The sequence below is a fragment of the Vidua macroura genome, chromosome 1 (assembly GCF_024509145.1).
Source record: "Vidua macroura isolate BioBank_ID:100142 chromosome 1, ASM2450914v1, whole genome shotgun sequence".
Lineage (NCBI taxonomy): Eukaryota > Metazoa > Chordata > Aves > Passeriformes > Viduidae > Vidua > Vidua macroura.
Genome location: NC_071571.1, coordinates 30,944,524 through 31,016,612, shown reverse-complemented (window position 1 = coordinate 31,016,612; position 72,089 = coordinate 30,944,524). Strand labels below are relative to the sequence as shown.

The following is a 72,089-nucleotide window of genomic DNA, read 5'->3' as shown; positions in this document are numbered from 1 at the left end:
TGACTCAAAAAAACTGTGCCAACACTTCCAGCAAGAGGATGAAAGTGGAAAAATATCCCTACCATAGTTTCCTTTCATTTGGCTTATTATTAACTACTGGGCCAGGCTAAAACACTAATATTTTCTCTTGGTGTTAAATATGAGGACTGCTGTTTACGTACTACCTTAGGTCCTCTGTTCAGTAAAAATTATTCACTAGAAATTCATTAATGCTTCTTCAAGACAGCTCAAACTCTTTTTTTTTTTCTCCTTTGATCATGGTTATCACAGCACTGCTGATCTCATCCACAATTCTTTATCTGCACCTGGTCCCAACTTCAGCTGGATTTGATAAGTGGGAGTGATTCAGGAAGGGTGGCAAAGGTCTGCCCAGCAGACACACACTCAGTGGGAGTGAAATAGTGACAATTGTCAGCACTTTTCTTCTTCAAAGAGCTGCAGAGCAGTGAATTTTTATCTGACTTGGAAGGCTGGGTCTTGCTCTTGAGGAAGATTTTTTTTCTCCAACACAAACATTCAAAATTATAATTTAGTCTCTTTAGAGTTTTGCAGCTGAGAAGCTGAGAAAAAATTGGCTTGAGAAGGTCTTAGTTTTTCATCTCTCCTGACATTTTGATGCTGGGCTTTGTGGGTTTTTGATTGTTTGTTTCATTTTTTAAACGTTAGCTTTTTGTAACAATTTAGAAAAGACAAAATCAACAAACAACCAGCAGAGAACATCTGCATTTCACTGTTATTAATCTGTTTTCTGGGAATAGACATGTATATATTAGAAATTATATGATACAATACAGTGGACTGTATACTATATAACGTAGCATAAGTAATCTATATATTATATTTGTTATAGTTTATGTTACATGTATTATGGTCTCTATATATTTAATATATGTTACATCATATTTTATATAGTTTATTATATTATAATAATAATTTTATTATTACCTCTCTCATTAGAAAGAGCTAGTGATATCTAAAATAAAAGCAATAGTATGAATCTCATTTCCAGGTATGGTGGCACAGTGTGAATAATCACTGTTTTGTAAATGTGAATTTGTATGCATAAGGAACAAAGCATCTCCAGCAACATTTTCAAAAGTGATGAGTGATTTTGCTGCCTCATTTTTAAGAAGCCTCAAAAATGCTGGATTCTTGCCAGTTGTTTTAAGTTCCTCTTGTACTGGCCTTCTTAAAAGACAGCCTAAATCTATAGATACTTCTAAATTTCAGGGCAAGATACAGTTTTGCTTAGATCTAAGTTTTTCCTTGTGGAAGAACCTACCTGTGTCTCTGCAGCAAGAGGATTGTCACCATGTTAACTATTCTCTCATATCTCATTATGGTGAAGTGCATTTGGCACTGATGGGTGGTAATTCACACCCCTGAGAGGCAGGGCAGCATTGCAGAGAGATTTCCTTGGAAGTCCTGCCATAGGGGAATTGCTGCTTGCATTCAAGATATATGCTGGGAATGGCTTGATACTTGACAGGTAAGTTTGAGATATAATGAGTCACACCTGTGCTGGCAATGTGGAGAAGGACAGTACAGAGGATGTGCCAGAATGGAAGATGGTTTGGCAGCTGTACCTGACAGAGAGAGCTTTGCAAGGAATCACAACATGTGTTTGTGCTGCTCCTGGAAGAACTACACAGTTGGACTACATGAAGAGCCCAAGAGCTAAAAACCTGCAATTAAACCCAAGTGAAAATAAATGGCCCATCTATCTGCTAAAAGAATCTGTTGCCATGGTCAGGAGAACACAGGGCTCTGATACAAGAAGCAAGCTGTCACTGTGTGCTGGGACTGGGAGATGTCCTTTCATGAATCATACCCACAGCATGAGGCCTCCACTCTGTTTTAATGATGCACTTTTTCTCCTGGTGACAGTTTCTGCAACTCTTCTGCACAAGGTTAATGTTTTAAGGTGATGACAACTTGAGTAAGAAAAGGAACCAGAATAGTCCATCAGAATCTGTTTCTTTTCCAAAATATAGCACTGTGTGTAGCACCATATATATTTGAGATTCTTCACTTGCATTTTGCCTCCAACGAGCAGCTGCTTATTTTTTTCTTTCCCATGGTCACAACCAACTTGATAGGGAGAACAATATTTGTTATAAATTCCCATTAGGCTGAACAAAGACACCAGTCCACTTGTCAGGGAACTCTCTTCGACTTTACTGTATAATTGTCTTGGCTCTGGCAACCAGCCCACTCTTTAGTCTCATTAGTGTTTTCTATCAAGCTCTAAACTTTTACAACACACTTCAAAAAACTCCCGACTTCCGCAACAAACTTGAGCGCAGTGTACGGGGTAGAATATGATAGTTGAAATTTGACAAGACAAAGCAAGAGAGGAGAGAAATAAAGGTGGAAAAGAGAAGGAGAAGCAAGAAGATCATCAGTCCTTAGATCCTGCGACAGTCCTGCAATATGGATAGTTTGGATCTGGAGTAGTGAGATTAAGACAAAAAGAGGAAAAAGAGAAAGAGTGAGAGGGACTGATGCACTTCCTTTCATAGCTTTTCTGGTGCAAGCCTCTCACATAAAACTGATTTTTCCTCCCATTTCATCACACATACTCTGCCATATTGTTTGCATCTGTGCAGTCAGTCCTTCTGAGTTCTCCAGGAAGGGAGTCAGGGGAGTATAGGAGTGAGTCTCAAGATGGAAAAAGAAATTGGCTCAGCAACGTGCTGCCCCACCTCTGTGGGACCCTCTGTTCTGATCACAACTTTCCTGTCACAACAGCCAGAATATTTGAGACAAAATACACCTACATGCTTATGCCTGGTCCTCCACACCCATGCACACAGTGTTGTGCTTGTCCAAACTGCAGGCTTCACATGGATGCCATAAGTTAATTTGTGCAATGAAACTTTCCCCAAAACAGGCTTGTGGATCACCTACAAAATGTTGTAATCAGGGACATTCTTCTTCCTTGGAAGTGATCAAAGTGGATTTTGGTTTGGAAATGATGACATATTTTCAAGTTGTGACTTGTGGCCACATTTCCTAATCTACTCAGTACTCAAGCAACAAGGCCCAGATCTCACATGAGGCTCCAGAGAACTGTCTTAGAAATTATCTTCTAGAGATGAGTGTGACATTTAAGAATGTAATCATAGTGTAGGATTATTTTATCATATTGTCTACCCTCTCTGACTTTTTTCAAACAGTCACAGAGATGTTTCATGGATCAACTTATAAACTCAGTCACAGCTGTTATTACAAAAAGTTACATTGGAACACCTCATTAAAGGTTCTGCCCTGCTGCTTGGTCACAGTAGATAAATGCTATGTTTTTATTTGCTCACAGTTGCCAATAGTCCATGATATTTAATAATAGGGAGTATAATAAACTCTAACTTATCTCTAACTGATCCAGAAGATTATATGGCACGTCTTATTCCTCTTTTAGGCCTTCAGTTTAAATAGTGTAGAAAAAAGGAAGTTTGAATAGAATTAAAATTTTATTATGCATCCATATAAATGGGATGCAGCCATGGAACATTGCATGTTACAAGAATTACATATTATTTTGATTAAGAAAAAAGAAACAACAAATGATTTTGTGGAAGACATGAGTTAATTTAGTTAGCCACTGGATGGCACAATTGCTTTATTTAACTGTTGCAAAACTGGGTTGTTTTTCCTTCAGATTTAATTGCATAAACAAATCAACCCAGATGCAAGGGAGTTATTTACAGTGTAATAACCCTAACTGGAAAACCATCATACGCTAAGTAGGAAGTCTAGATTATTACTGTGCAATTTAAGATGTTCTGTTAACACCACTACTTTAATAGATCAACCAACAAAAACAACTATATGAGCAATTTTTCCCAATACTGGGCTTTGTTTTGTTTATGTAACTCTAGTGTCATCAAATTTGTGAATAAAAGAAAAAAAAAAGTAAAATGGCTGAAAATGTAAAGTATAAAGGTCTATCACATGAAATTGGGCTTCCTGATCAAAAACTTATTGTTTTTAAAATAAACTATAATTAATAGGCCTAAACACTGAAGTTTTGCAAGTGTCCCTAATTTCCCCATTGATCTTTCTGGACCCTCAAAAAGAGGTTTTACTATTTCAAGGCCTGTTTCATGGTGTCAAGTGTGCTGAAATTGCTTGATGCTTTTTCTTGCTGACATTCTTTGGATCCACACCTTTTTTCCTCCCTGGAGGAAAAGTGAGAAGATGTCAATAATTCATAACATGGAAAGCTATGACATATGAATTTTACCTCCTGTGGGTTATGTTCCTATTTACCCAAATAGTATTTCAGGAAAAAAACAATCATGCAAGACTGATATTCAACCTTGGAAGTACAGCAATAATACATAGCAACAGCAGCAGCAGCATCCTTTTGATAGACTTTACTGGCAGCCTATTGCTCTTATGTGACCTCTCCTTCCCAACTCCATCTTCAGCAGCAATTTTGGCTGGTTTCTCATGAGGAAATATAAACACAGCGAGAAAGAACTGCAAAGTGGGTGGGCACCATTGTTTGCCCAAATCAACCACAGGAAAGAAAGCTTAAGAACTGCTGATTTAACTCTTGTGGTTTCCTAAAAAACAATAATAAAAAATAAAAGCAGGAGAAAGAGAGATTTGCACGATCACTTAATTTTCAATTGGCCACTTGCCATTCATAACTTCTGAAAGATGAAATCAGCCTACAGTTCTTAAATGTAAAAATTTCTCCCAGTTTGGTGCTTGGATAAAATGGTACCTGGGGACACAAGATACGGGAACAACTGTGTTCCTCTACCCTTTCGAAAGGTTGGCTGTTGCTGGCCTGTTGGCACACCAACCTGCCAATGGGCATATGCATTGTTTCCACCCTTTGTCTGCCAACCAAATAAATGGGGACATGAAGGAGTGTGCTGGGGTTATCAGGGAAAGATGCGGAGATTTCTGGTAGATGGAGAGCAACCAGATTTCATCATATCCACAACTCATGCTTTTTAAACTAGTTTTAAAGTCTGAAAAGCGCAATCAGATACCTAGTTTCAGACACACATCAAAAAAAAAAGAGAAAATAAATAAGTAACATTACCCTTGAAGGCTGTCAAAGCACAAAGCCACAATGGAAAGGCTGAGACTAGCTCCAAGAGCTTGCATGTGGAAACCGTGGCACATGGCCAGTCCCAAATCCCAGGGACGCCTCTCTCGCAGCAAAGCAAATTCTTTAATAGGCATAATTCAAAACCAGAAGAATAAACAGTATTTGTATGAATAGCTGACCAGTTCATCTGTGGAGGAGGGATCCCCTTGAAGGGGGAAAGGAGTAGTACTCCTGAGACCTAAAACCACTGGATGAAACTGAAAAAATCATGTACTTAATATTACCAAACATTCCTACACAAACCCAAAGCATGATCATAGAGGAAGAACTCATTTTTCTGTAAGGAGAAGTCCTGGCACACCACCAGTCTGTAGCACACAAGTCAGATCTCGTATAGAAGGCATATGAGTTAGGGATTCTAATTCTTTTTCTTCAGACTGTTTAAAATGAGGAAAAGAAGGGGCAAAAAGGAGTGTGTTACATTAGCAGGGACTGCTGCGGTGGGCAGAGGGCCTGTGAGAATAAGGGCATTGTTTGCAGGGACCAAATCATTAACTGGGGTGGGATTTTCCCATGGGGCTTCTCTTGAGCTTGACCCTAATGGCTACAGCCCCACAACTCTGTTGTACTGCTCTCATCCTCCTCCTGTTTTATAAATCAGCTGCTAGAAAAAGTGTTGAGGAAAGCATGACAGATCAGGGAGATCCAATTGTGGTGCTTTGGGCTGGGTAGGCCTGACTGGCTTCTTTCAGGCGGTCATGTTCCATTTGCATGACCTGGAGAACATGGCTTCAGAGCAAAATCTGACATTTAGAGACACAAACATACCAGTACTCACAAACCTTCTATGGATGCCATATTTACATCCCACAAAGCTATCATGTGTTCAAGCCTTCACACGACAGATTTACACACCATGAAAAATATTAATTATCCCGAATATATTGCCCAAAACTTCTGTTTTATAACATTTTCAGTTCTCAGTCCATAGTCACACTCCTTAGGCAGCAGTACAAGACCTCTGGGCACTCCTTTTAGTGTACTCACAGCTGTGAAAATTACATTCAACTGTTACTTTTTCAACACATAAATTACTTTTCCATCACATAACTCTGACAGTTAAAGAACAACAAACTACTAAAATATTAAAAAGACAGATTCATCTCAGCATCAGTCTAATGTTACTCTAAATGCCATTTATAAAACTGGAGTTCTGCCATAATGAATCAGATCTCAAAGCTATGTGCTGTAAAATGATGGTTGTAACCAAATATAAGTTTTATTTCACACAAAAGGATCTCTTGCTGTTTGTGGGTTACAACATCAGTAAAGTTCTATGTGCTCTGTTCCCTTGATGATTGCTTTAATTTCTTTTATAAGAAATAAGCACTGAATGTACAGAATGGAAGATTTTTATCCACAAAATTCTTATTTCAGTGATACCAAAAAAAAAGCTGATTTTGCCTAAGGATCCAGTAGGTCCAAATAACTCCATGTATTAAGTCTGTTCAAAGTGGGGTTAAGGCAATATCATCCCACCTCTGTGTGGGATCTTATCTTCTGGGATCTTAAACTTCCCCATATTCATTAAAAGAAGAAAGTATCATAGACTGCACCCATGTGGTTTGTCATCACCATGACCTGCTGACAAGGATGTGTGCCATTGGTCACATTTTAGTTTTGCCCTTGCAGACTCTGCCCAAGGAATCATATATTGACCCATTACCAGGAGTACTTGCAAAGAGGCCAAAGGAGCAGCAGTTTTAGGTTGAGCTTGGTGACTGTGTTGTTTTGGGTCAGCCCTTGGAGACAGTCACGTCTGGACAAGTTGACACCAGCTTTGCTGTCACTATTCCACTGAAGACAGAAATGGTTGGACATGAAGTTACTTAGAGTAAATTTTTACTTGGGGTTTGTAAATGCACTTCAGGATCTTCTGTGCTGAAAATGTTGCAGTTGTGAACAAGATGCTGTTCTACCGTAGCCCAACTTCTGTGCTGCCAAGCAGATGTAGTAGCCACTGGGCATGAGGGAAATACTGAGATGCCAGACAGTGGGATACAGCATCACTCCCCCGTACTTGCCAGTGTGCCTTGTGAGGGACCACCTGAGTAAAGCATAGGAGAGTATGCTGTGTAATCTCATGCCCTCCTCTCCTGGGTCTCTGCCCCTGCCCTCAAAGGCAAATCAGAGCTGATTTCACACCCACTGCAAACACCAGAGCAGACGAACAAGGCCAGGACTAGTTCAGAACAGCTATAAGGTTCAACTTTCAAGTTTTTATAGGCATATGGGGATAATTCTGTATAATCTGCATTTCTAGGAAAAGGGCATAGATGGCAGCTGTGTATATTATATAATATTTTGTCTTGCTAGCTCTATGGATGCAGTCTGTACCTGACCTTGGATGCTGCAGTCAGAACAGATGTTGTGGACATCTGAGGCTTTCCTTGAAATTTTGTGGACATGGATGATGTTACCCTGGTGTAATGGACAAACTTCAGCTTAATGCGGGAAAGGGAAGATTGTGAGAAGGAACATTTTCCATAGGAAATATGAGAATGGACTATACAAGGAACATTTGGCACTTCTCTGATATGTCATATATATTCCACAAGCTTTTCAAACCCAACTCATGAGTGGGAAGAGAGCATGAATTGCAGAACAATTGCATAATATTTGGTCTAATATGACACTTTTAGCCTGAAGCAGTCTTGTGAATTTGTATTTCAAATTACCCATGGTCTTTCTCAAGAAATCTAATTAAACTTCAAAGATGTTCCCACTAAATTGAGCCCTATAACTTCAGCAACAGGAATGACATCAGAACCTTTGGAAAGGAAAAAGATGAATATTGCAAGAAAAAAAAAGTTGGAAAAAATGCTTTTAGAAGGCTATTGACCATGGGCCAAGCCATGCCCTCAGCTATGTGCATGCTATTCCCACTGAAGCTAAAAGGATTTGTATATGCCTTGGAGCAGACTATGGTTCTCTGCTTCATATGGCAAAAACCTTCCATGGAAGGTTAAGGATAAGGAATACACATTCAAAGTCAACGTATGCTATAAATGTCACTGAATTGAACTTCTTTATGTAGCTTTTTCTTCAATGAAGAGTATCTGTCTGCTTTGTAAAGGAGCATGATGATTGCAGCTTTTCCTTCCTAGCAGATCCTTAGCAAACTTTTGTGAGTGAGCTGTACCACTGACCACCAGCATACAGCAAGTCTCTTGAAGCAAATTTTGGTAACGCAGAGGGGAACAATGATGTATGCTTAGGAATTAATCAGGCTCCACATATCTCACAGACTCAAAGACCTATCCAGATTGGAATGAACCTTGAGAGGTCTCTAGTCCAACCTCTTGTTCAAAGGAGAGCAACGCTATGTTGGAAAAGTTTGCCCAAGATATTGTCCAGCTGGATTTAAAAAACACTGAAGAACAGAGACCCTACAGCTTCTCTGAGCAATCTCTTAGACTGCTTAATTACCCTCAGAATGAACATTCTTCTGAATATCCAGTCTCAAACTCCCATTCCAGCCTATGTCCATTATCTTACCATGAATCTTGGTGAAGAGGCTGATTCCATTGTCTTGATCACCTAGCAGTTGTCCATAGGCACTGGCAGGCTGCTCTTTAGTGCCCTGGAGCCACCTCCTATTGAGGGTGAACAAGCCCATATCCCTTGGCCTCTTCTCACTGGGCGAGTGCTGCAACCCTAACCATCTCAGAACCCCTTCTCTGAACTTGCTCAAAGTCCTCAATGACTTTCTTGTACTGAGACCCAAGAGTGGATGCAGTATCCAGGTGTGGTACTACCAAGTGCTAAGTAAAATGGGGACAATTTCTTCCATCATTTCCCTTGCTATGCTTTCATAAATACAACCCAAGATGGTGCTGCTGGCATGCTTTGGTGCCAGGACTCTCTGCTGTCACACATTCAGCTTGCAACCACCAGGCTTCACAGATCCTTCTCAGCAGAGCTGTCCCCCCAACAGACAAACCCTTGTCTAGACCGGTGCAATGGATTAGTCTGTCCCAGGTGCAGGATTTGGCATTTGCTCTTGCTGAGTGTCACAAGGCTCCTGTCAGTCCCTTCTTTCAGCCTGTCAAGATGTCTACCCTTATCTAAACACATACCCCACATAGAAAAGCAGTAGAGATTCATACTGTGGAAAATACCTTAACAGATTTCAGTCATGATGACTCTTACTTTTCAGATTTATCCCAGTAGTCTTTCTTCTTTTTAATTTTCCACTTCTTGTGATTCAAATGTAGGAGTGCATTTGGGACTGTGCTGTGCCAAAAATTGGAGCAATCTCTGCCAAAATTTTGAAGTTCAAAACTTTTGTCTTTTGAACAAAACCTAGGAGTGAAATAGTGATTTATCACCACCCCCAAGAGACTATTTTTAAGATGATAGTCACCATAGTAGAGGATATGATAATCCTGGTTTTAACTTTTTTCAGATAAGTTCTTGTTTTCTCTCTCATTTTCACCGTTGTCTAAGAAACAATGCTTTCCATTGCCATAATTGTATCTAATGAAAAATTCAGCATACAATTCATAGTTTTATCTAATTAAAAATTCAGCTTATAACTCAGGGAGACTTGCTTACCAAATGATCTAGTTTGCAGATGCTATCATTTATAGCAGGACTGTTTAGGGCCCACATATAACATTTTCATCTTCTATGTGTCTTGCACAGGACACCAAGTGCCTGAGAGCATTTTCCAAACTCTTGCACTCAGACAGACTTGTTGTTGTAATCACTTCCCTGGGCAGCCCGTTCCAGTGCCCAAGCACCCTCTGGGTGAAGAACCTTGTCTTGATATCCAACTTAAACCTCCCTGACACAACTCTAGGACATTTCCTCGAGTCCTGTTACTGATCACCACAGAGAAGAGATCAGTGTCTGCCCCTCCCGTTCCCCTCATGAAGTTGTAGCTGCAAAGAAGTCTCCCCTCAGTCTCCTCCAGGCTGAAAAGACCAAATGACCTCCACTGCTCCCCATGTAGCTTCTCCTCCAGAACCTTCATCATCCCTGTGGCCCTCCTTTGGACACTCTAACAGCTTGATGCCCTTATTATATTGTGGTGCCCAAAACTGCACACAGGACTCAAGGTAAGGCCTCCCCAGTGCAGAGCAGAGTGGGACAGTCCCCTCCCTTGCCAAACTGGTGATGCTGTGCCTGATGCACCCCAGGATATGTGTAGCCCTCCTGGCTGCCAGGGCACTATGGGAAGTTAATGAAAAAGGAGAAGCTGGCAACAGAGACTTCTTTGGGAACAGATGTTGTAGCTGTCCAAAAAGGCAAAAAGAAGGAAGAGCACTAGAAGCACCTTTCCTGCAGGGAGAGAGGGAGAGTCATGCAAGCATTACCTCTGTGGAAAAGCCAGCATATGTGTGTATGGATGTCAGAGTCAGATAGCTGGTCCAGAGAGAAGTGGGCTAATGGAGACATTCATTGAGGACACATTGCAGCTGCTGAATATTTTGTCTTAAAAAAAGCTGTTTATTTCTGCTGAGACCTAGGCTGGCAGATGAGATAACTGGGAATGTCATATCGGCAAGTGAAAGGAAGCATGACTCCAGTAATAGGTTTTTCTTAACTGGATTGTATGTGCTCTCTCTTAATGCAAATGCCCTTCTGGAATTAGGATGTCCAACAGGAAGGGAAGAGGAGCAAAATGCTCTGATACAGCACAAGGTTCAGACATATAGGCATATATATAGGAATATAGGCAAACATACAATTTTCCTACAAAATGCAAAGCTGGTTAACCTCAGAGATAGTGCGTTGCAGTGGGAAGAATTTAGGTAACCATCAATCACACATAGAGGAGAGAAGGTAGGAAATTCTGGAGGAAAAGATTTTCATGCTGGAAAAAAAAGCCGGAGACCAGGACTTCAGCGAGAACTTTCTGTGAAGCCTTTACTGTAGCCTGTGCAGAACTGGAGACAGAAGTAGAAAGGCAGAACTGTAATACTGGAGGAGGTATCTGGCAGAGATTTCTGCTTCACCAGGAATAATGCTATGCACTGAAAAAGCAGAAGTTATGAAGGAGAGAGAAAAGAGAGAGAGAGGGAGAGATACAGACATCCTTCTTGAGCTGAAAGGGAACTGAACTTCTAGCACTTGTATGCAAGAGAGCTGTGAGGAATCATCTTTCCTTCATTCAATGGTTTCAGAGCTAAACAGGAAAGTATGCTATAATTCAGTATAAGACCTTTGTTAAGGAGAAAAAATAGAAAATTCTGTATCAAATGAAGTAATAAAAATGTTAGAAAGCATTATAAAATGAAAAGGAAGAAACATCAGTATGTCCCTAGTAAACAGTTGGGTTGTGTACACTCTGAATTTTGAAAACAGCTCTACTCCTTCATCCTTAATGAAGGAAAGGAGAATGTCAGTGATAGGAGAGGATCTGAAAAGTGCTGCAAAGATGATCAAGGATAAGGACAGGCTTTGGTATAAATGACTCTCTATGCTTGGACTTCACAGTCTGGGAAAGGTGACCTGGGGACACACGACAAGTTTTTCAGAGAAGAGTGGCTGGGGTTCAATGTCCCCTCTGTTTGCTTGGCTGCCTATAGCTCCTGCATTCCAAGTGCTGCATTCAAAACCAGAGGAAGCTCTTCACGCAGCAGTTGCAGACTTGGTGGCTGACCTTTTTTATTCTTCTTTTTTTTTTTTTTTTAAAGTAAGCTCAATGGCATATACCTGAAAGTGAGGGTTACTGATTTACCAAAAGAATTAGATGTAGGAAATGCTGAAAAATGACTTAAGGCTAGGGGACCTCATGGAAGTAATACACAGTTGGAGTGTGCTTATGCTTCCCATGGCAGCTTGGCTCCACTGCTGGAGACAAATACACCATGCTAGATGGACTCCAGGGTTGAAAAAACCTGGCTATTCTCATGGGGTACTGATATAAAAAGTAAGGACTCTTGTTGGAACATGGTTCTGGAGCTGTGAGAGCGCTTGTCATGCCGTATTGCTAAGGTAAGGAGGACACAGCATCATTCTTCTTTCTTGTGAATACTGTAAAGTAATCATATTTTAATGACCTCTAGGGAGGCACCAGGGGGAAATAAAGCATCTAAAAATATCATTCCAAGGGGAAGCTCAAAAATACTTGAATAAAAGAAAGTCCTTCAAGAAAGTCCCTCACATCATAACCCTTAGAATTAGCGAAATTTCAGGTATGTTATACTGCTGACTTCAGGGCAGCTGTGTATAAATTGACTATACATTTTATATCCAATAAAACTTCAATGGCCCAGGTGCTGTAATCATATAAAAATTACAATACTGTCCACTTTGCCAAAGCTTGCTGAGGAATAGTAATTCCCTTATTTCATTAGTTCAAAGGACAATTGCCTAAGGAAGAAGCAGGAACCAAGCACTGACCAAGTAAGGGAGTAAAATTTGGCAAGGTGAAAACACTTGAATTCCATATGAATAAGGGCACCAAATGTATCAAATCACTTAAATAATAGCAATTAGACTGGGTAATACACTTTCCTTTGAGATATTTCAAATGATGCTGATAGACATTTGTTAAATTTTCCTTCCCCACATAAATTAAAAAAAACAAACAAATGAAAAGGAGGAAAAAAAAAAAAACTGAGTACAATAACACACTTGACAAAAAGCCAGTTAATTAGACAAGCAAAGTTCTTGGTTAGTACAGGAAATTACAGTAAATGATGCATTGCATTATTTTCAGATAGTTTAAGTCCAAATAACCTTTTTATTTTGGTGGATAAAAAGGGGACAAATAGAAAATATAAGAATACTCCACCATATTTGCTAGCAGAAATTCTTGGTGATCCAAGAGAGCATCAGATAAGACAACAAGTAAAGCTTCTTATGTTTTGGATCACCAAACAAGTTCTGTAAGAGTTGGGTTTTTTTAAAAGAAGAAATATAACATATTACATTAATGTTCCTAAACTATATAGGAACATTATATATATATATATATATATATATATAAATATACTGTTGCTACATATCTGATATCAAAGGGGATCCTATGGATTTGATATTTAAAGCTGCTCAGCATGTTCATGTCTAACAGGGTCTTCAAATGAACCACAAGGGCCCAGCAATTTCACAGAAGTGAACCTTGGACAAAACTGTTGAAAACTGTTTGGTTTTGGGTCTGGAAATTAATCTACTTGGTTTTCATTTTAGACAGCATGAAACACTTTCAGTCTGTCACACAATAATAAATCTTCCTTCCAAGAATGACACTTTTTGGATTTGCAGAATGATCTGACACATTATCTTTTCTTTCTTTGGTCCAAATGATTCTTTTTTAAAAAATCAAATGCATGAGGAAAAAGCTACAGCTTTCAAAGGCATGAGATAAAAACTGGCTAAGGAAACATTAATTTATTATTTTTGACATTGTGATTAGGACCTAATTGTGAACCAAAAATCCCTGGGTAAGGTGCTGTGTCTGTCTTCTGTGTTTAGGTTTAATTTGCTAGACAGCAGCCAAAAAGGATAAAAGCACAAAGAATAAATAAAGACATCAGGGAACACTTCAAGCCACAGTTTCAACACGATAGCAGCTAGCCATTAACAGAAACAGGAATTTTAAAAGGAAGATCCTGCTATGCATATGAAATTAGGGGAGGAATGCCATTTTAAGCATATACAAAAAAGGTCTGTGAGACTGTGCCTGCATATAGATTGACAGGCTGCTTGGCAATCGGAGATGGACTTCTTGATGCTGAGGAAAAGTTAATATGGATGGAATATGCAGACAGACACACATACATAAACACGCACACGAAGTTATGCAGAAAGAAACGCATACAAATGAAAAAAAAAATGTCATCAGAATGGGGATATTAGAGGAGAAATATATCTCTGGGTTTGTACGTCACATACACCTTGCAGAAGCTGTGATTTAAAGCTTACAGCAGGAGAATTCTTGTGGGTATCTGTGAGCTGGCTAATACACCAAGATAATAGCCCCAGCTTCTTAACTCTGGAAAGGAGCAGGGGAATGGGACTGCACCTGACCAAGTTCAGAGATGCTCTGTTTAGCTTTGTACTACAGACTTGCTCTTTTCTGCCCAAAAGTAAAACTTTCCTCATCAGCTGTTTCCTGATGAAGCCCTCTGATTCTGTGTCTGCAATTTTCAAAGAAGACACAGGTAGAGCTCAATTTAGATATACACAAGAAGAGGAGAAAAGAAACTGAGAAAGACAGGAAGTATTTATTTTAGCTGTTGTGGTTTTTTTTTCCACAGGAGCCTGGGTGCAGCTGCAAAATTATTCAAGGAAAGAAGCACCCATAAACACTCCTGAAGACAAGGACAATCCAGAAAACACCATGATTAAGCTGTTTAAGTCTTTGAAATTCCTGCTTTGTCTAGGGAAGAGTAAAACAAAAAAAGTGTGTCCAAAAATTTTATGAAAAACCCATCCACTGTCATGTCCCCAGACTCCTCAGCACGCCACACATCTTACAGCCTCAGTGATGCTTTCAGAATGCCTGTGGTAAGGCTATGGTCAAAGCCCAAAAAATCAGAAGGGGGTTTGGAAGAAAGGCTTCTGCTGTGAACAGTTTTGAGAGCAGAGGAACACCACTCAGAAACAGGTCCTGGGCTTTCCAGATTGCTCAGGCATAAACAAGAGGCTTAGGATGAGGCTTAGAGCCCCAAAAGGGGGACTTGGCAAGCCGCAGAGCTGAGAGAAATACATCACATGTACCCATTTCAATAAGCATATGTGACATAACTTGGCATTGTTATGCTTTCGTGGTTAATAATTTAGTTTTATCTGCTTGCATACACATCATCTTTATTAAACAGTAACTGTCCTTCATGAATCATGAAGTTCAAGGCCAAGAAAATAATCAGAGACCATGCTATGCTCTGTGCTGAGGAGATAGAATGGTTTGCAAAAAATAAGGAAAATTATGATTTCTGCCACCCACCACAGTTTCCCTGGAATGAGGAACCAGATGATAATGCTGGGGCCTCTTGAGTACTAATAAATCAGACTGGCAGCCTACTTTATAAGAATTCTGTACAGTCCAACCCAACTGGGATCACTCCAAGACTCCCAAGCAGAAGATCAGCAGCCAGAAGAACTAACAGCACCTGTGTTCTAATCACAGCTTCAGACCACCTGAGTTTCTTCAAAACTAGACTTTTATTTACTTCATACGGTGCATTAAACTGCTTGGTTTTAAACCCAGGGTAGCAGGAATGCATTTCCAAGGTTATTGTCTTTGTTGCAGAACCTGAAAGCAAAAGAAACCACCCACTTGTCAGATTAACTCCTTACTAGTCAAAATCAGTCTGTTAACAAAGTTTTTATTCTTAATTATAATCATCATCTTTTGGTTATCATGAGGCATATTCAGATACTCACTCAAACCAACACTCCCTGATCCCATTCTCTGTGAATATTGGATCAAATTCTGCAGCTACCATGAAAGGAATCATGCAGGCAGAGAAATTCTATAAGAGAATACACCTACATGACTGGTGTCAAAAAAGTGGCTGAAATCAGGATCTCTTTCCTCCTCCAGTTTTAGAGGCTGTAATTTAGGTTTCTTTTCTCTTTGGGCAGCAAGCCTTTTCCTTGGCAATGGCATCTGCAAGAAAATGGCAGTTGTGTTATGTTAGAGACACATTTAGGTCCTGTCATACTCTTGATGACAACAGTGTATGTGTGCGTAAAAATTGGCTAACTACAATGCCAGTGTCAAAAACCCTGTCATGACCTGTGTATTTAAAGGTATAGGTATAGGCATGAATTAGTTACTGTATTACAGAAAATAGGAAAGAAGAGAGAAAGAAAGATTTTATACAGAGCACTTACCATAATTTCACAACATACAGGAAATGCAACACCACTTGATGCCAGGATCACTGGCTATGGGAGACTTAAGTGTTAACAAAACCTCAGCTTCAAGCTACTGCTAAATGGCAAAATGGAGGCCTATAGCTCTGGCTCAAGATATATGCTTGAATTCTACATCTGAAATTCAGATTTAGGTTTGTGTTTACTCTGAGTAATGATAACATGAATGTTTTCTCAATAAAGAGCTTTCAAGGAAAATGTATTTTTGTTCACAGGACTTGTTGCTTCTGCTTGCTCTAGGTGTCAGTGAAGGTTGATTATGGCATCTGTGAAAGGAAATTTCTCAGACATAGTCTCACCATGCATATATTAAGATGATGTTCCTTGCTTTGATAAAAGAAGAAAAAGATTTACAGATTTTCCTTGTGATATTGACTTATTTTTTTCCTTCCAGTTTTGACTTTTTCTTAGTGTTTCTCTTTTATTGGACACTAAGCTACATGATAATTGAGAACACATCAGTTGTCACTTGATTCTAACTCTCTCACTCCTAAATCAAAAACTGGATCATGTTAGCAGCATGGACGGGCAGTTTTACCAGTGATATCTGGCAGGTATCTTAGTGCCACAGATGTCTCTTACTGAGGCACCACAACAAGTCTTAAATGTCCTTATACATGGCATATCTAAAGTCCTTTTCAAGAGCAATTTCGTGCCACTGTGCAAAGCAAATGCTATGACTGATTCTGCACAAGGACAGAATGTCTCACCTTCCCACCAGTGACATGTTTTCACCAATACTTGTGAAGTGATCCAAGTGTGCAGTGAGCAGCATACATGAGGCATCTGCAGAGCTTTACCCATTCCCAGAAATCCAGCTCCTCTATCACCCAACAGAGGAAATGAGAAGAGAGGCTGTCACAATCACTTATCAATCTAGAGAATGTATTTACACAGGAAGTATCTTCTTGTCTTCCACAAAGTACTAGCACCTCCTGGTGCATTCAGGTTTCAGATGGGTTGGGCAATGCAAACCAACTGCATCTCCACACTGATAAATAGTGTTTTGTTCCTTCCCATCTTCTCAAAATTCATCCTGAATGTGCATCTACCCGTTTGCCTACATCTGATCAACAAGGTATTCTTTGTATTTTATCTCTTTGGACATGTATTGTTCAATTTTAAAATAAACACAATCATATTCTTCCCTTTGCAGGTTTCGGTGCACCTCAGTAAATGTGCTTTATACTTTTAAAAGGAGGTGAACATCTCTTTCTTGTCACAGATATATTTAATATTAAAAATATGAAAAATCAGTGTGGATTAAATATTGATTTTATTTTTTAGAGAGCAAGTACAATGATGCATTAAAATAATGCTATGTCATAGTTGTTACAGCTCTGATAGAAAAATAAACATCTCAATATGCTACAGTGTAACTAATTAATAAATATCACAATAGAAGTTAGTAGTCAACTGAAATTAATAAAACAGCTATAAAAGTATGCTACTTTAAATAATAAAATATTCATTATATTTCCAGATGAACAAAAGTAGTGATTTAAAAGTATCATTTAAAATGCAAAATGAGCAGTAAGAAGTTATCAAATTTAAAACCTCTTCCCTTACTAAGATTCTCTATGCATAAAATATAGACACACATTATTTATCTCTATTTCTTTTTTACAAAAGGTAGTATATGTTAAATAGAAAGTTTAAAACTGTAGTATTATTAATAGCTGTCACACAGTTGCTAAGTAAGACACTTTAAAGTAGCATTATTTTTGAAGCAGTAGTAGGTAAGAGTGAAGATGTCAGCACAGTGAATTCATCCAACACTAATGCCTCTGCAAAAGACTCTCATTTTTCAACATCTCCCTTCAAAATACAACTGAAACAGCCCAAATATGATATAGCTATCAGGATGAAATGTTAGAATTTGGACAGAAGTAACTATTTTAACAAATGCCAGACATTTAAATTTTTTTAATAGGCACTTTTTTTTTAAGCATGTTCAGAAACGGAAACAAAGAGAACATGCAATTCAGAACAGCATTACTAAAGCTTAAGAATCTAGAAATTTAAGGTTTTTTCTTCCCCCCACTACCAGACAGGCCAACCATTCTCAGCTGGCTTGCTCTCAGTGAAACCCCACTGATTTGGCATGCAATAAAGATGCATTCCCGCTGGTTAACTTTAACCTTTTCCCCCCCTCTCCATGAATTTCAATTCTCTGTAAGAGCCAACAGATACCTGTGCATCAGAGCAGTCTCAAGTTCAGAATTAAAAATTAGTGTTTTTCTTAAATATTGCTTCATTTCTGCTTTCCCCTCTGTTGCAAAATGGTAGCCAGGACATTGTCACCACATGTCTCTCGCAGTCGGGGCAGAGTAGGAGTCATCCAGCACTGACTCAGCACCGTGAGAAGTGCCCTTTACAGCCACTGCTTACATTCCTTAAGGCTGGCTGGTGGAGATCCAGGGGCTGGTGGGAAGTCAACGGGCAGGTGCCCAAACACTCCCCAGGAGGTTTAATGGAGGTCTGCAGAATCCCCATGTACAGGCTGTCCCTTGCTGGCTCGTGTGCAGGCATTTTTTGATGAGTAAAGATGCAAAAAGCCTGCAGCATTAGGGTTCAGACTGCACACAATGCAGTCCCAGTATGGGGCCAAGAGCCTGTGCTGCAAACCTAGGGCACCACCACTGCCAAGCCAACCTACTTTGAAGAGGTTTCCTGTCCTGACAAAAGGCGAAGCGAGATCTCAGATCACCATTTCTGCAGGGATGCTGTGGGGAGCCCCAGCACTGTCCCTCTGGAAGTCTCCACACAGGCAGCTGTGCCCTTGCATGTCTCTGCCCTGGGCATCACCAGAACCTATGTCTATTTTAGGCTGGAGGGTTGCTAGAAGCTGTTTCACACATTTACTCCCATGGTTTGCAAAACATGCACACTAAGCAGGAAATAAATATTATATATGATCAGTTTGGGAAAATAATATTTTTCCATTGCAGTCAGAAGAATGCTTTACATATCAGGTTTTCATGACATCATAGAGAGGAAAAAATAAATCCAGTTGTAAATAATAGTTAAAATGTAAACTATGCCCATACGAACATCCTTCCTTTTTAAGGTTCATTTTTAACATCCTTGCAAATGTAAGGGAATTTCAGCTGGGCACAATGAAAATTCCTTGCATACCATGTGCACGTTTTCTGGATGAAACAGCTATTTTCCCACACATTTCTGCAGTAATCTTATTAGTGTAGTCATGATGCTTGGAAATAACTATTTCATAGCATTTCTTCATTTTATAGGTAAAAAAATCTGAAGTAAAATTCATACTTTTTAATTGCATAAACATGCGATTTCTGAAGTGTCAGGCAAATAATGGGTCAAAGGTTTAAAAAGGCTAAAAAATTTGAAAGTATACATATGGATTTTAACAGTAACAAATATGCTGTGAAAAGTCATGCACATGCTTCATTTGTGGGACCAAATCTAAAAACAATTCCCCAAACCAATGATGAGATGCAGCAGTATCTGCTGGTATATTTTTGGATATAAGCATGCAGTAAAATTGGACTTATTTCTAAATTTTTTGAAGAAGCCCAATATAAGAAATGTTATTTGAGAACTTTGGAACGTTCTATTCTAAGGTTAGTTATTTTTTCCCCTATTTTTATGAGCATCTTTGACGTACAATACATTGAAAACTAATATGAACTAATTTGTCTTTAATATCTCCCATATTAAGCACTATAAGAAGCACAGTCCTTCTGCAATCACTGAAGAAATTCCTTGTGAATTAAAGGCTGCTTTCTCATTTAAGGTCATGTGCTGAGGGAACACAGCTCCCTAAATAGTGAGGCTTTTGTTGAGCTATTCATCTCCTGCAGCAGTTCTTCTGAAAAACATGGTCAAAGGCAGAGGGAAACAAGTACCAAGCAAAGCCAGAGTTTCTCATGGATAGATTCCATCCCTAGAAACAAAGCCTCCTCCCAAGAAGCCTGCTCTGTATAAGCTCCCCACGGGCCTTCTAAAAGCCTTGACCTGTCACATTAGCAGCAGCTTATTCTCTTTCACCAGCCTCTTCCACAATACAGCAAAACCATAAGGGAGATGCAAGAAAGCTTTTTTCCTTTTTTCTTTTCTTTTTCCTTTTTTCTTTTCTTTTTTTTTTTTTTTTTTTTTTTTTTTTTTTTTTTTTTTTTGTTGTTGTTGTTGTTGTTGTTGTTAATTTATATACATTTTTTTTAATCCCGGGACAGCAAGCAGCTTACAGTGCAATTTGTCCTGTGACCATGCTCTATTTGATCAGAGCATTTTAAACATTCAGGCAGGTGTCTGATAAGGAAATACTGGCCATGGGCCTTCACAGGCAGCAGTCCAATGCCAAGTGCTACAGAAGAAAAGCAGCAGCAGCAGGATGTGATGTGTCTGGAAGATGGGTATTACAGCTCAAGTTTTTTTCCACCAAGAACCCAGTTCCATTATCCCTTACCCACAAAACTGAACTCCTTCTAACAGTGAAAAGTAATTTCTAATGTAAAAAAGATAGCTATCAGTTCAGTAAATGCTTTAGTACATGCTTTAAAGTCCATTATGAGGTGAAAATAGATTCTGAGGAGTCTTTTTTTTTTAGGGTTTATCACACTGTTTAAAGAACATAATTAACCTCTTTTTATATACTTAGATATACTGCACTAAGCATTGTTTAAATTTAAGTTAAATAGACAACCAGAGATTGTTTCCCACTCACAAATAGCCATGAATTGTGACAAGGGTAACAGCAGGTTAACCTTTATCAATCTTTTATCTTTATCCCACAAAAACCAATTGTTTGAAATCTTTTCATTTACACAGGAGGAAAATGGTCCTATACACTTTAAAAGAAAATGAGAGTTTAAGGTGTAGTTGGTAGACTACGGAATTAATCTATAACTAAGATTCTACAATTAAGCTAACACTAAAGTCAGGGTCAGTGTAAAGAAACACTCTTTTTGTTAAATGAGATAATTTAACCTGTATGGTAGAATGCTCAGGACCTACTTTGGAGACTGCTTTAAAAACATTTAATAGTCCAATTTACATGTTTTTTTTTTTTTTTTTTTTTAAAACAACCCCTATGCTTTCATGACTAATGAAAGGCCCATTGTCTGTATATTATTTTTCTCAATCCCACATCAGCCATTACCCAAGAAACTTAACACTTATAAAATACTCATCATTTTTCTACACCCTGCCTTTCTTTCAATCCTCACAGTCCACAGGTTTCAGTGGGAATTTACAGAAGAAATACAGAATGGGAAATACTAGTAATTTCTAAAGACTGCACATAAGGAAATCCTGCTTTGTTTCTGTAACTCTTATCTATGACAAATAGTGACAGTATTTAGTATTAGTAATAAATGTTGGTGAAATTATACACTGTCTTTTGAGATGATTTTTCTTTTTGCCAGCAAGGTTTTAGTACATTAGAGGTTGATCAGATTTTCATAGGGTTTCAGCAGCATAGAGTTAGTAAATCAGACTGATGCTTCCAACAAGCATATAACAATAACACGTGTTCTACCACTCTAGCTGGTTTCAGGGATAAAAAAAAAAAACAAACAAAAAAACCATGCTTCTGCTTTACTTTGTAAGTCACATTCTGCTCTCAGATAAGCTTATATTGGTCCCATCATGTTTGGAAGAGTTTTGCACATTCCTGAAGGCAGAATCTGATCCATATTTATAAAGTCAATTAATTTAAGAAAAAAACTCTTATTTTCCCCACTTTCTTCTAAATTGCAGGTTCTTTTCTCCATCACACACTGGACACATTTCTCAATGCACAGCCACAAAAAACTGAGGTGGTTACAAAAAAACTTAGAAAACCTAATCTCATCAACTAATTTACATAGAGATAAAAAAAAAAGCACATGTAAAATCAGACTTATGCCTGACATCATACAAAAAGATCCAAATCCTTATTTGGCAAAACACTGACATGTAGCTAGCAAACCAAACACAGCTCTGGTGTAATTTATCTATTTGCAACAGATTTGATGCTGCTGACTTTAAAGGCGTAGTCTACTGGCAGTGATTATCATGTAGACTATGCTGTTGTGTAGAGAAACTCTCATTTTCTGTAGCCACTCAGTTTCCAAACACTTTAAATTTTGCATAAAATAGGGGCATTATATTTAAACAAGTAAAAGAGCTTAAAATTACTCTTTATTGGATATAAATTATCCTTAAGTGACATCATCCATATAAAAACCCCTATAAATATATAATTTACTTGTGTGTGCATGCATATGGGTATGTATACACACAAAACATACACCTATGCCAGGAACTAAATACTCATTTAATCCCATCATTTTTATGAGGAAAAGATAAAAGGAATAAGCAGACAAATCAGTGGAATCTGTCAACTGAGAGAACTATAAAAGTACCATTTACTCTATTTAAGAGCATTTTAATAGTTTCATTTATTGCTATAATATACAGCAATGTTAATACTTCAATCACAGCTTTTGTCCATTCCCACAGAGCACATCAGTACTAGCTACATGTAGAGTGAGATCAGTGCTTTGTCAGACCGGTTTGTATCTACATTCTAGGCCATAACTAAATAAATTAGAATATGCTAAAGTGCTACATCAACACTAATGTTTCTGAACAGTAGTAATGCACATTTCTCTTTCAAAAAAATTTAAAAAAATACAGCAGCTATAGTTCCAAACATAATCACATAATGTGAATATGTTTACATGTCACTTTGTTACAGTATTCAACAAAATGCACAACACAAACCCATATGGCAACAGTCAAGACTCTCACAGAGTACAAAAGGTAGTTTCTTAAAAGTCGAGCTTGATGGAAATAGACATTTGCAGTCTTCAGAATTCACACTTGAAAGTTTCGTTTAATCGCAACTTGCTGATGTCGATATTTATTTCTTCTGGTTTGTCACGTCTGTATGTTACTGTTCTTGTACAAACTGTAGGCAAAAACATCTTATCCTTGAAGGAGAAGATACAATTTTTATCAGCAATTAGCTAACTTATATATGCAAGAAAAAGATTACTGAAGATGATGGCTCTGAAATCAATTACCTTCTTTGGTGAAGATACTCTGTAATCAGATGAAGATTTAACTTTATTGCTACTCCCCTGCAGAATTATCTGCCTGATGATAAGGACAACAAGCAACCCGATCAGAAAGGTAACTATAAAAATTATGGAAAATACTCTAAAGTAGTTTCGTCCAGAGAAACAATCTGCAATGAAAGGAAAACACAAGGGTAAAGCCTAATGTATGGGACAGGCACATCCCTCTAACACAGGCATATCCACCACTGCTTAGTAATGTCGCACAAAAGTAATACAAGCCTGATAAAAATTAACATGAAAATAAATTAAGGGAAATTAAGAGGAAAAGTTGTCATATGCAAGCTTTTAAAGTTGGGCATATCAAGAAAGGCAATTCAGATCAAGATCCGTTGCAGAAAAATAGTGAAACAACTATTCCTTTAATCTACTGAACTAAGACTCAGGCTTCATTGTATTGCCCACCATAAATTCTCTGTAGATGAGTGAGTATATAGCTGAAGTAGAGAGGATGAAATATTAAAGATGTTTGGGGCAGAGAGAATTTAAGACAACAGTGAAGATCACTGGGAAAATTTGAAAGAAAATGTGTTTTATTGAATCCTTGTCCAGTGCTCTCCTCACTGGTAGGCTAGCACAGTAAGCTTTCCTTAATACTAAAGTTATGAAAAAAATATTCACAATTAGTTTTCTCATTTATGAACTGTAATATAAAAATATTTATATAAATGTTAATTTATATAAATGTTAAGGTAACCATTTACCTGCATTTTAATTGCTGCATGGAGTGATTAAACTTTGTGAGATTTTATTTAAAAACATTTTATTCTTCCACAGACCTCATAACTGCAGTTTTTTATACTTGAAAGGAACTTTTAAACATTACTGAAGTTGAGGTAAGCATCCTACTTCTTTCCTGTTTCTGGTAATGTCAAATACTATAAGCATGGTCAATGTAATAAAACATACAGATGCCATAACAAATTTTTATAAATATTTCTTTAAGCATTGCTCAGGCAGGATTCATCACTATTAGACGTGACTTCTCGAGGAGCTGGGAAAACTGAACTTAGCAATGCTTGACAATCTTATTTCCTGTTATTATTTATCTTTTACTTTCCCTAAAGCTATGAATGATTTTTCTTTTTCCTGCTTTCTTTCTTTGTTATTTCAGTAATGTGATATACTTCTGAAAGACATTCTAACACTGGCATATTCAATTACTAATCACAATAGATTTTAATCTCTTATTAAAATTACCTAGAAAATGCCACTTACCTGAAGTATTATCAATATAATGCAGTAGGTAAGTGCATGAGGTTGTGCACTGGTCAAGTATGACTTGAGATGCATTGTTAGAATGATAGCACTGAACACAGTTCCTGTAAAATAAAAATTATAATTAAAAACCTATGTCTTTCTCTGCACTCCCCTTTAAGAGATTGTATTAACAGGCTGACGTATTGCTTGCACATAATGCTTTCCTGTTGTTACTAAAAACATTGCGACATTTATTTAGTTTTTTCTGAAATGTGATGCCTCTCTCAGCATTTTATCCCTCTGATGCTTCTCAGAACCTACAAGTCAGAAGTTGCAAATTAAAACACGTCTTTGGCTTTGAGCCACCTTCATCCAATCTGCTCTGTCTTTTGTGATGCAAGGGTGTAGCTAAGGTCCAGCTTTCTTCAGCTTTCAGCCTCCACTTTCTAGTCTTTCCTTACCTATCACTCTCATTTGGATGCACTCTGGAACTGAAGGGTAGAGGTAGGTAGAGGAAACACATCTTTGTCAATAATTTTTGGGTGCTATGTTAAGACAAAGCCAAATAAGTTTGCACTGCTGGGCAGTTTAGAGAGAGAGCATGACAAGTGAGAGGCAATGCTCTCAGTCTTACCGTCTCCACTGTATAGCCCTGAAGGAGAGAGATGTCTCATAAGAGATCCCCAAAAAAGCCCTAATTGAATTTTTAATGAAGATATGCCATCTTCGGAATTTATTAAAGGCACACATTTCACAGTGACTTTGAACAAGTGTAAGCCAGAAAGGTTAACTGCATTTTATCTAGCGAAATCTTAGCAGCAACATTTCCAGATGTGGCCAAGCTTGGTTCTCCAGCATTTTCACCAGATAAACGGTAATTGAAATAAATGCAAATAAACAATGATTCTGTTTTGAGCACAATGACCTTTCCAATGGAAGTCTGATCTTTCACCCTCTGTGCCACAGTGAGATGCAGAGCCTTAAATGTGTGATGAGAGAGCGTACAAGAGCTGTGCCCAGGGAAAGGGCTTCATTTGCTCTCTGTGCCAGGACCACACAGTGCACCACTGAGAGCCTGGTCTAGCTTGTCTCCTCCTGGACTTGCTCATTTTGACCTCCACACTATCCCTTCCTTTACATGAGTAAGTAAAAATGCCATGCTTTAAGACTAGCATGGCAAAGACTATAAGTGTTTTGAAACTGAGCAATGAAGAATGTTGCTCTCTGGGTAAGACCAGCTCTGCTCTGCTAATCAATGGCAGTGACAATGCACAAGTACTGCTCTAACTCCACACCGCTTTCTTTCAGCTGAGAAGCACAAGGGGTGTGTAAAAACAAATGTGGAGAATATTAATGGACTTGGTGGCATTCAAAAGTAGGATCTATTTTCCATTTTTAAAACCACAAATTTATGGTTTTATTTCCTGCCCAGGAGATTTCATATGAAGAATAGTTAAAATAGATGCTGACATGCAATTCTCTTTATTGTCCATGTGAATCCAACTACACAGAGAAATATCAAGTATGAATTGTACCAATTTCATAGAATCTAAATAGCTACGAAATATAAGCAGAAATATTTCTTCATGTTTCAACACTAGGGAGAGAAAAAGTAAAGTCTAGCACAAGAAACATACCAGTTTTCTTCACAGGATTTGTTACAAGTAGGGCAATATTCACAGAAACGTCCAAAGCTTCTTGGATCTGTGCACTCACACTTTCCACATACACATTTTCCTCTTCCACTGCAAATTTGGCCCTTTGAATTCAGGCAGTGCTTTGCTGATTGTGATGAGCACTCACAACGATCACCTTCCCAGCCAGCAAAGCATTTGCATTTACCACCTTCACATTCACCATTACCTATAACACAGAGAGTCTGGGGTCATATGCTTCCATGAAAACACAGAAAATAAATTTTAGGTGGATACATTTGTATTGCTTGTGCTTTACCTTAAACAGAGCAAATTTAGACCTGGACTTTCTAATTAGTTTTTAAGTTAACAACTTGGACTGAAGTTACTGGCATGATCAATACTGAAGGCTGCTGTTCATTGTTAAGTTGAGCAGAAGTTGCTACTATGATGTCACCCTAAAACCTTTTACTAAAATCTTGCTCTTTTGCTTTGGATCAAAACAATGGAGATTAGGAATTACACAATGACCAGGAAAATAGTCTTTAGGCAAACAAAACAAACTTCTCTGTAGCAAGAAAACATTCCATTTGAATAAACAGCAAGATTCAGTGGAAGAAGGAGTATAAAGTTCATGTGCACAGGCTAGGTTCTTTATTTCCATTTCCATTTCCATTTCCATTTCCATTTCCATTTCCATTTCCTTTTTTTCCCTTTTCCTTTTTTACCTTTTTTTCCTCTTTCCTATCATAAAGTGGACTACAAAAAGAATAAGAATTTCTAACAACTCTGTTTCACTTAGAGTCTCCTTTCTGAAGCAGGCATTCCCTACAGTGTTCATGTTTATACCAGTATTTGAAATGATGTGCTACTGTATGACTCACAGGACTGATTTAGGGTGGTAGAAAATCAGAACTTCACCTGGAAGCTATGATCCCTTCCTAACCTCTCAGTATCTCATATTCCCATTAGACTGAAATGTATCAACTAGCTTCCTGGAATAATGTTATTTTTTGCTTGAGAAATCAGTATCATTACTTATTAAGAATTCTGAGATTTAAATATTAAAATAGCTAAACTTCAGAAAAAAAATCAATGTATCCCCTAGAAAATGGTGGTGAGATTTAGAAGACAGCGTGTATGCTTGTGGTGAAGAGAGCCCAGGACTGTGAATTCCTAACAGGATGTTCAGGACATTTCCCACACTAATTCTGCACAAACAATTCTTGTTCTTGACAGCCTTATATCATTGTTTTCAGCTGCATCATGTAAAGTAGCCTCAGAAAACAAAACAAAACAAGAAAATACAGACATAAACACTGCAACTTACCAGAACATAAGTTTCCCTGGTGATACGGGCAGGAAAAATCATCCATTTCACAGTACTTGCCATACACCTTGCCTAGCTTGTTTTTGTAGCAGAAACATTTTCCATCTATGCAATTTCCTTGACCACTGCAGATGGGTTGGTCCTGGTGTTGTCTGCACTTCTCTGAGGGAAGCGTGTCTCTGTTAGAGCTACAGTTATTGTCACTGCACTGGGACTGTTTGCTGTCAGGAGAAGTTTCATCAGCCCACACTCGTTTGTGCCCTGTGCTGTCTCCATACTGGCAGGCACAGCTTTGCTGCACATTGACAATGGCAGTTTCATTGAAACCAATAGGCTTAAGTATGGCATATTTTCTTCCTCCAGTTGTATGACATCCTTTCATTGTAACTGATACATTGAAAAGTACCTAAGGAGAAATAAAAACAGATTTAACATTATTATTATTTTCTTGCTTACATTTGCTTAAAAATTTTAACACATAAATAAAGCAGAATCTTATATAGTTTATGAATGTGCACTAGATGATAAAAGCAAAATACACAGTGGTCACTTGTCAAACATGATATGTTAGTAATGATAGGCATCACAAATACAATTAAAATCCTAACAGTAGAGGATTGACAGAAGTCCACTTTTCAAGTTAAGAAAGCATAGTTGCAAAAGACAAGTTTAATACAAATTAAATGGAAATAGAAATATCATCACCATCCTCCTGCTATTATTTAATGTGTATATTCTGTTATATCACAGGAATATTCAGGTAAGAGTTGAGACTAGATTGAGCAAGACAATATACAAACAGAAACATAGATACTCTTTATAAAAGGAATTGGTCAGCTGCAGAATTGGTCATGCACATATAAACCACACAGGATTTTGGATGACCCTGGCTACCACTACTAAAACCCAGAAATAGCTCACATGTTAGCAGTTACTTTTCCCAATTCCATGGACCCAGTGCTTGGCTCCAGGCCATATCATGGCCATCACCACCATCCTCCAGGTCCTCATCCAGCAGTGCCCACTACAGCAGCAGTTCCCACGGCTTCTGATAGTTCTGGCACAGGACTAAGGATCATTTTGGTAGTTAGGTGATTGCCATAGAGTTTCCATCAATCACCCCTAAAAGTTTTTGACAGCTCTGACATGTGTGACACACTAGATATCAATCTTGTATTTTACAATTATTTCTTAGCTTTTTTTTTTGACCAGTATGCTTCTATCAGGGTATTCTCTCTAAGGTTTTGAATTTTTTCATCTTCCTGATGTAAAGCAACTCTCTCTCATCTCCTCACAAAGAAAATGTAACCAGGATGAAAAAGTGAGAAAGGAACACAAGAGAAACAAGTACCTTTAATCTTTACTACCAAAAAAAAAAAAAAAAAAATTCCAAATAAAAAAGGAGAAACCCCAAGAAACTGATTACATATGAGGCTGAAACTACCCGCAAATACTAAGGCCATTCATCTCTCATCACTGTCTCTCCCTCCTGCCGCGCCCCCACACGAGAACAACCCAGCCCTTGGGGACAATGGCGGCTTTGTGGCGAGTGGGGCTGCGGCTGCCTACACGGACAACAGGAGAAGAATGCTGTGCAGAACCATGCACTTAATGTCATATTGAGGGGGTACACAGGCTTTGTCTCACCCTTTGCTTTTCTTCTTCTCATTTTTCAAATGTGCCACTACACACATAACCCCTCAGTAGCCCACACTCTCCATGCTTTAAGATTTCTTCCCTTGGGTTGCAGGGCAAAAGTCTGGCTATAGAGAAATTGATTCATACAGCAGGTGCATATCACACGGGGAGGACAGGCTGCAGCTAGGGAATGTGCTTTTTATTCAACACAGAGCCCTGACAGAAAATATCATCTTCATGTACAAAACAGTACTGGAAGAATAGCAGGGAAACAAGAGGGAGGGAAAATAATGTCGTGAATATGAGTCGTGAAATTTGATTCTGAACACAGCAGTAGATAGATTGAACCTGTGGTGACTAAATAATTACAACACCATGACACTCGCTAATAGACAAAGTTAGTTTTGCACCCTGAAGAGGCCACAGGATTCTTCCAGAATTTAATCCACTTTGTGTTTTGGTAAGAAAAGGAAGGAAGAAGGATTAGACAATGAAAGGAATGTGAGAATTAAGGAAAAGCATTTTATCTGTAAACAAATACTGAAAGAAGGATTTACGGTTAAAATAAATTAATCTCTTAAGGATGGCTCATTTTCAACAGCCATAGAGGTTTAGGACCACATGCAATCTCTTACAGTCAACTGGCTTGGCTTTTTATTAAAAAGAAACAGATATAAATATTTTTGTTTTCATTAAACAGAACAAATTCCAGTCCTGTTTCTTATGACATGCCCAGGGACCAACAGTGGGGAAAAGATGCATTAAGAATAAAACCAGCAAATCTCCTGTAAACTGTAGAAGCTGCAATTGGCAGCATGCAGACAAAATTCAGAAGAGCATAAAATACATTCAAATTTACATTACAATTCTCACATTTAATTTGTTTTGCTATTTCTACACACAGACACAAGCAATTTCTCACACTAGCTGAGACATATGTACATGTCAAGCAGGAAAGAACTCCTTGACCTTGCTCTCTAGAAACACAGACTTCTTCCTGGCAAGAAAAAAGAATTACTCCAGTAGTCTGAGCAATTAAATAAATATATCAAGGCACAGAGAAGTTTTTCTGGGAAGAAAACCATGTTCTTTACCTCAGCCAGACATCTTCCCTTGCATTTTCATGGTGCATGACGCTCTGTTTCATTCAGTAGGTGCAACCAATTCAAATGGGAATAAATTATTTTATTAATTTGATTTATAAAATAAACTAATTATCCACAACCCTGATTGTGCAGGAAGACTACTAAAGCAGGAAGAGAGAAAGGTGACATCTAGTACAGTCCCAAGGAACACAAATTCCAGTGATTTTTTTCCACTGGGTGATTATCTTTCAACTTCTTTACGTACAGATTTCATCACAATGGATGTGGTGGTTGTGCCCAGTGGAGGACAAAGAAGGAAAGTTTTAATGGATGCTAGCTTTCAGGAAAAGCTTTGAGCCTTAGTTCCACGGGATTAGTGAGAATTAAAATAAGATTCAGGAAAAATAAACCCAGAGAATAATAGAGAGCCTGTGATCATTAATCACATAAATCCATTTTCAGTTTAAGTAAATCCCTAGAAGATTTCACACCATTGAAACCCAACCAAACAGAAAAAAAAGTATTCCAGTTCCTTGAAGAATGAGAACTATCAACATACTTCTTTATTATATCCCACATTTTTACATCCTTCCATGCCAGTTTTTTTACTTCCATCAGGACAGATTGCAGTGATATTGAAATGAAGATCTTGGATCTGGTTATCCACTTGAATTTTCACTTCAGAGATTAGTTTCTGTAACCAGAAAACAAGTTTTAATTGCACTGCATCTCAAAATATAATGTATATTAGTGACTAACACCAAGTATGGCTCCTGTGTCTGACTAAAAATGAAGAAAGCTTGTCTGTGTGAATAAAAGAATGAATTAAAGCTTTGTTTCCCATGTAGAGACCCAATTACATTCCAAATATACACAACCAGTGAACTGGTAATTCTGATAAAGAGGATTAGGTTTTCGAGATAAAAATGTTTTCAGCTTTGCTAACATGGCTTTGAGACTGCATTTTTCACAATTTGAAAATCTATTCCAACAACCATGTGCAACAAAAACTGCTCATTATTCGAGTCCACGCTGCCTTTTAGCAACACACCTAAAATACAGCAGTAAACATACATACAACCACTGTTATCCAGCAAAAAAGTTTCCTAATTGACTTGACACTTTAAAAATTTCTGATATTTTGCATTTATCTTAGAAAATTTTTCTCTGAACAAACCTTAGGGTGATCTAAAGGCTATTGGGATTATTCTTACTGGTTTTTCTGGGTCAGCTAAGACTATATAGGCCAACAATTGGCTGATTTTGCAACAAAAAATAATGAAAAAAGCAACTACTTTGTAACTTGTATTTACTACATGACCTAAAATCCTGCTTCCTTCAAAGAAGAAATACTTCTCCTTGACCATTTAAAAATTTATTAAAGCTCTGTACAAATTTATGAGCTGAAAATTGCACAGAGGGATTTTTTAAATTCCTGTCATATTACTATTAAAAATTACTTTAGTGGGATATTTTTACTGCTACAAATGGAAACGCAATTATATGAATCTTAACACATGTTTATCTTAGTAACTTTTTGAAAATTAGTGACTCATCTTTGGCTTTCTAGCCAGGGATTTTCAGCCAGGGTTTTCCATAGCTAAGCCTAAGGTTTCCCTGCCTGGAACAAGAGTGCAAGAGGCCCACTGTCACTGAATATCAACACTAAATTTATTTTCTTATCTAAGTCCTTTTTTCCTAGAATGCAACACAATCAAGACCTGTTCACTATGTGTTTATATAGTAAAAAAACCCTAAAATTATGATGAAAAACTCAAATTGTGAAATCCAATGAAGGTTAGGATGGGAAGAAAGATAGTGTCTGAAAAATGAAAATAAAGCTAAAGCAAAGCCAGCCACTGGGGGTGGCTGGACCAGGAAAGTCCCACTGAATCTTATATTGAACAAAGTAATTGCTTCATAAAATTTCGTTTCCTCCTCTTGAATGTTTGCCCTGCACTGGGTAAGAACTGTGTGTTTCAATTTAGAAAGGACAGTGTAAAACTGTCATACAAAAGGACTACAATTTTCAAAATTCTATGCCAGCAACTTCCTTCAAACCTCCATATTTAATATGAGATCTCTTGATTTTATAAGAGAAAGTAAAATACCAGTGAGACTTTCTCTGCAATTTGACTACCCCTAAACTCTGCTTTTGAATGTGTTTGCCGTTTTCCCAGTGTCTCCAACGTGACAGTAAGAAAAATGTATGCAAAAGCACTCTATGAATTAAGAACAGACACGGGGGCTGGCTCTTCATTGTAACAAATTTGCTGTAAGCAAATTGCTTGATTCTGTAGTTAAGCAAGTAAACTGGATAATTTCAGTCTCCCAAACCTAACTAATTAAAAAAAAAAAAAAAAAAAAGTGGTACCTGTGGATACCTTGCATATACTTTTGTAGCTGAGTTTTCAGCTTTCTGAAACTGAATGTTTGCGTGTAACTGTGCAACTTAACAGCATTCAACCATGCAACCCATCACATTCATTTAGATGCTGCTCTATGGGCTCTCCATGCTTTAGTACCTCAAATGTCTATTTCTTGGCTTCATTTTAAAAGCTGCTTACACCCTCTTTCCTTCACTAACAACATGCCTGTTTCACTTTCAAAATGCCATTCTGTGTCAATCATGCGTGGAAAATGACTTTATGGTACTTCTCATACTATTACTTTCTCTTTTCCAAACTATTACATTCAATTGATGACTCCAAGCAAGAGTTCACAAAGCAATTTCCATTGTTCTCTCCCAAATCCCTATCAAAATTCTTCTTTACTTCCATGCCTCAAACCCCCAAGTCATTACACTGCTTTTTACAGTATAGATACTGCTTTTCATGATATCCACCATTCTCAAACTACCTCCTTGTAAATTCCCATCTCTTGTTTATTTTCTAAAAATTATGCTGCAAAACTCTCCAGATATTGCATTGGGCTTTTGCTCTGAATTTATATGGTGCCTAGACAGTGGTGTCTGGTCTGTAACTAAAGATCTGAGGTGCCAAAATTCAAATAAATAAACCATCTTTTGAAGTGACATAGCAACAGGTACAGAGAACCAAACACAATATTTAGAAGCATCCTTAGAAACTAAAAAACAGTTGTTCTTGGCTTTGAGACCCTGACAGCCTGGGACTTTGAAAGCTATCATAAGATAGTATCACCTATCCACCTGGACATTAGGAAAAGTAGGGAATGTATCCTTGTGGACTTGGGATGGAAGACAAGATCCTGGACATTCCAACTTCAGGCTATAAAAGATGAAAAATGTACAAATAGAACACTGTCACTCTCATCATACCTGATAGGCTTCTACCACCAAATCATTGAGATTTGCTGCTTGGGATTCTATTTGTCTTGCAACAGTACCAGGCAAGAGAGGTAACAGATCCTATGAAAAAGAAATAATTTATGCACAGTTTTAATTTTAAGTATAAATATTGTGCCTTTGGAATTGAAAAAAAGAAATCAGGTTTCTAACCTACTTTATACCAATGAAACTGGCTTCCTTGAACAGCAAAAATAACATTGATGTTATTGTCAATCAATTTTTCAGAGAGCTGCCCAAGAGATGGATGCTCCTGCAAAATACAACAGGAAAGAGAAGATTGCAGATTAGTAGGAAAAATCTTATATTTCATATATGACACATTACAAATTTCCAAATAAATCAAATTGGATTGATTCTAATCCAATTGTAACTCCAAAACGTACAGAGAATGGTAGACTGACATCAAAACCAGGATGGGGCCATCCTAATAAACAATAAAAAAAAAATCATCAGGGCATCAGCCAGGCTTATCTGTTGCAACTATGTTGACCTACTGCACAGTGGGAGGACTAACTCTACAGTACTATTTTGTTGGTCTGAGTCTAATGCTTAAAGAAATATGGATATGATGTGGTCCATGTTCCGTCTAGAACAGGGAATGATAGGTGGGTCAGGGAGAAAGTACAACATGAAGCGCTGAGATGAGGTGTGCTTTTGGGAACAGCAAGGAGGGTAATTAAAAATGTTTGATTCTCAGACGTGTATTTTGGCATCAAATGCAGCCACTGGATCAGGTTCTGGCAATGTCAGTATTCGATGCTTATCTCACTTACGACTGACAGCTTTCTTCTCGGCGTGTTCGAGACCTACATAAGGACTGATGACTCCAGCCCTCACCATGACGACCTGCTACATTTTCTTAACCACACCTATGCTTGCAGAAGATGGCAGCATGAGTTTCACAGCTCTCCTCAGTAATGCACTATTTGGTAGAGTACCAGCATGTCCTGTGCCAATGACCTGCTCTTCTACACTTCTCATTGAGAGAGCTGACATGGATTTGAGAACAAGAGCTGTGTTGCTATCTCTTCATCCAAGATCTGGGGAAGTTCAAGGGTGTCTGTGTGGTCCCAGTGGGCTTTGTACACCTGAGTTATGTGAGATCCCTTCAGCTCCAGTACTCCAAACCAAACTGTATCTGAAATTCACCACTTATTAACCAGCCTCAAGTGAATACTTCTCAAGAAGTAAATCCAACACTTAAAATTCATGACTAAAAAGAAAGAAGTGACTGGGGCCTTGGCCTCTGATTCCACTTAAAGAGATTTCATCTGGACACCTCCACTTATGTCAGGTACTTCAACCTTTATCCACCACATACTTTCGTATTCTTTCTTTTCCTGGCATTTTTCACCATCTGCCCCATATTGTCTCTCTCTTGCACAAACACTGTTACCCTGAACAATTTCTTTCTCCTCAGATTGTCCCTTGTTACTTAAAGCACCCTGCAAGTCAACAGCTCTGCTAGCAATTATGTGAATAGCAAGACAACTGAGACAAAGAGAGTTTTATGCAAGAGGGCAAAATCCATTTGCCATCATCTTGCACCATTATAAAGAGCCTGTATAATGTACAGAGAGATCAAAAGAGTTTATTGGTGCAGTTTGATATTAGACCAGGGTACATTCCTTTCTCAAAGTTTCAATGCTTTGGTAAAAGATTATGTTCCTTAAGATAACTGATGAAAGGTGGATAACACAGTATCAAACAGGTCTTCTTACAGCTCCAGCTGGAGAGAGCAGCCTACAACACAGTGCTAAGCCCTCCTTCCTTCTCCATGGCACAGAGCATAGTGGTAGGGCCTCCACTGCGCTGCACAACCCTACTGGCCACATGCAATTGGCTGGCAGATCATAGACACACCAAGTGGTCCCAGGACACGAGTGAAGCCAGACGTTCTGCAAACTCCTTCTGCACCATAAATGTGGGAATGACAGGGGTGGTACCAAGAGATTATGTGATGGTGGCAAAATAAGTCAGTCCTCTTGCTTAGCACATGATACTAGATCTGTCTGAATTCCAGCAGAATGGCTCCTCAGCAACTCTGCAGCTACTAGCCAAATTCTGCAATCAGGAGTATCAGTAATAGCTTTCCAAGCCTTCATAAAACAAAAACTTACTCAGATGGAGCTTACTGAAGTCAAGAGATGATACCCATAGACATGTAAGGGCTGGAGGGACAGGATCCCCAGACTACCTCTGCTCACAAGGAAGGCTGAACTTCCATGTACTTGTCATCAATAGCTCTCTAGAGTGTCCAGCTTCTTGCTTATTTTTATTAGAATTGAGTTAAAGAAAACCAAAACTCCAAAGCATTAACAGACCAACACTAGCTTTTTAATTTTAAGCATGTAAAGAGATGGCATAAGGTACCAGTGGTCACTCATGGAGCCTTACTTTGCTTGCTGTGAAAACCGTGCTTTACTTTATGTGTTTTCATCTTATCTTTTCCCACTGCTGCTCAGGTAAATGTACTTTAACTTTAGATCATCTTTCTTGTTTCAATTGCATCATTCATTTTATTATTTTAACTTGGTTAAGCTGAGAAGATAACTAATACAAATGTTAAGTATTTCAGAAAGGGAGTTAACCAAGCACAGATCTAAATAAAAGAGACTAGATTTCTTTCCTGTCATGCATTTTTTTTTTTTTTGCTGACCTTTCTGTGACTGCTTAGCAGAAGTTAGAAAGAAACATACAGAAAAATGTCTAACGGGAAACATTCTGATATAAAGGCTAAGCTTGTTCAAATAAATAAAGCAAAGTCCTCTAAACTGGCACAAGTAAGAAATAAAAATATGCCAAAATACAGTCTTTTCATGACTACCCAAAGTTAAGAATCAAAGCAGAAAAAAATTGTAATTGCAGAAGTCTTTAATTTAGCACAGCCAAACAAAATTGTACTGATATGAAAAAACCCAAAAATATGTTTTATATTATGTTTTCTAAAAGACTGACAGACTTTCATGATATTTCATTTAAATATCAAATAGTTATTCCAGCTCCTTGATTTCACTCATTCATTTGAAGTTGGATATTTATGAATAAAATAATCACATGTACCATGGATGAGATGAAAAAAGCAAGAAACCAGCACACTTTCCCTTACAGACACTATTGCGTTGTCATAAAATCTGCTCCAGGAAATGCAATTCCTAGTACTAAGTTGATGCCTACTGTTAACATGTGGGCATGCAAAAAATAGCACATATTTAAAAAAAAAAAGGGTTAGCAGCCAGAAAACATATGGATCTAAATGTGCCACCACAGATCTAAGCATCTCTCAAGGTCATTTCATTTGGGTGGCTAAAACAACCAATTCCATAAAATACATCAGTGTTAGTCATCATGGAGATTTTGTTTTCCATATGGGACAGTTCAGTTATGATCTATCGAACCAGAATGCAGAACATCAGTTAAAACATTTTTTTTTTCCAGTCAGCCATCAATCTATCACTGCTGCATAGAAATATATTAAATAATTTTGTCTGTATTTTCTATTGGTGAGTTTCTCCAGTTGCAACAGAAATTAATTCTCAAAGTTGGACAGAAAATAAATAGTTTGTTTTTTTTTTTTTTCTTCCTGAAACAGAAAATATCTTTATTATCAAAGGAATCCTGAAGGCCAAAAAGATTTGTACCTTTAGCAATGACTTAATAAGCAGAGCAAACATTCTCTGATTTATAGCACTGCAACTAAGAAAACTAAAAAGAAAGAAAAACAGAAAAAGTTCTGCATTGGGAAAGAAAAGTTTCATGATTATTTGCTCTAAGTATAATAAACTGAATAGACTGATTAGAATGGAAAAAAAATTCTGACATCTGTGAGGAAATATCCAAGAGGTGACAGAGGCAGTATATGAATGCAAGAACGTCAGATAAACGGAAATCTAAATAACCTTCCTGTTAGCACACACTGATCTCCCTCCTCCACTCAGCAAGGTCCTAAACACTCATTGCTTCCCAGAAACCTCCCATATTTCATGATAACACAATAGCCAGCAGCCTCTTCCTGCTGCTCCACCATCCTTGTAAATAACAGTTGCCAGGATTACATTCAGGTCTAACCTCGCTTACACAAGCCCTCACTGACTTCACTTCCACGTTGCTGGCTCTGGCTGAACACAGGCTGTACACTTTAACTAAGGGCAGCCAGCACTGAGAACAAAACTTCAATGTGCTCTAATTGTACCACAGCTCATACTTCTGTTTTCTGGGGATTACATTGCAATTAAGTAGTGATTCATGTTTCTTAAATAAACAATTCATATTTATTTAAGAAAATACCCAAAGCAGATGTAACCTACAATTCTTAGGCAAAAATTCCTTTATTCAGTCACTTATGACTACTTTTTCTATTACTGAAGAAAATATTTTGAAAGCTAAAAAATCTGTTGAAGGCATGTTACTTTGCTACAGCAGATTTGCTGCAACTTTTTACAGAGGTTTGTATTACCACACATTGGCTTTCTACGGTGAAATCTGAATGCATTTAGTGCTAGTCCATCCATTTGAGGTAGCTCATTGCTGTTGTATGCCCTCTGGTTTACTCTTACCAAGCCTTTCAACCAATGCTCCTGTGCCTTCTCTGACCATAAGCCACAGCCACTACCTTTGTCTTGTGAGCACAATTGTACAACTACATATTACCAGTTTCCACTTATGCAAAATATCACACCACACACTTCTTACTTACATTTTATACAAAATGTGTGTGATTTTTATGAGATGCTAATAAAAACCCACACCAAAACCACAACATATCCTTCTTTGCTGTGTACTGTTTTTTTCAGACTCCAAAATACTTTAGTCCACACAAAAAGAATGCCAATATGCCAAGAGACCAGTTCTTCATTTCACACCTTGCTTACCTGGAAAAATATTATTTTAATAACTGAAATAAAAGCAATGCTTTGAGAGTAGTCTAAAAACCTCCTTTACACAGTTTTGCACTGCCTCTCTGAAGGCAAAAATCTATGACATATACCTTACCATACTCGTAGCTTTGATGTACACATTATCTTTCAAGTGACAGTTTCCATCATGGGGAATTACAATTCCTGCTAATTTACTATCAAGAGCCAGATGGGAAGTTTGATCTGTCATCACAAGAAGCAGTCGCTTTGCTTCTTTACGCCATCCAATATGGCTCTACAAAGAAAACAAAATTAGGCATAAGAAAGCAGTAGCTACCTATTTTCTAAAGTATCAGCAACAAAATGAAAAATTAACATGAAAGACCACTTTCAGATATTATACTGCCTGGCAGCACTGCATTTAGACCAGGCTATTTAAAGCATTTTGTGTGGAAATAGACATAATATACTACATCTGAAAACTACCAATTTCTTTGCTTTTTTTCCATTTACCATTTTCTTTGCCTTTTAAAGAACTATGTCCCAATATACATGCCAGCTATGCTTTATATAGTGAGCTTGATAACAGCTGCCACATTGCATATGTTGCTATTAAGTACAAATGCAAAACCCATAGTTTGTAAAATCCTCTAGGGTCCTAGGAAGCATTACAACCAGTAAATATGCATTCATCCATATTGATACTTGCATTCTGTTCTATTTTTACTTTGATTTATATTCTCATCACTCTATAATTTCCTTTTCCTACACAATTTCCCGGAAAGTGCATTAGTATGCAATCATAAATCAATAAACTAAAGTTTGAAGGCCTTAATGCAATTATAAATTGTGAAATTCCTTATTAAGCAGCAAAATGCTACATTTATTCACCATCTTAGGGGATTGATAGCCTCAAGGGTGAATTGAATGCATTTTAGGAATTTGGTGATGCGAAGGCTGCAGCAGGGTAAGCTTATGCCTAAATTGATTTAGATGCCAAATTGTATTTTCAAGACATTTATCTCCCTGATTATAATCAAATTTCTGAGGCACACAGGAAACATCATATGCTTTTTTATTATTCCCTCTCTTGCTTATTCCATCTTCTTTTTCACTGCTTCTATTTTATCCCCTTCTTACAACACAGAAACTCTACCATTCCCATGTGAAACATGTACCTGCAATGCAGTCCATGTACTCAGCCACGCTTTGTGACTTACTCTCTGCCTTCCTTTCTTCATGGAGAGGAATTTACCTCCCTTCTCAGGCTCAATCTCTACTATCTCTGAATGGGGATTAAATTTCTCAAGCCAACAAGAATAACAAGTACAGAGGGGCATTATGTCTTTTCCAACTCATACTTTAGGCATCAGTATCCCTCGGACACTCCTAGACAGCATCCCTCAAAAGGAGTATTATAAGTTTCATTTGTAAACAGGATTTGTCCTGAATCATTCCAAATTCTCCTCCAGCACTGTAAAAACCTCTTCTCCTAAGACTCCATCATTTGACTTTGTCACCTTGAGACTTGTTTAGTTTTAGGTAATCCTGTGAGGAGCAGGGAGTTGGACTCAATGATCCTTATGGGTCCCTTCTGACTTGAGATATTCTGTGATTCTATGATTCCTACCAAAATATGTCACAGCAATCACAATTTTAAAGTAGCTTCATGTCCTAACCTGCTACCTCTTGCAACTATGATGTATTGGTTAAAGCAAGATGGAGCATGTTATAAAGGTCTATTGTAGGCAAAATGAGTGCACATTAATATAATTTATACTTCATGATGGTCATTATGAATTGCACATTCTTCCCATCCATTTCAGTTCACAATTCATTTACAAGGAAAGCCTCCACATTCTCATGAATGTTTCCATTCTATTGTTCTTGGAAGCATATATTATTCTAGAACTCACATGTCATAAGTGTGGAATGTGTCCAGTGAGAAACACTGAATTTTTAGGAATTTTTCCAAAGTTCCAGAATAATTTTTTGTAACAGCTTCAATCACAGTGTTTATGAAGCGTGGTTTTTACTTACCTGCTCATCAAAATTTGAAAATAAAATTGGACCAAACTATTCATTTTTAGCATAGTTTGCATTACTTTTTATTCTTGAGGTATTGTACTGTGCAGAAAAATAGTGTGAAGATGGACAAGATAAAACAATTGTCCTGACATCATTCTAACAGATGAGAAACATGCCAAGCATGTGATTTGAATGGGAGTTGAATATTTTATAGAGCATTACCAAACCCGTGAATCAGCCAAATTTCAAAATTTGTATTGCATTAATATGCATAAGAAGAAAAACAACCAAAAATAGCTCCTTAGAGCAAAACAAACTCTTTATCTAATATGCCTACAGGTTGAGACTTATCGATGCAGATCTTTTCTATCCTTTTCTGTATGGGAGAGACTGTGATGAAATTTTATCATAATACAAAAGTTAATTTTTAGTTGATTTGTACTGTTTTAAAATTTGAAATCTCTAAGAGCTGTGAACATAGAAGTTCTTCTGTTCTCCTTATCTACACAAGCAGATATGTAAAACATCTCATTCAATTTTCAAGTTCTTAAAGAGAAGAAATGTCAAGCGGTATGTCTTCACTGAGGAACACAAGCAGTGCTTTAATGATTTTTGAAACTAATTATATAATTGACTGAAATTAATACATGTGTCTGTTCAACCAAGAAGCAGTTGCTTTCATCATCCATTCTATGTTGGTTAGGCTGGTTAAAGCCAGAGATTGAAGATCCATAAGCAATACTGAATCATGTTCCCTCATTCTCTCCTTTTTCACTTTCAATTGGAAATTTATACTTAAGGGGGAAATAACGGAAAAGGAGGAAAAACTCTCAGTATTATCAAGCATAGCACTGGCATTTTGAATTCAGGAACACTGACCATCTATCTATCTATCTATCTATCTATCTATCTATCTATCTATCTATCTATCATGCCTGAATTACTATTTCTTTACTCCTCTGTAAATAAGCTCCTTCCTTACCTGGCACACAGCTGCTTGGAGCATCGCATCAAAACCCCCTTCAGGTGTATCAATATTCCCAGAAATTTTTTGTTTATTCACTGCATTTCTGAATTCTGCTATATTGTCAGTCAGGGATAGCACATGAATATAACCATGAGGAGGCATACAATCTAAATTGTAGTCACTGTACAAACACAAAACAAATCAAAAGCCTTATTTTTCCTTTGAAGGAGATGGAAATATTGAATCCCCATTAACCCATAAAATCCTGATATTAATGAAGATGTAGGTAGTACAGAATAAGAAACACTTACAGAAAAAAAAGAGCAATTCCATGTGAAATTAAGTTCAGTGGAAAGTAGTTATAATTAACTACAAAAATGTATATTATCTTGTATTTTATGGAATTGTGTATATAATAGCTTAGTTAATATGTTAACAGTATATATGTAGTATTTCATACAGAACAAAAAATGCAACAAGAGGGATGGTATGATCTGAGGGAGTATATAAACCCTTTTGGAATATCTACAGCACGGAACAACTTTGTTTTTCATTGTCCTAAGAAAGGACTACCATACTGTAACAGTAAGATATTTTAATAGGTTGCTACACAGGCTATTGAACTATAACAAAATCTAAGTTCCTATATCCACTAGTGTTATATAACTGTACACAAAATTAATATTGATATTAATAATAATTACCTCATCAAAGAGATGAGAAAATCCATTTCAGTAACATCACAGCAAATTATACTTTCTCAAATTATATATAAGGGAGAAAGTCTGATTTTTATCGTAGGTAAGCTAGTGATGTCTCCTCTTAGGCAAAATACATCATGACCTAGAAATGCTAATCAATATCCACTCACTATATATAGATAGTCTAGATGACTGCTTTATCCATAGATAGTCACATCTCTAGAATGAATTCCACTACTAGGAACCAATTCAAAACCCACTGAAATCACAAAAGGTACTTAGAGAGTTCACAGAACTTTGGATCATGTCTTCTCAGGAAAGGCAAGCAAGAAAGTATGAAGAATTAATATTCACTTTTCCAACTACTATCATTTATACAGCTCTGAATTTGTTGTGTATAATCTTGTTTTCCAGGGGGTTTTGGAAGTGATCCCTCACTTTATGTAAGTGTTGAACCCAAGGTATATAAAGCATGGCATGAACAAAGAAATGCAGGCCAGAACATTTTGTATTTACAAGAGGAGTTCCTCCACATTAGAACTATAGAAGTAGATCAGAGAATCACTTATGTTCATTAAATGTGATAAAAGAAACCACATCATGTTGACAAAAGTAGAATTTTCACGAAAGAGTTAATGAATACATGACCATACACTAGAAAGTACCTAGGTCACAAAGTAAAAACTTTGTGATGAATCCAGGTATCATATCCAAAATAATGAAAACCACAACAGTTGAATTTAAAAAGAAATACAAAACACAACCAAAGCAGCATGGGTTTTGGCTTGATTTGCTAAAGAAAATACAGCACTTTTTTTTTTTGGTACAGAAACAGTTTTTCTGAAATCATTCACCAGGTATTTCAGACATAATCACTGTAAAACAATTTTCAGCATTTCCTTAGGAACTTTGTCAAAGAACCATGGTAAAAGGAAACAAGGATAAATTCTGAAGAATTTTAAAAATAAATAGGTGTAATGCATATTTCTGTCATTAAATACACATCTCAGGGCTACAGGAAATGTAAAAAGACCACATACCTGCACTGGTTATGGATTCTACCTGGATGAATGCTAATATATGGTGACACAGTTTTATCCACATAGGATCCAAATCCAAGTCGAAAATCAAGAGAAATATTCTCCATCTTTTTAGATAAAGCAAATCCAACAGAATTTAACTTTTCTATATTGTTGTGCATAGAGGCTGAGACATCAACTAAATAGTAAAGATCCACAGGGTATTTCTCTAAAGGACGAACTTTTAACATAAAGTTTGCTTCACTTCCTGATTAAAAAAAGAAACAAACATGTTTATTTACTATTTTGAATGGATATGCTTAGAAATACATTTATTTTTGTAGCAACCTCAGCACAAAGTTGTTTGTGTCAGCAAAGAGAAAAACAAGCAAACAAGAAAATCTCCCAAGAGTAAATGAAACCTTGAAGAAGCATTCAAAAATAAGCCATAAAGGGGTGTTTTATAGAACATCTTGGGTTTTTTTTCTTGCAGGAGCACTGTGCAATTTATTGTAAAAATCTGACTTCTCCCCATTTTGTTTTAAATTCATGGTTATGCAATCCCTTTGGCATTATAACAAAAAGCAGTTGTGGCTTACAAAGGACACAGATCTGCATACAAATTGGGGTCAGTCACTTCAAGGTTGTCACTTCAAAGTATGTAAATGTATCCTGCAAATAGTTTGTCATATGACAGAATCTAAAACTGCATACACACCACAAGGACAGCACAGCCTCAAAGACTCACGTAAATACTGATACAAGTTTATACCAAACTGCTTCCAAAGATTTGATGAGAAAACTCCGTGGGATCAAAATACATATTGTTTTAAAAATATTTTAATATAAAAAAATTCCATCTTTTGGCATATACCAAACAGAACTCTTATTTCAGGATGATAGATGTTAATGCTTTGGAAGCTGCTAAAACTAGTCCTCACATTTTTGCTTTTCTAATATTCTATAATGTCAGCAAAACGACTGAAGTGATTTGTACAGGCAGAGTGGGTACAGGAATGAACAGTTTCAAATTAGCCATCATTTTATGTCATCCAAAGTGTGACCTCACAGCAGAAATAAATTTAGGATCTTCATTGATGAGTGGAGAATCTAATCCAGTATTGTGCAATGAAGATACAGTAAAGAACAGGAGGAAGGAAGATGTTACAGAAGAACTACGCAGGTTTTCAATAAAAACTATCAAAAAGTACATCCAGTACAGAGATCTGACTCAGAAAATTTAAATATGCAAAATACTTTCTTCCAATGGTCTTTGAAGATAATCCATCTGAAAATGTCAGGATTTGTCTCTATTAGGTCTTGCATGAAGAAAACAATTTCAGTGTGCTGTAATTTATGTTTCCTCTTTGCCAATGTAAATTGAATTACTTTTTGTAAACGACTCTTGCAGGTCTCCAGTTTGCATATAGTGAGATACTGAGTGCAGTTTTTATTTTTTCCAACATAAATCCAAAATGATGAGTATCTGTAAACAGTGACAAACCCCCAGTATCAAAACAAAAGCATCTTTGTGTGATTATCTTGTATCAAATGTCTGTTTTGAGGAAAAACTATAGTGGTATATCTGTGTATTTCCCTGAGTAGGAAAATATGGGCAAGATATCTGTATATAAAAAGTTTTCTTATGGAGTCCTTGAAATTTCATTCTTCTGCCTCCCTGATGCAAAAACTTCTACAATGCATAAGGAAATCCAAACTTAATTTCATTATTTACTGAAAAAAAAAGGTTAATGAAACCAAATTTTAGAAAGCTAACTTTTTTTCCTATGAATCCAGTATGCCTTTGGAAATAAAAGTGATTTCAGACAGAGCTTAGCAGTAGCTCAGTTGTCAAACCATTTCTCAAAGCAGAGTATCGGTCACTTCTTTGGAAGGAGAGTGAGGAAAGAAGAAGTGCTGATGTTACCTTGACTGTTTTATTATTATATAGAGTGAAAACCAGAGATCCTTTGTGCTTTGCACTCATGCATATCCTTCCTTTTTCCCTTGTAATTGACAGAAAATTATAATTTTAAATTTTAAATATTGCTTTTTCCAATTGTTCTTTGCAAAATAAATAAATAAATTAAATTTTATTGAGTGAAAGATCACCCTGCATCCCTTTATATCACCTTCACTTCTGCTGTTGGCTACAGCTTTTTTAGAGACAGAGAATGAACACTGATTTAACTAGACTTGTGCTGAGGGCAAATGGAGATATACTAGTTATAAAAAAATTCAGGCATTGAACACCTAAGTCTTCTTTAGGAATGTAGTCTTTTCTTATATAATGGTTTTGGTATTTTTCTAATTGTCTAGTCAATGCACTTGAAAGTAAAGAAATAATCAAGAAATGTATAAAATTATGAATTTAGGGATTATAACTCTACTTACTTTCAGAAGACAGTAGTAGTTTATACACATGTAAGGCAAAATTGTTAGTGTAAGTGGCTAAAGAATCAAGAGACCACATAAGAAAACAGGAAAGACTACCTAAGATTCCCTTTCCACTTATTACTTGCATTATTCTGACCTTCAGCTTGTTTGACAGAAACAATTCTTGGTAAAGATGATACTTGAATATGGGAGACACACAATTCTACAATACAATGCTACAGCATCATTCTTCCAAATAATTATTCCAGATGCCTCTCCACAAAATATCTGTACTTAGAAGTATTGTTTTTATTTTAAATTTATTATAATATCAATGTGTTAGAGACGACCCAACCTGGACGCAGCTGGACTGAAACTTTTCCTGGTGTCACTTGTGTATTTGTTTCATGGTCACTAGGTATTGTGACATGAACCGTGGGGTTTTCAACCAAATCTGATTGGCAGCCTCTTTTCATTAAGTTGAAAACAGTGTCACAGCGTCCCTTCTGTGTTGTGCCAGCCATGAAATCCTGTTTAATAAGAAACAAAAAGTACAAAACAATCTCAGCTGAAAAACCTATACTAACTTGAAAGGATGAAGAAAACCAAAATATTGGTCTTTGAAACAATAAAATATGCTACTATAATTGCATAAATCATAGAACAAGTTCATGAAGCCATATGTTTTTAATAATGGCAATGATGCAATATTTAAATTAGACGTTAAACCTAATTGCCACATTGACCCTTTTCTACACAGAAATTTTTTTGAATGAGAAATAGGATCTTGCACAATCAGAATAAGCTGAATTTGGAGAAAAGGAAAATTACACACTCTTATTATGTCACTAAAAAATGTTCTGTGCCGTGCTATGATCTCATTTTAGCAAGAAAGTGTCATTCCCACAGCACCAAAATGGGTTAGTTTTCAGAAGAATCCACTGGTAACGTTACTCAGGCTGATATTTAGTAGGAACACCAGAGGTCAGCTCTAGATTTAGCCAGCCTGAATTTGTCTATCCCACTACACAAAATCCAAAGACCTGCTGAACTTCATAATTTCAATTCCCGGAAAGAAGAAGCCATGTATAATTACAGGAGTGGACAGTTTAAGATTCCACCAACATAAAAGCCCTTGTGGCAATAGAAAAGTGATTAGTAGAAAGATAATGTCAGAAGCAGCCCATCCTTTGCTGCACTGAAAGAGAAAAGTTGTCAAAAATTTTGCCAAAATGATCCAAAGCAAAATTCCTTCCTGACCACCAATCTGATGATTAATATGATTCTGAACATGCAGGGGAAAAAACCAACAAAAAAAAAAAAAAAAAAGACAGGATCTTTTGTAGTCTTTCAAAGTATTGGTCCATCTGAGTCAAAGCTGGAGACCAACCAAACAAAGGACAATCTCTGATCTTTCAGATGCAAATGAGGAAAATAAGCAATCTAAAATACAGACAACTGTGTATTAGATAATAAACAGTCATCCAGACCCTGTAAAGACTGGAGAAAGCCCCTGAACAATGAAATATGACAGTCCTGTATCTTGTTTTTCAAATTTCAAAGCTTATTTTTGCAGCTAATCTCTGATATATTTTTTCTATAACCTTCCTTATTAAAAACAACAGAGACTACTTTTTAAGTCACTGCTATTTATATACTCTTTTTAGTGTATACTTTCCAAAAAGCTAGATTTTTAAATGTGTAAAGAATTTAGCTACTCTCATAACCAGTAATGACTAATAGATGTAGTGTTTTCTGAAGTCCACTATGTGTGAGTATAAATTCAAAGCATCTCAAGAGTTTCTCAGGGCTGATTATCTTATTAAAAAGATTTTTCTCATGAAGCAGGCAGGCTAAGCTGCACTACAATATTTCCATCTGCAATAATATGGGTTATGCCATTCCATAACTATGGATGGTGTGTAGGTGAGCCAGCTGTTTAAGAGGGTTTGACAAAGGCCTGGTGTCCATGAACAGCTCTCAAGATTGACTTGAGAAGTGAAGCAAGACAAGCAGAGCAGAAGTGAAACCAGCCAAGTCCATGTGCCTACTTAGAAGGGGACCTACTGCAGCTACATAGCACTGGAAAGTTAGCAAATGCTGTTCTGTAATAAATGCAGATGGAGAAGGATAAAGCTTTGCCCTTTGCAAGACAGGACACGGGGCCAGAATAATGAATCTCTCCACACTGTAATCCATTGTGCTATGTACATGTGCTAAACTTCCTGTAGGAAAAGAAGCCCTGCATGCCTCTACCCATCCTTGTACTACTTAGCCTTGTACCTCTGGCAGACTAAGTTAATGATTCCAAGACATAATATCTCAGATATTGCCAGTGCCTTACACTTCTTATCTCTGCCAGACACACCCCAGGAACTTATCTACCTTCTTTGCTAACCTGAAAGCTACCACTGGTAATTTCCACGTGAGCTTAAAGAGCATATGAGCTTGTGATTGTCAGTGACATTCTTCAAAAGCTTGCTCCTCTGATGTGATTACTCAAAATCATGCTATCAAGAGGGTTATTTTTTTTCTGTCAAACAAAACCAGAAATTCCCATATTCTTACAGTTTGCAAAGTAACAATAATTTCAGAATAATTCTTGCTACTTAAGATCTATCTTCTGTGCTGTCTCAGAACTGATAGTTTCCAGTGTCAAAATGAGAAAAGCATAATTTTTTCCATTTGTGATTGGATCATTATATAAGGTGAAGTTGAAGTCAACTCCACTGTTAGTACAACCTTTTGCTAAATGCAGTAGACATATATGTATAGACTTGTTTTCATATATGATAAGGACTTAATAAAAAATACTGATAAGTAATTTTGCTTTTGAAGCCAAAACTGTTAAACTCTCAAAGCTACTGTAAGTCTGCCAAAGCAGTCTACAAAGCAGATGGAATGCATTAAAAAGGTCTCACTTTATTTAAAATTACTGCAATTTTCCAAATAAAAGATTGCATTTTCTCCTTTGGAAACAAAATCTATTTCACATGATTTCTCAGGTTCTGTCTCTAGGGGTCATTTAAAGATTTTCTTGCTATTTCTCACTATAATTTTCTCAATTTAAAGGTCTTTATAAAGATCACAAGCAGCTAAAATATAAAGTCAAATGCAATTAAGCAAAATGCCATACCTCTTGAGCACACCATCCACACTCTGGACCCAAAGCAAGACACTTTGTGCATGTTACTGCATTTGAAGTGGCACATCTGTTTTCCGCTGCAATGAAATACAAACCCAAACATTCATGATTTATGATGATATGTGAAATTGTAAAATACCTAATTTTAAACCTAGATTTTAAAAATTATTTCTCCAGATTAAGAGTGATGATAATGTATTAAAACAGAAGTAAAACAGAACAAAGGCACTGTGGTGAGGGAACACAATTTTCTTTTATATACAGTCTAGAACTATATGCACATATTGAATAAATTCCATTCACAAGGCCAAATTTTTAAGATCCTGATTTAGAATAATTTTGAAGTGCAAGTTTATCTTTGGCATGTATTTTGCTGATTTACTGCCTAACAGAAAAGAATTTACTAGGTAGCTTATCATTTCACAGACATTTTCCCTTTAAGTCATTTACACTTGACTGAATTATTCATTATTCACTCCTCATGAAACCCAAAGTATTTTCTCACCTTCTATAAATATTCCCTCTCTGCATAATCATTTTTGCAATGAATAGTTTCCCAGAAGAGGAAGATTTTCTTTTCCAGAAGCAAATAGAAGTGAATCCAACACTACATGTGTCACAAGTGTGCCTACTTACATGTCTACCAGCAAAGTCCTTTATATCCTTTTCATATCTATGTTTTATAGATCACTGCTTAAGTTACTACTCTTTCCTATGAAACTTTGGCAGTTGGTGTTGAGAAGAATCTTTTCAAGGGACTTGGTCAGCTCACTTTGAATGCCAGCATTAGTGTATCCTTTCAGCATGTTGGGCACAAGCCTCTTGCAGAGCACTGCACCTCTAAACAAGACAGAAGTCACCTGTGAGGAGTTATATGGAGGGCACAAAATGCACAGCTCGGCAGTACTGCTGTTAAATAACACTGATTTGTGGCATGTTCAGCATGTCATATTGGAAAATATAAAGGGAACAAATTAAATTTAATTTCTGCATACAACAGAAGGTTGCATATGTTAATTGGTCCACTGTGATAGCGTGCATCATCATATCAAAATAGTTTGATTAAAGGTTTGGTTTTCATCCAAAAGTTTGGCGACATGCACTGTCTCAGATGATTTCTTTCCTACCTGCAATAATAATGCAAACCATCTTTCTTTTTAGGTAATGAGACAAACTTCTCACAGTGAACATCTGTATTAGGAAAATATGTACTAAAATACCTTTTTTTTAATATTTATTTTGCTGATTTCATCTATGGATTCTAAGATGAGATCCTGCATCATATAAACAGCTAATTTTCAAGAGGTCACTTAGAACGACGGCTGATGCAAGGTACTAATCACAGTTTGTACAGTTATTATCAATAACACATATAACAGTATTAACAAGCCTAGTGCAGCATTATACTGATAATGTGTAGATTAGTGGCAATTTAATTAATTTCAAAGGTCAGACCGATATTTCTATTTCATATCAACTGCTGCTGACAATTTTTGCCATGAAGGCAATGTGAGAAAAAAAAGCATAAATTAAAAGGAGAGCTACAGGTATGATATAAACAGTAAGTTGAAAAGCAGCCCAGGAAGGTGCTGGAATGCAGGGAAAACTGACTGAAGGGTGGGAGAGGTTGGTAGGGATAAATAAAGGAGGAGTTGCTAAGGAGAAATAAAAGAACAAGACAAAATCTGAAAGTTTTTTTTGGTTTCTTTTTGTTATAAAAGCAAGCACAGCAAGTTTTAGTTGGATGAGAAATGAGAGCAAGCTCATTCAGCACTAACACAGTAAAACTTTTTTTGTAATTATAAGAAGACAGCAACTGCACTTTATGCACTTCTAGTTCTGCACTCTGAAAGAGCAGTCCTGGGGGCCATAGAAAATGTTACCACATACTGCAGGAGAGGGAAAAAAGTATGAAGATTTTGGGTAGGTACTGACATGCACAGGTTTGTAGACCTTGCCACAGATCCCTTTCTAGACAGTATTCATAAATTGCAGAGACTCAGAATGAAAAGTTGTTGAAGGAGTAAAAATAAAAGGAATGTAATTGTTCTTAGCACACAAACATCCCCCCCATCTTCAACTGGGTATCAAAGACAGCAGATATGAAAGGCATTACAAGAAAAAGAGTGATAAATTCAGTAAAAGTGTCAAAGGACAAGGAAAAATATAAGTTGCTGATCTGCAGCATAACACTGGTTTTAAGACCACCGTGGAGCAAATAGGGAGAAAATTCATACATGAACTTTGAAGTTACCTATTCAAGTTAATATTCATTGTAAGAGATAGAGCTGTTCTGATAAGAATAAATAGCTGACATGAAAAAATAAGAAACCTGTGTTTCTAGCTATTCAGATAAGGAATAAAGAAGATTAATTCCTTGTCATTGCAATCATTAAACCAAGTAAGCCAAATAATAAGTATGGCCTAATTAATTTCCTGCAATAATAGCGGAGACTCCTTTCTCAAGACATATAATCCTATCGGCAAAGCACATACTTTAATTTAAATGCCATTGACCACATAACAAAATATTAACACCTTTTTTTTTTAATATGCACTTGCTAAAAAAAAAAATATGTGTCTATGTGCCATTTTCCAGATGCATTGGAAAACTGACTGAAAAATGATTGTCCCAATTTTTTTTTTCTGTATGGTTAGTTTATTGAATTTATTGAAACTTGATTTAGTTTATTAATACAGCCTGTCTAGTAAAACACAGGGGGGTCTGTGTGCCTTTGAAGACTGCTAAGACAGAAAAAATATTTTAAAATCCAGTTTCAGTGTGATCACAGCAGATAAAACATTTTAACAAATGAGATATATAGTACTCCTGGATGCAAAGCTCTTTGCTGATAACTCCCCAGTCTCAAGAGCTCAATTTTCAAAACATGAAGTCACAGATTGGCAACAGAGAAGCTTGGTACCATTGGAACAAAAGGTTGAAATTTTGTGGTTTTAATAAAGAGAAATTTGAAAAAGTTGAATTAATTTCTTTATTTATTACTCTGTCTACATCACTATTCTGGTTCCCAAGTACATAGACCATTATAAAAGTAACATTTATGGACATGCTTTCATTCATCAAATATTTGTTATTTAGTTGTAAATCTACTCTAAAATCATAACTGTTGAAGTATAAACTTTTCAGTTGCTTTAAAAAAATCATGGTAAAGGAAGAAATGATTTTTTTATGAGTTGACTTAAAAAAGAACTGAGATTTTTCCTGCCACTTCACCAAAAACAGAGTCCAGACAAGACTGAGTTTACTGTTCAGCCAAAGCTAAGGGCTAGTTTCTACTGGCTTAGTTTGAACTGATGTATGCCAAAAGGTATTTTCGACAAGGGCCAAATTCTGTGCTGGGAACTGCACAGGCATATGCATATAATAAAAAGTGCATCAGGTTAAACTACACTTTTCCAGCCTACTCCACAAAATTACAACCATGCTCCAACAACTACAGCTATTTACAGTGATCACAGGTGTGGCAAGCCTAAACTCTCTGCAACAAGAGGGATCAAGGCAAGACAAACATCCCATATGTTATAATTATATCCGGCCTCCTTATTATGAAAGTAACCTTATCACAATCAGGGTATTTATCTCAGAGATGAAATAGCAATAAAGCACTCTGGCGTCTCAGAGGGGATATTAAACAGGTTTTCAAACAGACAGCACTTTGTTCAAGTACAGCCAAGAATTTGGATTTGTATCAGCTTCACAGTTGGTACATGCTTGTGCTGGTTTTGGAGGGTGTACCACTTGCTTTATTAAAAGAGAAAACCAAAATATAGCTTGCAGCTTATACTCCTTGGTCATGGCCCTCAGACTCGTGAACACTTATTAAGGCAAGAATATAGGAAAATATCCAGCTTCCATAGAGCTGGTTTTCCTTCAATTGTGCATCTAATCTTGTTCCAGGGCAGCAATCAGCCAGGCTATCCCTCTGCACAGATAATGAATGAGGCCTTCACTAACTTGTGTATAGCCTCATTTATGAGGAAAGCTGCAGCTTTTATACTGCGGTTACCTTCACCTTTTTGTCTTCAGAGCAGAGCAACATGACCCTGCAGAGGGACAGACAGTGGCTGTCCCACCTAACACGTGGCTTCCCCATTCACTTTGGCTGAGCGTGCAGGTACAATGAGAAGCATTATAAAAATGCTACAGAGGAGGGATTATTTTTCCATGATTATTATGTCGGACAGTTACTTGCTCAGATTACCGGAAAAAAATGAGTCTCTGTGCTTTAACTGCCAATCCTAAAACCCAGTCCTGGAATTAGGGATTTTTCCCCTCTTTTTTTTTTTTTTCCAAACAAGAAATAATTCTCTCTGCCTTTTGTGCCATGCCTTAAAAACACACTATGTCATCACCAGATTTTCCAATAAGATTACAAGGTATACCTCAAAATCAGCTTTAAGAGGTACTCAACCTTTCCCAGGAAAGGAGATTTCAACTTGAATACTGTACTCTTTTTATGCTTTATAAGAAAATTCTAAGATTACTTGAGAAGAATACCAAACAACTTATTTTACTTCTCACGTTTTTTTCTATTATAATGAGATTGTTAATTTGTTTCACTTCGTCATTAACTTTTGGGCACTTTAGTTTCACTATTCAGACAGGAAGAAGCTAAGCTGCACACTGATTTTAAAATGTTTTTTGCCAGCAACAAAAGAAGCAGTAAACTAAAACTCTGCATTGGCAGAGACATGTTTTTGCTAAGAAAATAAAGATGTGTAAAAGAAAGGTGCAAAACATGATTAAATTCTGAGCTCTCAAAAAATACTTCTGTAAAGCTGGCATGTAAGTAAAAACACCTTTCCAAACAAACAAAGAAACAAGATAAAAAACCCCTCCAAACCAAATGAATCAACTTTTACAGTGTTCCTCATAGGAAAAATGGAACTGGAAGAGATAAACCATAATGTGGTCACAGAAATGGTAAGAGGCAGAGGTGAGAATCTAGTAAGAAGTCTTTGCACATCTAAAATGCAGTGAAGAGAATCACTAGTGAACAAGTCCTGATAACTGATAGGGACTTTCCATTCCTAACTCTGCCAATATACACCCCCCCTGCCCCTTCCCCCGAGAGTTTTGGGATTTCCAAATTAATTTGCATTACTGTATGAAGACAGTACCTTTTAAACATGAGGGTCATTAATGACAGCTACACAGGTGACTTAAAAAGCCATTGAAATGCTAAGGAATGCAGAAGTATGCCCTGCATGAGTTTGTGCCTTTGCAAAGCATAAAGGAAAAACCACAAAGATCTTCCTTTTTCACACATTGTGCAAGGTCTGAGTGACGCCACTGGAGAGAGCTGACACTGGATTTCAGCTGAACAGCGCAGACAAAAGGGGAGGACACCTCTGTCAACACAGCATTGGGAAAGCCTTGGCAGAAAGCAACAGTCACAGCTGATGCTGAAGGATAGAAAATGCTTTGTAAGTCTTCTCTGTAAAGGCACATAGACATGGAGTTCCCAAAAAGTGTATGGACACTTCTGTGAGAAGGAGTTTCATATTAGGCTTTGAGACAATTATATAAAGATCAATAAGGGAAAGTGCCGGTTTCAGCATTTCAGTCAGGGCAACTCCATGTGGCACTACAGGCTGGGGGGAAAAGGGGCTGGAAAGCTGCTAGCAGAAAAGACATTGAAGCTCTGGAGCATGTCCAGAGAAGGGCAATGGAGCTGGGGAAGGGTCTGGCACAAGTGGTATGAGGAGCAGCTGAGGGAGCTGGAGTGGTTTCATCTAGAGAAATGGAGGGTGGAGGGGGCCTTATCATGCTCTACAATTACCTGAAAAGGACGCTGCAGTAAGGTGGGGGTTGGCCTTTTCTCCCAGCTAACAAGCAATAAGACAAAAGGAAATGGCCTCAAGTTGTGCCAGGGAAGGTTTAGATTGGATATCAGAAAAAATATCTGCACTGAAAGGGCTGTTAAGCCTTGGAACAGGCTGCCCAGGGAAGTGGTAGAGTCACCATCCCCTGGAGGTATTTAAAGGACATGTAGATGTGATGCTCAGGAACATGTTTTAGTGGTGGGCTTGTGCTGGATTAATGGTTGAACTAGAGAATCTTAAGGGTCTTTTCCAGCCTAAATGATGCTATGATTCAAGGAGATACTCCTGATATTCTCTGAGCCTACATGTGTCTTTCTTATCCTCATCTCTGAAAAGTCCCAGCACTTACATGAAGGTTGCACATTATTCACACTGTAGACTTGGGGAACATAAGCCTCAGACAGATGCATAGCAACCCAAGTTTTTAATGTATATATACCAATTTTGAAGATTTTTTTTTCAGAAAAATGTATATAACAGCATTTTCAAAAAGGTACTACCCATAGTAGCTACTGGTATCACAGTTAGGACTCAAAAACACAACATTCAAACCACAGCCTCAGACATGGCCTTGACTATGAGAGACAGAGCCATTGACTACTCCAGTCTGACTTTGTTCCCAAGCCGCAATACAGAATGAAAACAAGCAATGCAACCTTGAAATTTTTCACAACATAATTTTTGTTTCTTGGCCAACTTTACTTGTAGCCTCTCCTTTCTATGAAACTTCCTGCTTTTCTGGGAGATGGTTACATTTTGTTGATGCAATTCATGCCTGCAAACAATGAGTGAAAGACTACTTGGCTTCAGAAACTAACCTATCCTGTCTCTTGCAAATAAAAGCATACAGGAAAAATTACTAGGATTATATCATTAGAACAGATTAATTTCCCACAGTCATAAAAGCTGATGCTTCTATGGCACAGGTTTGATGGTCCTGTTTGCACAACTTTACACCAATAAAAATGCAAAGCATATGGAACCAGAGAGCTTAAAATGTTTCTTTTCTTTTTTTTTTTTTTTTTAATCACTTGATTTCAAGGAAACTTCAAGATGTGTGGAGTTGTGTTAATTCTGTTTCCCTGAATAGAACATGGGCATAGGAATCATTGTATTCCAGTCATCTACAGCTGCTAGAAGCTCCCTTGGAGTTGATCAGCTTGAATACAGTCATGCTTCAGCATGGAATGGCTACTGCCATATATCACTGCTAATTTAATTTCTTTTGTATTAGTAAGCACTGCTAGCAGGTAGCCTATCAAAAGCCCAGAATGGTTGGTATGTTCCTGTGTATTCTATAAAGTCTTACCTAATTAGGAGGTCATGATGGTTATAAAGGTAGATAAAAATGACTATTTTCTGCCTGCTTAAGAAGACCAACCTTGAATAAAAGACAAGCCCAACCTTTGTCTCCCACCATCTTCTATAGCTCTACTTCCTCAAACCAGGCCTTCAACCCCCAATTGTTTCTCTGATGTATCCTTTTATTACATATCTAATCATCACCAAATTTCTGCCCCATAGGAGCATGACCTCATCCTGGCACTGTCTCTTCATCCACATACCCAGCGGAGGATCAGTAACTGCTAAGAATAGCTCAGGGCTATTTCTTCCCACACAGTGTCACCAAAGACAACCTGATGCAAACAGCTTACTTCACTCCCTTTTATCTGCATACATGGTGGTTTGGAACAAACCTATTCTGTAGTATAGACCAAAATTCCCAAAGCTGACAACCTAGGGAAACAAGTCCCTCAGTTCTGAACACAAAATGATAAACTGAATTGTGTTTTTACAGAAGATTTTCCTGAAACAAATCAAAAGCTGTACATGTGTGGATTAGGAGGACAGGTCAGAGTTAAAATAAAACATTGAACATACTTAGTTTACACTCACAATGAGAAAACTTCAAGAATATGAAATAAAAGCTAAGACTGGTATCAGAAAGGATAACCACCATTCCCTGAGGACTTTTACATAGTCCACAAGATTGGGAGGAGCATTTATTCAAGAGGGCTATTTAAAAAAATGTTAATGTTTTCTAGAATACCAAGTCTTTGCTATTTGTTATTTCAGTAATTTGCTTTTCAAGAAGATTTTCAATCTCCAAAGATGGTTATTGTCCCTGAGACAAATTGGTAAAAAACTTTCTGGGATTTTTTTCATAATTAAAAACCTCAAAACCCAACGCACCTGTCTAGGAACAGACACTGGCCAACCTCTATTTTAGGATTAGCCTGTTAAATTGTTATAATTTGGGGGCAAAGATTACACAAAACATGACAGTGGGCTATAAAATATGCAGACTCACATACTAACTATAAGTAAACTACAGGTGCACACAAACTGTTTGAATGCAAGCTTTTCCTTCTGCTATTTCAATGAAGTATTCACATATGTGTATGGTCTGCAGGTGCAGCTTAAACACTCTCTAAGGGACAGACTTCAAACGTGCAAATTCTAGGCTTTAAACAGGTAGTGGTTTATTTAATGTTCTGAAGTAATGCCACAACATTTTTAAGAGCAAAATGCACTCCCAACAATTTTGCTTAGATTGGAAGAGCCTGCTTGCTGATGTCATTAGTTTTATTTAGTTACTTTGTGCCATTTGTGCCATTGTGTAAGTTGTTACACGTTTTCTTATTTCCTGGTAGTCTTGTTTGAAGAAAAAGATGGGAACTTGGTTGTTTCCAGGAAGAAGCTCCCACCTGAGAGAAGTAAGTAGTCCTCAGCACAGTACTAACCCTTTCCACCCCGCAGAGGTAAGATGGAAATAAATTGTACTCTCAAGTATAGAACAAACAGAATTCACTTAGCTTAATTCCCTTGAACATCGAGAAGGAACAGAATTTATTTTGGAGAGGGCAGTTACTGGTTTAATCAGACTTGGACTACTTTTGTGATGCCACCATACATCATGCAGCTGTATTCATAACACTGCTACAATTGCAAAACACCAAAAATACTAAAGTCTTCAATATCTGAACCCAATGAACTACTGCTGCTAACACATAACTCCCAAATCAGTGGGCAGAAAAGAGGCCTGAAATAAAATGAAAATCAAACATCCAGGAATATAATTAAATCTGCCTAAAGCTACAGAAATTTCTTTCTCCAATAATCATAGTTAAAATATTTGTCTCAGTATCTTTCAATGACCATAAATACTTCAGACTTATTGTCACCATGGGTAAATACCAAGAAGTTACCACAGGCATATGACAACGAAGTCATGGGAAGCAGAGAAACATATAAAGGAAAAAGTCAATTATGAGCTTTGCAAAGTTTTCAATTTAGGCCAATTTAGCCTCAGCTAGAAATTGCTTTTTTGGCAGCTTTCTAATGCTGTAAATTCTCATCATCCTGAAACACTTACATTTTGCTCAAGGGGTTATTCTTGTTCTGCCACCAGAACAAGGGGGAATCCTGAATGGCTGGCAAGAAGCTTACTTTTCTTCTTGGAGAAAGGTTCCATTACAGTGTACAGTGAACTAATTCATTAGAGCCTCACTTCCTTCCCAAAAGTTAAACTAAATAGCCCAAGTCCATTTATATAAACTGCCAAAAGGAAAAAATTAATGGAGTTCAAGTACTTAGAAAAGAATAACAGACCATATCCTACTATGTCCATCAAAAATTATGTTTGCTTAAGCAGATGAGAAAGAATTTTACATCTTTCCACTGGTTAGACAGAAGTCAGCAATTAGTAGAGGAGATACAGGAACTTTGAAAACAAGATTTTGCTGAAAAGGAGGATGGAAGTAGAATGAGAAACACCGAGGCCTTAAGAATTTTATTAAAAAACCCCTCAAAACACAGAAAGTTTATTAACAAAATGGAAACGATATCCTTCTCCATTTTTCTGTTTTCAGTAAATTCATCATGAGAAGTCAAATTCATACCAAGATGTCTGGATTACCAGTTACAGTAAAAGCTTTAAATAGTTCACATATATAAGTTTTGAAAATATAACATATGACTTTAGTGCCGTTAATATATTTTAAGAACACTGAGCAAACTTTAAAGGTCAGAACACCAAGCTATTCTACTTGTTCTTCTTACCCTGACAGAACTCATCAAATCCCAATCACTGCCTTAGATACACCTATCCTGATCTAAGAAAGTACACTTTTTCTATATTCAGTTTTTAAAATATACATTGTTGAAAAAAAAAAATCATGTAGGTAATTTAATTTACAGGTAGATTTAATTTACACATTAAGGTTAATATTTCTTACATCAGATCTATTCACAGAATCATAGGATAAAATCAGAGTAATTTTGGTTGGAAAGGACTGCTAAGATCACGTAGACCAGCACTTAACCCAATACTGCCAAGTCCACCACTAATCCTCTATATTGATATATATATAGATGAAAAACTCAAGTTTATATGCACCTGTCTGAGGCTTCTGTTCTTCGAGTTTTTGTCCTGAATGATTTCACCTTCATAAAAGGGGGGGAACTTTTCAGAGATGAGGATAAGAAAGGCACATGTAGGCTCAGGAGTACCTCCTTGAATCATAGCATCATTTAGGCTGGAAAAGATCCTTTAAATCCTCTGGTCCAGCTGTTAATTGTTATTAAAAGGTCTTGATAACTATCAGCAGCCCATGTCAACTTACACAATTTGTATATAAAATACCTTCAATTTTTCTTCTCCTATGGTACTTAGTTCTAAATGTCCCAAACTCAAGACACAACATGGACAAGTCATCACAAATTCTTTATAGGGATTTGAAAAATATTACCAGCATTTAAGTGCTCTATAAAGTATAAGGGAGGTTATAATCTGACATTTTAATGTCTGCTTGTGGAATGGGGATCATTTAATGAAGATTTTCTTCAGCTTCCATGAAGTTCACATTCTGACATCTTTCCGATGGTCTGGGGAAGTAAATTAAACTTAGATTGCATGGAAAATCAAATTTATTCATTTAGGCCTCTTGACTAGTGGGGTCTAATTTTTGCTTTCTCAGTTGTTGCAGTTCCACTCCTTGAAAGTTTAAAGGCCTGAAAAGAGGCAACTGCCTCTTCAAACTGTAGAGATATTTCTGATGCATGCAAGCTTCAGTCTGCCTTGACAAATTTCCTCAGCAACAGCATATCCAAAATGACAGAGGCAACCCTTCCAGAGCATCAAGAGTATTGTTATTGCTCTTCTAGTTCATAAACTGCCCCCTCCTCTTTTCCCAGCCTCATCTCAAACACATGTAACATGAAAACGCTGTAAACACTACTCATGCAACTGAGTTTCATTCAACTTGTAAAAACCATAAAATAAAAAAAAAAAATACCTTACCACATAAGAACCCCGAAGAGATATGAAATTGCAACAGATTATGAGAAGTGTACAATTTGCAAAGCAAATGTAGGCATGTTATTGGCAAAATATGCTCCTTGAGCAATGCGCACATAAATAAACCTCTCCCTCACTGTTCCTCAGAACTGCAACTTACAGCTCTCGCAAACACCCAGCTTGTTTTTCCCTAAAGGCTGGTTCCCAAAGGTTCCAAAAAGGTTGGCTTTCCCAAAGATGGTCCATTAGCCCTAGGGAGGAGATCACCCACGCAGTCTCAGGAAATGAAAAATGGATTTTCTCTTTTTCTTGGATTGTTTTAAGCCTCAGGAAAAGCTGAATTGGCTCAGTGTTGGGTATCCCATACAACTCAGCTTCTTCCACTGAGCCTCAAGAGAAAATGGGCCACATGGGTACACACAGACAAACACCAATTAAAGCTATCATGATGTATCTTTTATTTCAGACTTTTTTGTGTGCTTGTGTATCATGGGACATTTCCCATCACCTCTTTTCAAAATCTTCCATGGGTGGTTTGAATAGTTTTTCTTATTCCTTTGAGAAGTAACATGAGTAATGGTTTATAAAACTTTCTTACTTGAGGGATCACATGGAAATCTGATGTGACAAGACTGGTGAAGCACCAAAGACCTTGATGGGAGAAAATTAATTAAGCAAGTCATGCTATTGGCATAAATCAATTAACAACTGACCCCTTCATGATGATTCCCCAGTGGTCTTTCCAAATGACACTCTCAAGAAGACTGAAAATACAAACTTTTAAAGTTGGTATTTAAAGAGACCTGTCAATCACAACTACCTAAGAGAATTGCTGTGTGACTGTTCTCCAACTTTTGTTCAGAGATAAAGATTTCATTCCATCCCATCCCTCTTTGCACACCACAAGTACATTCTGTTTACTTGAGCTTCATAGAGGAATAACTCCCCGGGTATTTTGGAAAGCACCAAATACCTTAGTTTTCTGATTTTAATATTAATTATAACTGGTTTTGGGACACTGCAGAGATTTGAATCAATGTCCTTTGTTAACCCTGACCAATCAGTCACTCTTCTGTACTTAAGCCCCATATAACCCATGTGCTTATACATCAGGTAAAAAATAAGAGTTTCAGCAGTTGGTTTCTGAACAAGGCAAGAGAACTGCCTTCACTGAAGTGAGCACTTACTCAATTGTTAGCACAATGCATACACATGCTCTTGCTCTAGAATCCAGCTTTTATTCAGTTCACTGGTTTACATCTTTACGAGTTTGTCAGGTTTAATGTTCAAACATAAATGTAGGGATCTGTAGAAATCCCTACAGAACTAGCTCAATTCTTATGTCAGGTATTTGTTACATTTGGCTTACTGAACTGCAAATTTCATGTTGGTGAGACTTATTGAACAAGGGACCCTTTGTAGAAGGCAGCAACACTACTCTTTTTATCTGAGCTTACAGAACCTGTAATTTGGGAATTACAAATTTACAGCATTGTGAGATTTCCTTTTGCGCTCCTTGCAAACCCTACGCCAAATTCTACCTTTACTTATCCCCAGGCAATGACTCACATCTCAAACTGCAGCTTGCAGAACAAATACCTCAAGTAGTATCAAGCTCTTAATGTTTCAATTAGAAGAGCCACAAATGCTTCAACAAGAATGAAATAAATTTGAGTTCCATGTACATTTCATATTAATTCCAGTCTCTTTTAGAACTGGAGATTCAGTGCAAGAGATATGCAGGTTCTGCCAACTCTGCACATAAATAAACTGGACTTGCTGATGGCACAGGAACAGCATGATGCTTTTCTCCATGCCCAGCACTGTCGATGCAGAAGCAAAGAGGAGTGGCTGCTTGAACAAAGCCATGCTGCCAAATATCTGTACATGGAGCTGCTGCCCAGTCTTTCTCAAAGCAGCCTGCAGACATTCAAAGAATCCAGGTGGTGCTGCACTGGCTATCACAACCAAATGTAAAAATCACAAACAACATTAATAATAACAAAAAAATTCACGTGTTCATTCACAGACAAACAAAGCAAAACACTCTTCTTGCTTCAACTGCGGCTGTAGCCTGTAAAGTGATTATGTATGAAGGAAAGAATTCAGTGTGCCTTTCAGCTTTCATGAATTAGCAGAGGTTTCAAATGAAAAAACAAGGTCTATGTGAGTTACAATCTGAGAGCTGTTGTTACAATAAACACATAACCCATGACGCATCGCCCATATATATTTTCACTATGAAGCACAACAAAGACAGCAAGCATCCTTTGGCACAAAAGCTCCATGCACAACCTCCCCCCTGTGGCATTCTGTTCTGATGCATTACTTGCAGTAGTGTGTACCCAGGAACTACACTCATGAGCAAGCACAACACTGCATTCAGGCACAGAACCATCCTCTTCATAAAGTTTCAATTAGCCTTTCAACTCAATTGCACTGGATTAAAAAAAATCTGGGATACTACATACAAGATGTCATGTTTCATAAGAAATTTAATAATATATTTTATTTTTCCTATTGACATTTAGTTCGGTTCTGAATTCAAAGTACGAAGCCAAAAAAGTAAAATAAATTATCCTATGAAAGTTAACAAATTATTCCATTGTTTTTAATAGCACTGGGCAAATCCTACTGAATTAGGCATGAATTTGTCACATATGCAATAAAGAATTTAAGACTAATACATTGTTCCCATTGTAAATCTCAGTTTCAGAGGTTACATGTTAACATTTTAAATCAGCTCCAGGCTTAAGCTGGGAAATGCCAATTATTCCACAAGCAGAAAAAATACAGAAAGATGACTGCCAACCAGATCTGTTTGTATGATCACCGCCAGCTAAATAAGATCCTTTATGAAATACTTGACTAACCTGCTTGCTCTGTCAACTGCTGCACTATCTAAGGTACATTTGCACAAACTCCCCTCAGCCAGCACACATTAAAACTGATGCTGGGGGCTCTGGGAAGCAATTCCACAACGCGAGGGGTTACCCACATTTACCTGAGCCTTTTTCACCCCAGAACCACAGCTCCCGGGGAACTGTCAACATGCACGTTATCCCAAGGTAAACAGAAGACAATCTTCTCGTAGCTCTATCCCTATTTAACCCTGCCACTGCATGCCATATGAGCGACGTAAAACAGAGTGTTACCATCCCCAAGAACCGTTCATCCCTAGCTTCGGTTCGCGTGCCGCTTCACGGAGTGTTGCGGAGGGTGCACTGCAGGATCCGCAGCACCCTGGAGCGAGATAGTCCCGCCGGCTCCCCGGGAACTACCATGGCTTCCCTAAAGGCGGGACGCCCCCGGCGTGGGCAGTGAAATCACGGGCTGGCCCTGGCGGTGTGAGGTTTGGACAGGAGCCGGCCGCTCCAGCCCAGCTCTCCCTGCAGGTACCGTCCGCCCGCCAGCTCGGCCCGCCCGGCCGGCGAGTGCCGGTGGCGCCGGCCGGTCCCAGCTGTCAGCGCTGTGCCCCACGGCAGCCGCCGAGCCCCGGCAAGCCCCCCCGCCCACGCACGACCCCGCGCCAGAACCAAACCCGGCCACAGCCCCAACCAGCCGGGGCACGGCGAGCAGCCCCAGGCGCTCGGACACTTACGGCGCTGGCAGAGTCCCGGCACGGCCGCCAGCAGCCGGGCCGCCCCGAGGAAGGCTCCGGGGCCGCGCTGGCACCTGGGCACGGAGACGATCCCCGCGGTGAGGCACGCCAGCAGCGGCACCCACATCATGCGCCGCAGCCGGCACTGCTCCCGCTCCCTCGCCCTCTTCTCGGGGCCGTGTCTCGGCGCCGCGGCGCGCTCAGTCCCGGCCCCCGCGGGGGCGGCGGCGGCGGCGGGGCCGGGGGAGGGGCAGCGGCGGGCCCGGCACAGGTAGGGAGCTCGGAGGGGCGGGAGGGGGCCGCCGCATCTCGGGGGCAGCGCCTGCCGCGCCTCCGCGTCCCGCCAGGACCGGCCCCCCCCCGGCGGTAGAGAGGCCCCGGCCGAGCGCGGAGCTTTGCTCCCTCCATTCGCTTCCAGCCCGGCGTGCCAGGGGCGCCTCGCCGCCCGCCCTGCCTGGGGGGCGCGGGGAGGCTCCTGGCACCGCGCGGGGAGCGGCGGCGGCAGCTCCGCACCTCCCTCGGGCGAAGAGGGCGGCTGCCGGGGGGGGCGGGGACGGCCGCCCCCTGCCCGCCCCCGCCGGGGGCAGGTGGGCGCTGCCCGCCGCCGTCCCGAGGCGCCGCCGGGGCAGCGTCTCCGCGCGGGGGGACAGGGTCTGCTGAGGACGGGGAGGGGAGGGCAGGAGACCGCGGCCGGCGGCGCTGCGCGGCGCTGTCCGGCCCCAGCGCGGAGGGTGCGGGTCCCCGCAGGTTGCCAGGAGACGGCAGCGGGGCAGGTTCCGCGAGCGGGAGTGCGGGGGCGGGCCCGGCGGTGAAGTCACCGCGGCCGCCCGCGCCTTTGTTCGGCGGCGGCTTCGGTCGCAGCTGCCCGAGCTCGGCACGGCCGCTGCCCCCGGGCGGGGAGGCGGGTGAAGGCCGCGGGCAGAGCGCTGCGGCGCCGGCCCCCGCCGCACCTCGCCCGCCGCTTTGGCCCTGTGGCAGCTGCTCCGCCCCGCCGGCTGGGCTGGCCCTCTTTGCATGTGACCCCACCGCCGCTTGCTTGTGCGACCCTCGCCGTTAGCACCTCCGTAAGCCGCGGCGCTGCCCACCGGTCCCAGGAATGCCGCCGTTTTCCCCGGGGCGTCCCGCTGGCAGGAGCGCACCGGCCCCTGGTGCTGGCCGGCAAAACTTCACTACCTAAAAGCACCTCTCCTCTTTTACCGCTCTCCCCGAATCATTTCTGCCCGGAGTTTCCACCCCTCCGGGTGCAGTGGGAGTAACGCAAAGGTTAACCGTGTCCGGAAAGTACCGCGCCGTGCGCGCCAGGAAAGCCCCACCGGGCCAAGGTGCGACCTCGGCCGCCGCCTCGCCCGGCCCAGCTCCGCTCCACGGAGGAGCTCCCTGCAGCTCCTGTCCCTGTGCTCGTCTGGAGGGCTCCGCTCCCCGCGGAGGCTGTGGGTGGAGGCGTTTTCCCGGCAGGTAAAACCCACCTGGCCACCTCACCCTATCGCACGCCGGTGGCCGGGCCTTCGCCCGGCTGCGTTACGGGGTAGGTGTGCCGACCTCGGGTCTCTGATGGCCAGCCGGGTGGCATCCTTCATTTCTGATACCGGCAGCACACGACAGCGCGCACAGGATCTTAAAAGCATCTCTGTGTTGTGTCCAAGTCTGTCTATGCAGGGTACGTTTATAAATACTGCAAATGCAACCAGTGTAAATAATGTGCTGTTTCACTGTCTTTACGAATGAAGGGCTGCGGAAACCTTTTCAGATCCCTTGCTAAGCCTTGAGAAGCTATGGATGGTTTAGTATCTGAATGTCAGAGGTCAGAAGCTGAGCACGGTGAGTTTGTTCAAGAGTGCTGAGGAAGAGCTGGCAATGAAGCAATCTCATGGTCCCACTCTTGGGAGTTTTTAAATGATGTATCATCTTTTTTGCTTCATTTTGGAAAAATCCCCCATTTCAGACATCTGACTGTCATTCCTTGAGTGGTCACAGCCCAAATGGGGATATGGGATGTGAGAAAGCCATATGCAATGACATTCAGAAAAAAGTGTAGTATCTGCAGGACTTCAAATATTGTGGCATTGTTAACCTAAAAGCTCTATGATTTCAGAGGTCACAATCTCAAACACTGTAGGTGGAGAGCTACATGTTCCTTGAGAACTCAGTTGGGTGCTATTTGAAATAAGATACACTGGTGACAGGTGAACTAAACTCAATTTACTCCTGTTGGGTCCTGTAATGTCTAGTTTATAGATCATAATGTTGCAAATTTATGGTGATTCAAATGTATCTGGAAAAAAAGGATTCAGATGATACATCAAGAAATTCAAGGAAATATCTTTAAACAAAATGCCAGCAGAAGCAAAAGTGACAGAAACTGCGATCTCCCTATTTTAGATTTTTCACCTGCATAGTCTAAGTGGTTCTGATGGGAGGAATGATACAGTTGATATCCCATACAGATATATTGTTTATGAAACTATTTATTATTCAGAATGTAAATTAGCATAAGCAGCATAAAGAAAATGGCTATGTCCTCAACAGCATGAATTATCTTCTGAATTTCTAAGCAAAAGCTGTTCATCATACAAGTGGGAATCAGTCATTACATGCACTACTTCTGATGAAAACATCATGCAAGGATTTTGTATTCTGGGCAGAAAGACAATACCTGCAGTTTAATGTGGAAAAATAAAAATGGATAATTTTCATATAAAATCTGATAATAAGGTTACCAAAATGAAACCACTCTGGTCATTAACTTAAACCCTGAAAACATAACGAAAAGGATGCCATTGTTGGGTGAGAACTATGCACTCTGAATAAAATCACCAGTAAAAAAGTCCAGAACTGAAGATACCAATGGGTTTAGGCCTCAATGTATAGAGGCTGCTGTAAGAGTTTAAAAACAGCTCTGCTGTTTTATGTAAAATGCCCTATTTCTTTAGCTTCATTCTTCCTGTGGTGGAATCCAAGGACTTAAAAACATCTACTTTGCAGTGATAGCATCTTTGAATTTATTGTTATTTAGACAGTGTTTACCATGCAATAATACAATTAATTAGGCGGGAGTTTTGAATAATAATTCTAGGCTTGCAGAGAAACTGAATCATCCAAGGTCACATATGAGAGTAAGTAACTCTTAAAATCCTGTAACAAGGAATTTAACACCACTGGAAATGGATTTAAAGTCTCAATCCATTGTCCTATCCACAGGGCTGTGAAACCTCGAAGCAATGTGTTTGTGGCATCTCTGTCCTTGGAGAGAGTTGAAACTTAGCTGAACATGTTCCCAAGCAGACTGAACTAATTGAACCTGTTTTGAGCAGAGGGATGGTTGGGCCTCAGGGGACTTTTTCCAGCCTAAGTTATTCTACAAATTTTTGTGGTGGAATTACATGTGTTATTATATTACATGTATCCCAAATTTCTTGAAGTGTTATAACTGTGGCTTTTCCAGTATTTACATTTGCTTATTTGAAACAAAATGCAATTGTCTGTCACATTGTTGGTGCATAGTCTCTTTTTTCAGGAAACAGCTTTGAAAATATTACATCTACAATTAATGTTAACTAGAGCTGGTCAAAAGCCCCAAAACTTTTCTTACAAAAACCATGTTCCTTTTTTGGTTGAATGTTTCCAACCTTCTTTAATGTGCCATTTCATGGGGGAGAGTCCAAACCAGGACTGCAAAGGGAAAATTGATGGTGTTTTGCAACTAATATCAAAGCTTTTTTAAAATAAAAAGTGTTATTTATCCAATCTTGTGATTTCTTACGTTATCATGGAATCTTAGACATAATTAAAATCCCCATAAGAAGCATTTTGGTAATGTTAAATGAATTCTACTTTCCTCCAACTTCCCTATTTTAATAGTATAGAATCCTGCAAGAGTACAGTAATTGTTTTGGATTTGTTGGGTTCACTTGACCCCACTGACATGCAAATCTGATTTTTTTTTTACAGTATAACTAACTAAAGGAATCATATGCATGTCTGTTAAATACAATTGCATTTGCTATCATTTGGGTTCATTTCTTTATGCAATATTTGAATCTAAAACTGCATCTCTTTCATATAAAAAGGTCAGTGTATTGTGTGCATCCATTATAACCCATCAATGAACAATTCAAAATCAATGACTATTTCCAAAAAACAATTGCCAAGAAGTCATAGGCCTCTTCCTCAGAAGTGCAGACTATGAACAATCCACCTATGCTGTTTATTATATGCAGAAAAATTCTATATATAATTCCCACTGCCTAATGCAGTACACATTCCTTTTAACAAAATGTGCTTTTATTTTGTGATTCTGAAAAAGAAAATCTGATGAAAATGTGATACATTTCCTTATAAGATATTAAAACTGTGCACATTGATTTTAGTTCCTAGGCTCAGTTCTTATTGTAAGAACTGACAATGCCAGTTTCCAAACTCGAAAAGTCTTTACTTCCCAAAATAGTATTTTTCATTATTTTTTTCATTAATACCTACCTTAGTTACCAGCCCATGCTACTGAACTTCCTGATGTCCATGGCACAAAGAGAAAATGGTACATTTTACCATAAAACAGTAATCCACATTGTCCAATAATCTATTTTTTTTTTTTTTTTTGAGAAGGCTTACACTGATTTCAGGTGGAAATTTTATGGGAATTTACAAACCTTACTTAGGTTTGCAACTTTAGTAGGCCTGCATGAACATCTGAATCAATACCTTTTTGCATTTACCCTCTTTGTGTCAACAGTTTGGTCAATGTCATGCAGAGACAGGTGGAATACCACTACTTATTTTCCATATACTCAGCCTGGTGACTTTTGTATACTGCATCTAAATGTTGTTGTTATTCCTAATTTATTTGGAAAACTTTAGCTATAAAATGATTTTCTTTTCTGGTCTGTGTGGCAGAAATTTCTCCATTCTGCTTTTCTGAAAAAATTACTTGCAATATCATACTGGCACACTTTTCTTTCTTGTTTATATAACCAATTCAATTGTAAAATTTTTATATTAAAAATAAAGTATGTAACCCTCCTGAAATCCCAGAGCATATTCTTATGTTCAATGCTTCTGATAAGTTCACTGAAGAAGACTGTGTTATAAGACAATAAACCTGAGCTATTTCAGACTATTAAAAAAAAAAAAAATGCAGATGGGTTCTCAACAGAAATGGTCAGCAAGCAGTTGAGACAGAGGAGGTATCATTCTGTTTAGGGTTTACTAGGTTAAGCCCAATACTTTTAAGTTTTACACGCTTATTTCCAAAGAGATCTGTAGTTCAGACGTCTGATCTGTAAATTAGCTCTCGGGGGGGCCCTCAATGAAGGTGTCTCTGTCCTCTAGTTAAGAAAGAACAGGATGATTTTTCTAGACACAAGGAAGCATAAGAAATTATCTATGTAATCCTCCTGGAATACTCAAAACCATAAAAATATGTATTGTAACAAGTGGTCAAAGCTGAAGTTGTTTATTGAAATGGTCTTAAAATCTCTTTCTGGAAGTAATTACTAAAAAACCCCAGTAGTATATTTAGTTGAACAGATGTATTTTGAAAGAAGAATATTTCAGTTGTTGTCACATGAAGAGTTTTAAAGAACAATGTTTCACTAAGATTTTTTGGTACTTCCACTATGTATTTTTATGTGACAGAACTGATATTTTAGACAGAAGTGTTTTCTTTTGACAAATACACTGTTTTGAGAGTCTTTCTGACTTGAGAGAGGTAAGGTCCCCTGTGGTCTATCTTCGAAGTATAAAATTACCTTGGATTCTTCTATATGCTGTCATTAATACTTTCCAGATATTACTTCATGGGCTTATAGGCACCATGGCTTGATTTCCAAAAGGAAAAGACAGAAGAACAGATGAGTTATTTCGTTAACCTTATTTCAGTGGGACTTTGGCTGAAGGGCTGAAGACCTGACCCTGTGTTACTAATCTGTGTACCATTTTCCTGTTTTCCTTCAGTGACCAACAGAGAAAGAAGAGCATATTGTTTTTATTAGTTTTATATTCACAAAGGACTGCAGCCCACCTGAAAACAGTCATAGCTTCTTTGAAGCGATGTTGTTTTCCAGCTCCTTGGAGGATGGGTGAAGACCAGGTTTCATATTGATAGATCTAAGTATAGATCCACAGACACTGAGTCAACTGAACTCTGAAAACACACATTTCACAGAATAGCTTGTGACATGCACAAATAGCACTCTTATTTCTACAGAGAAACAACAGCCACTGTGAAGTTTACTAAGTCACACACCTTTTTTTTTTTTTTGTTATTATCAGACTGTTTTAATATATATTTTATATATATTATATATTTATATTTATTATTTATTTTATATATTTATATAATATAATAAATATTTATATTTATATTTTTATATATATTTATAACTGTTTTGTTATATCAGACTGTCCACAGAACGTTGGCACTCCATGTGTTTCTTTTACCTCCACCCATTTCCTTCTGTTCTTGTTGCCTGTGTCCTACCTATCTCTCTGGTACTTGAAAAAGTACCACTCAGTGCTGAGAGCCAACATAGGTGCCCATCAAGTCACTGTATTACACCTCAGGTGTTTTAATTTTCTTCTTCCTCAAATTTTTTTTCCTCTTAATTTTTTTTCCCCATTGAAGACTACTACTCCCATTCTGCCTTCTTCCTCATCTGCATTAAAAAGTTTTTATTCTTTCTTCTCACCCTCCCTCCACCCAGTCACTTTGAATGGATCATCAAATACTTAGAGGCCTTTTGCTTTCCACACCTACTCCTTCTCTGTGTCTCGCACTTCCCTAACAGAGTCCCAAGGTCATGATTGCTGCTGCTGCAGCTATCTCAAGCAGCTTTTCATCTTCTTCCTCATCCTCCTTCCACAGTAATTTCTCCCTTTTCTGTCCCCTGGATTTAGACCTTGGGTTAGCAAATGTCCAGATGAAATATTCTGTAACAGTATAATAGACCTGAATTTTTTTGAAATTTTCAGAGAAAATTTCCACATTTGCCCCCGACAACCATTAGCTCATTTGTTATTTCCCAGTGGTTTCCTATGTTATGTTTTACAAGGAACTGGTAGAAAGTAGGTAGAATATAGTAGATAGTAAGTAGGAAATGTTTCTTGGGACTTCTGAAAGATTAAAGTTCCTCCTGAGAAACTTTTGAGGAAATTAGGTGTTAGAGGTTGAAAGGGAAAGTTAAGATATGGTTCATAAACAGCACTGGTGCTGTTTAACAGAAATTGAAGTTCATTTCTAGCTCAGAATAACTAGTATGGATGAAGCTCAAAAGTTTCCTACAGTTCAAAAGCAGAAGTTTGTAACTGAGTGCAAATCGTTTCTCCTGCATTGAGCAGTGGCTGATGAGTGGAAAAATCCCACAGGCAAACTCTGTGTGTGTGTGGCAGAGGGGGGAAGTGGGAGACATGGAGAACGTGGACAGGAGGTGGGTGGTTTTCCAGAATTATCAAAGGTTCTGAACGTCTTTGGTAGAATTTCATCTGATTTTTGTCCTCGGTCTTGAAACATGGCATGCACATTACAGCCTGGTTGCTCTCTGTGTGGTATTTACCTGCATATCCTCTCCTCTCTCTCACCAGATTGCTGCTCTAGACTCACTGATAAAATGACAACTAAAATAATTCAAGAAATATTTAAGTGCAGAATCAGGAAAGAATGGAGGCAGATGGGGACATTTAGAAATAGTAAGAAAACATTGCTTATTGATGTTTGTAATTGTTTCAAATGTGTCTGCATATATATCTTCTCACCTCTTACATCCTGCTTATCCTCAGATGATTCATTTTGGCAATGTTTTCATTTTGGCATAAGAGCATGTATGTTTGGGCAGCACCTCACACAAATTCATCCCTTCTTCTGAAAGATATCTCTGCTTCTGAATTTTTTAAATTCATATCAATAAGTCTTCTCTTGTCTAATTCCAGGATCCAGTGGAACTGTAGTTATTGGTTTTACTGCTCATACTTTAAGCTAAAATAAAGCTAAGATTATTTTTAGAATAACATATAAGTAACTCTTGGAATTTGTGGGCTGTAGAAAATTGTAGGATTTAAAAATAAATGAGATATTTATAGGAATTGTATGTGCCTTTGCATTAGCCAGGATAAAAGTTTATAACAAAGGTAACCTTTTGTACCTCAGAACAAGAACTGGTCACTTTCTAAGGCTGCACAGAAATTTCTTCTGCAGCCACTCCGTGACATGGTCCTTTAAAGATGATTTCCACCTTTGCTGAAGCATCAGGTACCAACTGTGACTAAAGTCAGGGTAAGGCATGAGAAGGACTATGGGATTAATGTATTGCCAAGGAACAGAGAATTTTTTGAGGACAGACAGTTATAGCCTGAGTTGGGGCAGTCAGGAATAATTGTACTGTTCAGCAGTATATAAAGTCAGTATGAACTCAAGACGAAAATTAAGGCCACACTGTTAGCATGTACTTGAATAGAGTATACAGCTACCTTAGGATTTGCTAGAGTGTATATTTTTATTTCAAATGGAAAATATTTTAAAAAATTAAGTTACATCCAGGCTAATAATTTTTTCCATTAAAATTTAGTTAATGTGATATTCTACCAGCAAATAATCCTCATGTGACATGACACACTAATGAACATTGGAAGATGAGGGGAAATAGAGATTGCAGAGTAATTTAGTGATTCTAATTGTGTTTGAAGAAAAATGTTTCTGATAAAATTTCTTCTTTGGTACCATTTTTCATCATGGCTGGTCTTGAATTCAAGGTTCAATGGTTGTATGAGAGACAGACTATAGATGAAACAGAAGCATTAATATTAAATTTCTGGGTGAAGTTTTATGGCCTGTACAACACTGGAGATCAGAAAATATTACCATTACAATTCCTTCTTGATTTAAATTCTATGAGTCTTCTAAGTGCTCACACTTCTCCAGGTGATTAAGAGAACTATATGACTTGGCTTTGGAAGAGAAAACAGAACACATGAAGTTAATCTG

At 38.1% G+C, this 72,089-nt stretch overlaps 1 protein-coding gene across 8 annotated transcripts; it reads right to left on the bottom strand.

Annotated features, from left to right (window-relative positions):
* Nucleotides 1–15,225: 15,225 nt before the first annotated feature.
* On the bottom strand, nt 15,226–63,714 carry ITGB8 (integrin subunit beta 8). Of its 8 annotated transcripts, XM_053974982.1 has the most exons (15): nt 63,119–63,709; nt 48,363–48,448; nt 45,582–45,756; nt 42,872–43,118; nt 41,146–41,311; nt 38,272–38,430; nt 33,434–33,529; nt 33,250–33,339; nt 30,511–30,645; nt 27,229–27,634; nt 25,902–26,127; nt 24,283–24,386; nt 23,011–23,174; nt 15,582–15,698; nt 15,226–15,341 (listed from the first exon to the last, which is right to left on the bottom strand). In XM_053974982.1, the coding sequence occupies exons 1-15, from the start codon at nt 63,246–63,248 to the stop codon at nt 15,321–15,323; spliced, it is 2,322 nt and encodes a 773-aa protein (XP_053830957.1). In that variant the 5' UTR covers nt 63,249–63,709; the 3' UTR covers nt 15,226–15,320. The 8 variants fall into 8 exon arrangements, 7 of the variants coding, with proteins under 7 accessions (XP_053830957.1, XP_053830948.1, XP_053830983.1 ...); XR_008436669.1 differs by lacking the exon at nt 23,011–23,174 and having other exon boundaries at nt 15,232–15,341; nt 63,119–63,708; XM_053974973.1 differs by lacking the exon at nt 15,226–15,341 and having other exon boundaries at nt 15,515–15,698; nt 63,119–63,710.
* Nucleotides 63,715–72,089: the final 8,375 nt, after the last annotated feature.

Bases quoted from the DNA above. Each gene is read 5' to 3' on its own strand.
- ITGB8 (XM_053974973.1), bottom strand. From the start codon at position 63,248: ATGATGTGGGTGCCGCTGCTGGCGTGCCTCACCGCGGGGATCGTCTCC. The intron at 41,312-42,871 runs GTATGTGGTCTT...GTGTTTGTACAG, and splicing joins AGAATCCATAACCAGTGCAG to TGACTACAATTTAGATTGTA. The intron at 38,431-41,145 runs GTAAGGAAGGAG...TTTTCTTTGTAG, and splicing joins TCCAAGCAGCTGTGTGCCAG to AGCCATATTGGATGGCGTAA.